Here is a 66,456-nt window from a genome sequence, read left to right as displayed (position 1 = left end):
GAACTAATCTTTTTCAGGACCTCCACGAGTCAAGCTTAGAGAGCTCGAGCTATTATAACACTTTTGAGGAAAAGGGTATAATTTTGATAATATTTTGGGATGTAAATATTTTATGTTTTATTTTTTATGTTTTATGTTTTAAGTCTTTTGAGAAATGGATGGTTGTGAAACATGATGGTGTTTGTGAATACTGGAAGTGTAGGTTATGTTTTGGAGATATGCATATATGTGAATACAGGTGGATGTATGATTTATGTTAGAATTATGTTAGAATGTAGATGGATGTAGAAAAATATGATATTATATTTGTTAGAAAATTATAGTTATGTTTTTCGCTACATAAATGATATTAGAATATGGATTATCAGGTAAGTGAATGGATTACTAGCACTCCGGACCCACTTAGGGGGTCGGGGGGTTACATAAAGCCTTACCCTAAACTTGGGATGAAGTCCAAGCCAGCCCCACCAACAATCCACTCCCAGTAGATTTGAAGAGAACTTTCCCATGAGTGTCATGGTGGCCTCGGAATGTCGAATTGGCAAGAATCTGGCCTGAAAACTTAGAGAGAAGGAAGATGGGTCAAACAAGGGAGAGAGAGAGAGAAATTTGTGCGTGAGATTTTAGCTGAAAATGAAGTTTAGGCTATTTATACACTGACCTTCGTTGACGAGCCACGTCACTTCATCGACAAAGTCAAGAAGGAAATTCGTCGACGAATGCTCACTCCACGTCGACGAATATCAGAACTGAGGTATATCCTCTCGGTATCTTCTCGTCGACGAGACACGTCCCCGTCGACTAGCCTTTCATATGTGCTTATCGACGAATCCCCTATGTTCGTCGACAAGACCCTGTTTAATTTTCTTCTTTAATTCCTTCTTTCCTCTCCTCCTCCTATTATTAAATTACGATAATCATTCGGGTCTCCACATTCTCCCCTCCTTATAAAATTTCATTCTCGAAATTTACTTTTTTATATGATTCATCATCCTTTAAAGATAAACGGTCTACTTATTTTATTTCTTACCCTCACTTATGGCGGAGGAATACCGTGGTTACATTCTAAGTTCTGGGAGATTACATATATAAAATAATATATATCTTATTTTAATTATTATTATTTTTAAATCCAATACAATAATATTTAATTTAACAACTAGTTATTTAATTATTTAATTTATCATAATTTAATTTAATTTCTTTAATTTTTATTTTTTTAATTTAATTTTTTTTCTTTTTCCCATGTCATTCCTTTTATTTATTTATTTGTTATTTTATTTCTTTATTTTTTTAAATTATTTTACTCTTTTTAAATTTTCGGGTCTTTACATTCTCCCCTCCTTAAAAAAAAATTTTGTCCTCGAAATTTGTTACCCGATCTTTCATTCCTATAATTCCTCGATTTACTATATCGCACACCATAATCTCAACAACACGATTATATACTTTAAATCCAATACACATCCAAATTCTCCATATAAGGACCAGTTTCACGGCTAAGAAACATCACCGTCGATGGATTTACCGTGGTTTTCAAAAACTTTCGAATGAATCAGAAAATCACATAAGTCCGCCAAGGGATTTCCGCCTCCAAGCTACAAGACAAAATCCTATACTTTCCTACACCATACCTACTTCTCAATACTTAACCTAACCCATCCATTTAGCATCCTTATCCTAACTGTTTCCTATACTCTGGTATAAATCACCTCTAACCTAATACTCTAACATTTCCACATCTAGACGATGTGAAATTAATCACACTTCCGGTTAGACATTGCTCTGATACCAAAATTATAATATCCCCCTTTCGGGCGTTGTCACTTTCCCTTAGGGGCCTTGCACACGTGGCAACAACGGGTACCTATTAGAGCACTCACTGAGATTGAGGCGTTACGTATCGTAGTCCCTCAATTCAGCAAGCCCCTGGGCGGAGAGTCTTACCTCACCACAATCATTCATAAGCGAGAGTTCCCAAGGATCAGGGGTAACTACCCCTTTGCTCTAATACCAAATGTAACACCCCGAACCCTTAAACCCGAGCCCGGTGCATTATACCTGATCATATCCCTAATAAATCATAATTAAACCTAACATACGCAGCGGAAAACATAATCATAATCTCCATGTAACATAATACCAAAGTTTACTAATTCTATCTATAATCCATATTAAATCATCCATCACCTGCATTTCCATAAATCTACATAACTCCCAAAACAATTCAGTATTTTCACAATCATTCTTTACTCAATAGCCTTAAAACATAAAGGCATAAAACATAAATATTTACATTCCCCAAAATTAATATAGAAATATACCATTTTCTTTTTCTATTTCCCAATAATGCTATAAAAACCTCGAGCTTTCAAAGCTTGATCTCGAGGAAATCTTGAAAAAAAAAAAATGAATTCATATTCGGGTGAGACACATCTCAGTAAGGGAAGAAACAATATATTAAAGTAGTGTGTGGCCAACACAAGTTTATAATCAACATAATATTTAACATTTAAAAATCGTTAACACAATCTTTGAAATCATTCTCTGATCCTATTCAAACACATGCAAATGTTTAACCCTTGAGATTTTCCGAGGATAGGGGTGATTATCCGCTCCTACAAGTAGCACCCCTCTGCTCTGATACTTAGGTAACCCAAAGGTCGCAGCTAAAACATACCAGGGCACTCACCTTACTTAGTAAGCCTTCAAGTGATAAATTAATCTCGTACTCACACCGTTCAACAATAGCTTACTGGCAAAGGCCCTAAGGATAGGGAAATCTACCCGCCCATACAAGTAGGTTTCCTCTGCCCTAGTACGTTATGCGGCTACTGCCACATCTGTAGCTACTACTGCACTCGCCTTACTCAGCAAACCCTTAGGAGAAAGGTACGCCTTGCCCAATCGTAACATGTTCTATGTACATACATACTTCTAATATCATAATACATCATTCTTTCTATCATTATTTAATTATACACATCTGTTCACATTCATGGCTTAACATTGCATTGTATTTCACTTTAAGTGACTCTTTCCCATTTTTACACTGTTCACATTTCACATTTCATTTCCATTTCATTCATTTCCCTTTTTATTTCATTTCATTTCATTTCATACCTACCATCTTTCAACTGTTTTACCCAGCATCTTTCAGCTGTTATATATTTACCCAGCCACTTTCAGCTGTTTCACATTTCTTAAGCCACTTTCAGCTGTGACACATTTACCTAGCCACTTTTACCTGTTTTACCTAGCATATTTCAGCTGTTTACCCAACATTTTTCAGTTGTTTACATGATTACATTAACACACACATGCAACATTGTCCATATCATATTTTATTTTCATGGTTTTACTTACTTAACCTGCATCTCATACATTTAACATATATTTACACAGAATCTCATGCCACACAATTTAATAGTAAAATTCATACACTGCCTGTAAAATAAGCCAACCAATATTTAATATTTATATATTAAAAATACCTTTCATGTCTTACATAAATATTCTGAAAATATTTTTTCACTTTCATCAGTTCATTTTCACACATAAATATCTAATAAACAACCCTAAACTCGAAAAAAATATAATTTAAACAGTTGGCATCTTACCTATACTAAAACATATACACGTACATATAACACAGTTTATTTTTCCATTAAATTCATAAAAATTCTAATTTAATATACATTTTTCCTCTTACCTGGTTTCTTGAATTACGCCAATAAGGACTCCGAAAAATACCTGCGACGCTCACCCGAACCCTGAAATTAAATTCCTAATTGCAATAAATTATTCCTGAATAAAATATTAATTTAATACTTCCTAGGCCTTTAAATACCTAATAAATAATTATCTTCTTAAATTTAGCCAAATTCTCAAATCCCACTCTCGCTTTGGAGTAGGGTCTAGAAAACCCAATTGAAAAATTACCTACGTCAAAATGACGATAATGACGACTAGGACCCCATGTTGGTGTCCGTTCGTCGATTTAACCACATATTAATGGCGAAATTGAGAAAATGAGGAAAAATTACCTTTCCCCAAGAGTAGTGCCTAAGCCGTTCCCATGAAAAATTTGCTTCATAAGAAATGTCGGCAGCGGAACCAAGATTCTAACAGCACTTTCCGTTTCCCTATCTGTCGCAAACTCGCCGAGTAATTGAGAGAGAAGGAGAGAGACGGAGACGGACGCAAGAAAGTTAAAAAAATTTCATAGGGGGGGGGTGCGTGTAGCCTCTTCTTTCTTCTTCTTCTTCTTTCTTCTTCTTCTTCTTTCTTCTTTCTTCTTTCTTCCTTCTTATCTCTTCCAGTAACTTAAGTTTACATATATATATATATATATATATATATATATATATATTATATTACTTTAACTTATATATATATATATAATTTTAATTATTATTATTTTTGAATCCAATAAAATAATATTTAATTTAATAATTAGTTATTTAATTATTTAATTTATCTTAATTTAATTTAATTTCTTTAATTTTTATTTTTTTTAATTTAATTTTTTTTCTTTTTCCCACGTCATTCCTTTTATTTATTTATTTGTTATTTTATTATTATTTTTTTCAAATTATATTAATTTTTTAAAATTTTCGGGTCTTTACACAAACGGTTAAGGGAGCTAATCTTGATAGGAAGGAAATTGGCAGTCTTAGTCAAACGGTCTACAATAACTCAAATTGCATTCTGGTCATGCAATACCGACGGTAGCCCTGAAACAAAGTCCATAGATATGTGATCTCATTTCCACTCTAGGATAAAAAGTGGCTGCAACTGACCTGCCGGCCTCTGGTACTCAGCATTTACCTACTGGCACGTCAAACACTGTGCTACATACTCGGCAATCTCCTTCTTCATACCACTCCACCAATACGACTCTCGCAAATCCTTATACATTTTCGTATTGTCGGGATGAACTGTGTATAAAGATCTGTAAGCCTCCTCTAAGATGGTCTTTTTGATGTCAGCATTATTAGGAACACACAATCTAGAATGGAACCGCAAAACTCCGTCATCTGTAATACAGAATTCCTCTCCCTAACCATTATGTACTCTGATCATTACCTCTGCTAATTCTAGATCTTCCTTCTGAGCAGTTTTAATCCTTTCCTACAGTGTAGGTTGTACCACTAAACTGGCAATACGTGCCTGGGGATCACTCTTGACCAATTCTATGCCGAGTCTCTCCAGATCCATCAAAATCGGATACTGAATCTCCATAGTTGCCAACACTGGTCTCATAGACTTCCTATTCAACGCATCAGCTACCACATTTGCTTTCCTTGGCTGATAACTGATGGTACAATCGAAATTTTTAATAAGTTCCAACCTCCTTCTCTGCCTTATATTCAGTTCCTTCTAAGTGAAGAAGTACTTTAGACTCTTATGGTTGGAGAAGATTTCACATCACTCGCCATACTGGTAATGCCTCTAAATCTTCAATGCATGTACTACTGCAGCCAATTCAAGATCATGGGTAGGGTAGTTCTTTTCATATTCTTTCAACTGTCTGGAAGCATACGCTACCACCCTTCCATGCTGCATCAATACACAGTCAAGTCCCTTTCAAGAATGCATCACTGTAGATAACATAACTCTCACCTCCTGACGGGATAATTAGCACTGGTGCCACGACAAGCCTCTACTTCAATTCTTGAAAACTTTGCTCACATCTATCGTGCCATTCAAATCTGACGTTCTTCCAAGTCAGTCGTGTTAGAGGCCCTGCTAATGCTGAGAATCCCTCAACAAAATGACGATAATAACCATCTAGCCCCAAGAAACTCTTGATCTCCTGGATGTTCCTCGATCTAGCCCAATTCACTAAAGCATCAATTTTACTAGGATCCACGGAAATTCCATCCCTTGAGATGACGTGCCCCAAAAACACAACCTTCTCAAGCCAGAATTCACATTTTCTAAACTTGGCATACAACTTCTTTTCCTTGAGCGTCTGCAGAACCTGCCTCATATGCTTCTTGTGCTTCTCATAACTCCTCGAATAGACCAGTACATCATCAAATCCATGAATATCGCGGGAGCATTCGTCAAACCAAAATGCGTAACAAGAAAATCATAATGCCCATATCTGGTCCTAAAGGTCGTCTTCGATACATCTTCTGCCTTTACCTTTACTTGATGGTAGCCTGATCTGAGATCAATTTTAGAATACACCCATGTACCCTGGAGTTGGTCAAACAAATCATTTATACGGGGTAAAAGATACTTATTCTTGATTGTCACCTTATTAATTTCCCTATAATCTATACACATCCTCATGGACCCGTCTTTCTTCTTCACAAATAACACTGGACCTCCCTACGGAGATACACTTGGTCATATAAAACTCTTATCAAGAAAATCTTGCAACTAATTTTTTAATTCTTCCAACTCTGCTGGCACCATTCGGTAAGGTGCTTTAGAAATCGACGCTGTACCTAAAAGCAGATCAATAGGAAAATTTACCTCACGATCAGGTGGCAAACCCGGTAATTCATCTGGAAACAAATCTGTAAATTCTTTTACCACTGGCGTATTAGTGAACTTCAATTCATTCCCTGACATTTCCTTCACAGAGGCCATGAACCCCTGACAACCATTCAAGAGCAGTTTCCTCACCTGAATAGCTGAAACTAACTGAGGTTGAGATTGCACTCGCGACCCTATAAATCTGAATTCTGGTCTTCCTGGGGATCTAAATATCACTTCTCTCGAACGACAATCTATACAGACAAAGTTAGCTGCTAACCAATCCATGCCGAATATGACATCAAACCCATGCATGTCCAGCACTATCAAATCAACAAATAAAATTTTCCCCTGAATATCAACTGCACAGCCACGAAGCACCCTACTACACCCCAATGCTGACCCAGTCGGTGTAGTCACCAATAGTTCGATGTCTAATAATTGTGTGTCTGCCCCACATAATTTAATACACCCCATAGACACAAACGAGTGTGTGACACCTGAATCAAATAATGTAATAACTTTAAACGAAAACATTCTAACCATACTTGTCACCACATCACCGGCTATCTTAGCATCACCTGGCGTTAACGAAAAAACCCTAGCTAGAGCCATATTCCTCTGCTGGCCTCCACGTGGCGCCTAATAGCCTCCCCGAGCAGGTCTAGGAGCTGGAGCAGCACCAATCTAAGCCTGACAATCTCTTATCATATGTCCTGGCTCCCCACATTGGTAGTAGATACCACGACCAACACGACACTCACCCGGGTGTCTCTTCCCACAAGTTGGACAAGCTGGAAGTGGCTGCATACCTTGAAAACCACAATTTCTTGTCTCCTGCCTCTGGTCTCTGTAGTAGCCACCTCTCTTCCACGAACCACGACCGAACCCCTGCTGGGAACCAAAAGGCATAGATCTCCTCTTCTGTCTCTACTCCTCGGCCTCTAATCGCTCTCCAACTTCTGCTATAGTTGCTCTGTTTACCAGCTCAGAGAAATCTTGCAATTTTAGTATCGATACCTACTTATAAATTTCTCTCCTCAAACCTCTTTCAAATTGTCTTACCTTCTTCGTCTCATCTGCAATAATGTATGAGGCGAAGCGAGATAATTCAATAAACCTCGCCGCGTACTGCTGGACCGTCTGCTGTCCTTGCTTCATGTTCAGGAACTCCTCTATCTTAGCTTCCCTGGATGAGGTTGGAAAATACCTGTCGAAAAATATCTCCTTAAATCACTCTCATGTCATCTCCATAGGCACTATCCTCTATTGCTCTAGGAGTTTCACTGTCGTCCACCATCTATCGGCCTCTCCAATCAATTTATATGTAGCGAACAACACCCTCTGCTCCTCAGTACACTGTAGCACTGCAAATACTTTCTCGATCTCCTGCACCCAGTTTTCAGCGATAGTAGGATCAGTTCCTCCTGAGAAAGCCGGAGGATTCATCTTAATGAACTTATCAATCAAGCTGTCATGGCCTGCAGACGAACCACCCAGCTCTCTGGAATTTCTGGAAATTTCAGTCATGACTTGTTGTGCCACATTGCGCAATACTATCTGAATCTGAGGGCCCAACTCCCTCATTCCCACTAGCATGGGCACTATTACCTCCAGTGTCCATCCTGAAAAGACAATAAACTTAATTTAGGACCCTATCTCCATAACATATAATCTAGTTGGTATATTATAACTTAAACTAATTCATCACCCCTGATCTTAATTTAAGGTTCAATCCTGCAACCTAGAAACCCAACCCGATGATAGTTTACCATGACTTTCTTGAAATCGTCATCCCAGGAAAGACACACAAACTATCATGGAAGTCCTGCATCTAGACTACAAAGCCAAACCTCAAATTCCCTTATCCTATACTCTGGTATTATTACTGCTGCATTCTAAAATCTACAAAACCTAGCATTTTAGGCTCTGATACCAAACTATAATGAGCTGCTTAATTTGCTGTATAGTTAATCACATTAACCATCCTGATACCACTAATTAGTTATATAATAAAAATCAACCCGAACTCATGGGTAGCGAGGATGCAGCTGTCATATACAATGAAAACCTAAGCAGCAGTAAAAATAAATTACATAAAAATCTCCAAACCATAGAGTATATAATACCAGAGTTATCTGTAGTCCACTATAATACTATATGTATACACATATACAATCCCCAAAAACATCAAAAGATACATCTAGGATCTGATATCAAAACCCACAGACCCTAGTTCAAAATACTCACCCTCCTAGCAGGGTGATAAATACTACCTCAGCGGCGACCTCGATCCGCCGGTCTATTTGGGGTCTCTGAAATGATTTAAGATAAGGTGAGACACCTCTCAGTAAGGGAAATAAATTAAATACAATTATGTGACAACATGAATATTTAATGCTATAATAGATATACAATACATGTCACATACGTGAAAACACTGTTAATAGCATAACTAAGTAAACATATAATTTCAAAATTCTACTAAATCATACTGTTCATAAATCATCTGATATAACTAGTGATTCTGAAATTTACCCAAGATGAATAGCTAGTTGATGTTATGTATTACCCCCCATGACGGGTTGTGCAGCCTAAACGCAGGATTCGACAATGGCTAGCCGACTATTGCCAAGTCAAAAATGTTTATAAGTATGATGGGCCCGCCACACTCCTAGTCCGGACTACTAGATTGACATTTACAACTCTACACTGAAAGCTACATCGACTATCCATCTCCCATCCTCTCTACTAGCAGGACATTTTGCACAAATCTGGACTGAATTGATTTGAATTGTATAGCTACGGTACCGTGCTCCTGTAACTGATCTAAACTATCATCCGGGTTGTGATAACATATAATACATGATAATATACTGTTTAACGTAAATAGATTGATAGCATGCTCTGATTTCTTTAATAACGTAAATAAATGGGACCTCGCATCTATTACATTCATAATTGCGGCCTTGCGCTGAAACATTTATAATTACGGCCTTGCGCCAAACATATCATACATACTGATCTGAATAAGGTATTATTTATCATGTATTCTGAAATCATAATGTACAGTATTATACTGAAATAACTGCAAATATGCTTTTCCTATAAACTTGATTAACATAATACAATCTGAGTAAAATAATATTCATGCCACACAATGCTGAATAAAACCATAACTTCCATTCTAAAATCATATTTCCTCTATAACAGCAGTATTTTCCCAAATATGCATTTTTTACCAATATACTCATACATATAATACATGCTTTCTGAAAATTTATTTGCTAATAAGTAATAATAATTTTCATGGAAAATAATTGTTTTAGTTTATTCCCTTACTTGACTTCTAAAATGCCCCTAAGATAAACCAGTCCTACATCGGCAGGGTTTCCTGTTCAACACCCTGAAATTAACATCTCCTAGAACAAAAGTTCAGTATTTTCTTAACTACTACAATTTCTATAACTACAGGAAAGTCAAATACTAAATATAAAACCTTACCCTAAACTTAGGATGAAGTTCAAGACAGCCCCACCAACGATCCACTCTAGTAGATTGAAGAGAACTTTCCCAGAAGTGTCGTGGTGGCCTCGGAACATCGAATCGGCAAGAATCCGGCCCGAAAACTTAGAGAGAAGGAAGATGGGTCGAACAAGAGAGAGGGAGGGAGAGAGAAGTTTGTGCGTGAGATTTCAGCTGAAAATGAAGTTTAGGCTGTTTATACACTGGCCTTCATCGACGAGCCACGTCACTTCATCAACGAGGTCAAGAAGGAAATTAGTCGACAAATGCTCACTCCTCGTTGACGAAATTCAGAATTGAAATATATTCTCTCGGTATCTTCTTGTCGACGAGAGACATCCCCGTCGATGAGCCGCTCATGTGTGCTTGTCGACGAATCCCCTGTGTTCATCGACGATACCCTGTTTAATTTTCTTCTTTAATTCCTTCTTTCCTCTCCTCCTCCTATTATTAAATTACGATAATCATTCGGGTCTCCACACACACACACACACACTTTTGGGCCTTCCTCTTTGCCCTTGTGCAGTCAGAAGCTTGTAGCCCACACGACATAGCAAGCACAAGTGACGTCATAACACAGCATGACAACATGCAAGCATGGCTAAATTGTCTATTTGGCTTCAGTGCTTCACTTCACTGCTTTAACTTAGTCTTTAGGGAGTTAGTTTTTTTTTTTCCATCTTATCTTTGTTTCGTCTCGTTATTAATTGATCATATTTAGGCAGAGGTGTAGAGGCGAAGCCATAGAGGGCAAAAGGCAAATCAGCGTCCGCTGTCCTCCACAGCTCGATAGGTCCACTTCTTCCTCCTTCGAATCGTGATACATTTGTCCCCAAATTGTCATCTCCTTTCTTCTCCTCTTCAAACGAGCATATGCTTAGCCATACATCCTCCCTACTTAGAAGAGCACATCCCTCCATCACTCTACGTGTAAGCACTACAACGACAAAGTACTCATAGAGAAAACATATGGAACTCATATCTTACAATTGGAGTTGGAGCTGGAGCTGGAGTAGTTAAAAAATCCATCTGGGCTTTACTTCTTTTGCTAAAGAAATTGATGAAAGCCACTTTCACGATCTGTGTGAATGGCTCTGTCCAATAATGAGATCTCAGATATGTATTTTTAGGGAATTTTACGGATTTTAAGTCAATTAAAAGAATTAAAAATAAATAAATTATATTTAAACGTGTGCTTAATGGGTACCCGTTTATGATCCGTTTATTAAACAGACGGGTTTGAGTTTATATGTTGATGGGGATCAACATCCTTTGTCTATCTCCTTTGCCAATATGATGACACATGAACGACCTCCCAATGTCCACTATTACTCATAATTGTTTTGTAGGTACACATGGAACTACTTGAAGATCATCTACTTTTTGAAGGAAGATTTTTGAAGATTTTATTATTTGTGGATGCATTCTTGAAGATGATACTGTTGGACATTATATTTTGCATGGACACTTTAATTTGAATTTGGACATTTTATTTCAAGACTTTATTGACTCATGGATTGAAGATTTGAAGACTTAGATATTTATTCTTGATGACTATTAGGTGCATGAAGACCCAAGTGAAGATGTTGAAGTAAGATCAAGCCTAAGATCCATGTGGACCCCACACGATTTTTGCCTCCTTTTTGGCACATGTTTGAGTTTCAAATTTGAATTGTAATAGTGTAAGATAATTAAACTTGAGTTGTGTGTCTATGAGTTGGAATTTCTTATTTTTTAGTATGTATTAATTGTGTTAGGTTGTCTTTTGTGTGAGAGTTGTGAGAGTATTTAATGTTTTGTCTCCCATGCTTGTGTGAGAGTTGTGTGAGTGTTTAATGCTTTGTCCCCCCATGCTAGTCTTTATATCCTTTCTTATTGTAAGAACACAAATTAGTTTATTATTGAATATTAAAGAAAAACTCCATTGTTGAAGCTTGAAGCTTTGTCCAATCTTGTGATTGCGTAGTGTAAGGCTACGCCGTTCTCTCGGGAGATCAAGCAGTGAGAGACCACTCTATCTAACATCACCATCACCCCCTCCTCCCTCTCTCACCCACACGACCTCCCCCTCTAAATACTCCGACGACCTCCCCCTTTAAATGTCCACATGACCTTCTCTTTTTACACACCCATTCCCACTTTCATCCTTGTGTTTCAAAACTTGATTAAAGGACTTCCAGTGTGGTCTAAGTGTTAGCTAAACCGTGATCCCAAGGAGGGGGGGGGGTGAATTGGTATTTTAAAATTGATGCTCTAGGTCAATATCCTAACAACAATATTTTCACAACCCTAAAGTCAATCTAGTGCATGTAAATTAAATCAAGCACAATCTAATCAACTAAGCATGCACTAGAAAGCTATAAAAAATAAGTGACACCAAGAAGTGTCATCGAGGTTCAACAAATTGTTTACGCCCTCGCCTTGGCTAACAAATACAAGGATTACTATTATAATGCTCACTTAAACGAGTGGAGCGACACCTAAACAACTAGGTCAATTAACACTGGGTTGACCTCAACCTTTACACAATTTTTACTGGACTGGATTACCACCCTCTCAGGCCACGTCTGGAATACAACATTATTTTTCTCAATCAACTAGTACAGTGATTATGCTTTCATGTAAAGCAGATATGTACCTAATATGCGCAATCACATACACATCAATAATATGGATATAGTATAAGTTCAGTGATGCAGATAGTTGTGCTAACAACACTCAATATGGTATTATCAATGTAATGCTCAAGAGTGTTCAATACAAGCAATATCTTGAAATTTAAACAAAACACATTTTAATAGAAAATCAATATTCCAAATATACGAATCAAATATTCAAATTAGTTCAAGAAGATTTTCTTTAATGAAACAAGCACACTACTGGTTTGAAAAAATATTTTGCTTGTTGAAAATATTTTTGCACAACAAAAATCAAAACTATGGAAGTCTAGCAACAATTATGCAAAGACCCCAAAGCTTGCTAGTCTATCCCAACAATGATTTATAATGTGAAATCAATGAGATAAAACTAAGCCAAACTCCCCAAAAATAATATCACAATCAAACAAGCAAATGAGAGTTTTTAGCAAAATCTAGCAATCCCAAGCACACTAAATACGCTCTCATAATCTCAAAATGTATCAGGGGAATGGAAATTTGAGAGTATTTAGACAAAAAGAGTATTTTTAAAAGAGATGATTTTTGGCTAATGAATTTACTAATTAATTGTTAATCCTCACAAATGAGCCTATATTTATAGGCAAGGTTAAAATTATAACTGTTTGAGACTTATTGGGAATTCTTAAAAAAGTTTCAAATTGTTTAAACACAATTAACCCAAAATAACCCGTATTTACCACAGTTAAAATATTTTTAACCCAACGAGGTTCAATCGCCCGAACAAACACATTCATAAAAGGTCTTTAAATCAGTTCGACAGCCCGAGTTCCCGTTCGGTGGCCCAAACCAAAGTCAGAAACATTTCTTCAGATTTTCGGGTGTCCGATCCTAGATTTGGTAGCCCGAACTCACGTGTTCAGTCACCTAGGCCTTACTTTGAACTAAATCTCTCGGTAGCCAAAGTTGGTGAGTGGTCCTTTTCAGGTGGTTCAGGTGCTCGTTGACAGTATGCACAAAATTGTTCGATCGCTCGAGAGCCTAAGTCAACTGTTGACTTCTTAACAGTTCAAACGCCCGAGGAGTTTTGAACTCCTGGTATTCGGTCGCCCGAGCTCTCTCAAATTCCCTAAAAATATTCAATTAAGTGCATTTTTAACACTCTTGTATTTTGTATGATATATGTGCATGAGTGTTGGGACCTAGAGTCATACTAGGGTTTTACTGAGTTTATCATATATCCTATATGCATGATATGCAGGTAATTATTATAGACAAAATCCATAGTTACTATTACAGACCCATATTACATTAATTGAATTGACAATATGAATTAAAATTTTCAGGGTCTTCATGTTTTGCTTTAAGTGTCATTCCTTGAGATGCTCATCTAAGCTTATACAAACACTTGAAAACCTTCAGGGTCTTCATGTCTTGCTTCAAGTGTCGTTTCTTGAGATGCTCATCTAAGCCTGCACAAACACTTGAAAATCATCAAATATTTAAGTATTTGTCATTATCAAAATCGGGTGTAACCTATAAGGTCAACACTAAGCTCGTGTTGAACAATGTCAACTCATCCAACGATTCTCCCGAGTAAACTTGTTACTTTTCTTGAGTCCTTGCTTGATTGTGTGAACCATTACTTGAAGCATATAATCCCATATTAGAGGAGGCCACTTGAATCCGTAGTTTTCAATATTGTCACTTGCTAATATCAATCGTAAGAATATTAAGTTGTTAAATTCGAGTTTACATTCTTGAATTTTGAAAATAACATCTTTCTGCATAAAAACTTGATTCCTTGATAAAGGAGCATTTAAGACTTAATTTTTGGATAAAATCATACACTTTTTCAAAATTTTTACAACATGTGAATCGTTGCATAATTTATGATATTTGTATTTGGTTGAATATTTGAATCAAAGTATTCACGTGTATGTGCTTGCTTGAGGGTTGATGGTAGGACTATACCAATTATACTCGTCCTACTTCATATGTTAATCATCATTAATAAACGGATCAATCTAGATCCAAATTTATTGAACACCTATCTATTTATGACCCATCTAAACCTCACCCATAAATCCGTTTTACCACTCCTATTTGCTTCAATAAATTATTAACTTTTGTATATTATTCTCTTGCTATACTTGCAGACTAAGCCAACAAATTATTGTGTGTGGCTTGGCTGCAATAAATCCCATAACATAAAAAATACTAGGTATACTGGTACACCATATTTCAGAGATGGGCCTGAGCTCCCTCTACATTGCAACTGAGGATTAATTTAGTGACACGCCGATAATTTCTCGAAACTTGGCTTGTCAATGGTGATTAAGAGCCCAACACCATGAGAGCCCAATGCATTTTCCTATCCGTCCTACTCCGTCCCAAATTCATTCTGCAGCCCCTCCTCCAAACTCATTTTCCTGTAAAATCATCGCGGCTAATTTTGTGGTTCGAACAGAAAAAGGGCTTCACTTCATCTTCTTTCTTTGTCAGCTCCCCATCTACCTTTTGAAACCCTAATAATTATAAAGGTACGCCTTTCTCCTTTCCTTTCCAGTCACTCTATTTTACCCTGCGAGTTGCTGCTTTTTGTTCTGCAAAAGATTTTTAGTTCCAGGCTGGCTTTCCCATCTCCGCCCTGTGGATATGGGTACTATCCACGATAGTCGATCAGTTTTACTATTATGCCTCTTTCCGGGAGTTGGAGTTGGAGCTGGAGGTTGGTTATGATAAATAATTTCCCGTTAAATACTTATTTTCTTCTAAAAATATAAATTCATAAAAAATCTCCGGATATGGAATTTGAACCTTTGAGTTTGGGCAACGATGTGATTGAATTCGACATGATGGGCCTCGGAGATGACACTGCGGACATTGAGCACTCCGTTGATGATGATGATGACTTCATGGACACTTCTTCCGCTGCTGCTGGCAGCGGCGCTGGTAGTGGTGAACTCTTTTACATTCCTGAAGGAGATTCCAATCTTGAGCCCTACGAAGGCATGGAGTTCGAATCAGAAGAGGCTGCTAAGGCCTTCTACAATTCTTATGCTCGCCGAGTCGGCTTTAGCACCCGGGTCAGCATGTCTCGCAGGTCCAGGCGTGACGGTGCCATCATTCAGAGATCTTTCGTGTGCGCCAAAGAGGGCTTTCGGGTTGAGAAGGACAGGCCTCCCGGCCATGACGGCCGGGTGAAGCGCCCCCGTGCCGAAACCCGGGTTGGTTGTAAAGCCATGTTGGTTGTCAAGATTCAAGATTCCGGAAGATGGGTTGTTTCTGGATTTGCGAAGGAACACAATCATGAGCTTGTACCCCCCGATAAGGTGCACTGCCTCAGATCGCACCGCCATGTCTCTGGCTCTGCCAAGTCCTTGATTGATACCTTACAGGGTGCTGGTATTGGACCCAGCGGAATTATGTCTGCGCTGATTAAAGAATATGGTGGCATTAGCAATGTCGGATTCACTGAGCGTGACTGTAGGAACTACATGAGAAGTAGTCGGCAGAGGACACTCGGGGGTGACACTCAGCTGCTTTTGGACTACCTCAGATGCATGCAGGCTGAGAACCCCGCATTTTTCTATGCTGTGCAGGGAGATGAAGATCAGTGCTTGAGCAATATCTTTTGGGCTGATCCTAAGGCAAGGACCAACTACACTTACTTTGGTGATACTGTCACATTTGACACGACTTACAGGTCAAACCGCTACAGGTTGCCTTTTGCACCCTTCACAGGAATTAACCATCATGGACAGCCTGTGTTGTTTGGTTGTGCCCTCCTAATAAATGAATCTGAAGCATCATTCGTTTGGCTATTTAAAACCTGGCTTTCTGCGATGTCTGGTAGGCCTCCTGTCTCTATCACAACTGATCATGATCGGGTTATTCGCTTGGCTATTATGCAGGTTTTACCAGAGACCCGCCACCGTTTTTGCAAGTGGCACATCTTTAAAGAATCCCAAGAGAAGTTGTCCTATGTGCTTTCTGAACACCCGAATTTTGAAGTAGAGCTCCATAAATGTGTGAATCTAACGGAGTCAATAGAAGAGTTTGAATCTTGTTGGTTGTCCCTGATAGACAGGTACGATCTTCGGGAACATGAGTGGCTTCAAACAATTTATACTGATCGCTGGCAATGGGTGCCTGTATACTTGAGGGACACGTTCTTTGCTGAACTATCTATAACACAACTCAGTGATTGCATGAACTCCTATTTTGATGGATATGTGAATGCATCGACAACCCTACAACAGTTTGCTAAGCAGTACGAGAAGGCCATGGAAAGTCGCTATGAGAAAGAAGTTAAAGCAGATTATGATACTATGAACACTGCCCCCATTCTAAAGACCCCATCTCCAATGGAGAAACAAGCAGCTGAACTTTACACGAGGAAATTATTTATGAAATTTCAAGAGGAATTGGTTGAGACACTTACTTTCTTGGCAACCAAAGTTGAGGATGATGAAGCAGTCACTACATATCGAGTTGCTAAATTTGGTGAAACTCATAGATTTTACCTTGTCAGATTTAATGTCAGAGAGATGAAAGCAACCTGTAGCTGCCAGATGTTTGAGTTCTCTGGCCTTCTTTGTAGACATATATTGACTGTTTTTCGAGTGACAAATGTTCTTACTTTTCCACTGCGCTATGTTATGAAACGATGGACAAGAAATGCCAAGAGTGGTGTCATATTGGAAGAGCATTCTAGGAATTTGTTAAATAGTTCTACTTCTCAAGAATCTCTTACTGTTCGATATAACAATCTTCGCCATGAAGCCCTAAAGTATGTAGATCAAGGTGTGACAACCATGGACATTTACAATGTGGCTATGGGTGCTCTACAAGAGGCTACAAATAAAGTTGTTCATGCAAAAAAGAATGCAGGAAGAGTTGCCATCTTCAACGAGACTGCCAGCGAAGTCGGTGTTTCTCGTGAAAGTCATGCGAATGATACATGCGGAGATCATCAATGGGGTTTAGAACAACCTCTGTCTCTGGTATTTTTTTTTCAGTTACTTTGGTTTAATCAATCCCTTCTCAATTTTTGTTTTCAAATATTACTCATTATTTAATGCTTATTTTGGTATCCTTTCATCTTGTTTCACTAGCATCTAATTTACTGAACTGTTTTATATGCCTTTTGAATTTACTGTGATAAATACTTTTTTCACCTTAAACCTGCAAACCATCAATTGGATAGAAATTGTTTTTTACACGGGGATGACTTATGAGCTAGTGATCTATCCACTGTATAGTTTCTGGCATGATCATTTTAATTTAGTGATATTTTTAGGTTGATGGTATAATTGCATTTATCAACAGAAGTGGAAAGGGAAGCTAAATCGAGAGAAGCACCTGCCACATGGATTTCTTACTGCTAGTACTAGATTGAGGCTGTCAAATGAGATGCAAAAGAGTGAGAAATTTGAAGCACATAGTTTCCCAGGGAACTTAAATGTAAGGATCAGTTGGGAAGGGGCTTGGGAGATGGGCTACCTCATTCATAGCATATGCTTAGTGGACTTCTTTATGAACCAAAAGATTAGAATTGTCTGGGAAGCGTTTGTAGTTCTAGATGAAATTGGCTAATATGTGTTGAACCATTATACTAAAACTAACATATAATATTCTATAAAGAAATATGGCTGGTTTCAACACATAGACTTGCATAATTACATGAAGATGGTATTTTCTGTTAAGAATGTGAAGCGTTGCAAAATTATATTGTTTGATCTTGTCTCTATTTGATCATCCAGCTGTAAATTGGCATAATTACATGAAAATAGCATTTTCTGATAAGAACGAGAAGCTTTGCTAAGTTATATTATTTGATATCATCTCGATTTAATCATCCTGCTGAAAACAAAAAACAATCTTAATTTTAATTCATAATAATAAAATTCTTGGACATATGGCCAACCAAAGTATTTTGGGGTTTATAATGACATATCAAGGTTTTCTGTTGGACTCATCAACTTGAAGTTTTGAGATGGAAATGTGACCAAGATAGAGTTCATACTAGTGATTAGAGTCATTGGATGCATCCTTGTTTTAGCTGTTCAGATTGCTGACCTTGTTAAAAATTTGAACCAAATTTAAACCCAATAGGATTTGGGTAATTGCCCAAGATTGTGTAAATTGGTGGAAAAGGATTCATAGAACTGAACCCACCTAGTGAGACCTAAGGCTTGGTTTGCTATCTCAACCATTTGGATTCATATAATACATTTTTACAATTAATCTCTTTGTACAAACCACCTTTTTTTGGGGGGGGGGGTAAAAATAAATTATTCTACAGAAACAAGCATCTTTCTAGTGTCAGAATTGGGGCAATGTTATTAGTTTTTTGAATTCATTTATATCTGTGCCTGGATTTTTCTGCATTGAAATGTTGAAAGAGTTATTGGAATCATCTTGTTGAAACTTGATTCATAATTCTATTTGATGAGTCTTTAGAGTGAGTGGTTCTGTTTTTGTGAGTAGGAAACCTTTGATCTACTGGCCTCTTTGTAATTTATATTTCTACCTATAAGAAATTAGAATATTACTGTAAAAATTTAGGGACTCTATATTTTAAAGATTAGTGATTATGAATATTAATATGTGATTCAGCCTGTCAACCATTTTTTTAAAGAAAAGAACTTCCCTCATTTGTATTACAGGTGTTGTGTATAATGTAGATCAATTTAAGAATCTAGTTACAATTTCAACCATAAGAAGTTTAGTTTTATTTTTTATGATGCAGTCGGTAATTGGGGATGGCGGTGGCACAACTTACTAGAGTAACACACCTTCTTTGCCATAAATCTTAATTGGAATGTGGTTTAGCATGCATGTGATTAGTCAAGGAATGGGATGGGTTACTGAAGGCCAGTTCATGATATGTCAATGTAGAACAGGGTTTTTGGTTGCCACTTGAGTCATAGATAATTCATTTCTATTGTATTTGAAGTAAAGTTGGGTCAAGCTAATTTATGGAATCCATCTTAAATATAAAGAGAATCTTTAGGGGATGTCTAGATTGAAGAAAAAGAATCTGTTGACTGGAAGCTTGAGGAGAGGGGCTTATCAGAGGCTGAGTTGGAATGAGAACCTTTTGTCTATAAAGTGAGCTTTAAACTGTGATCAAGATATAACTCTTCTTTTGAAAAGAGGAGATTATAGTATTTCATAGATTTCAGAAGATTCTCATAGTAGGCAGAAACCGCTGACCTTTATTGGGTTGTGAAGCTTAAGGGGGGTTTTCCTTTATGCAACACAAGTGCCCTGGTTGGGTGACACTGAGCCCTTTCTTGAAACCAGAAAAAGGGTTCTATAGACCTACTGGGAAAATGGGCCCTAGGCCCAATTATTGTAATGTTTTTTCATTTGATTCTTTATTTATATGCATATATATATATATATATATATAGTTTTTTTGCGAAGTGGAACTAAGTGTATGTTTGGAGAAAGAGAATAATCCAAATTTCAAGTGTAATTTTATTTGAGGTAAAAGCACCCTAAATTAATCGAAATTCCAAGTCTAAATTTACTCTAATAGAAGAACTCCTAATTGCCTACACTAGCGAGCCTAAATCCCAAATTACAACCATACCCCATGATTTATAAAACCCACAGGACTCTATGCTAAAATAGGCCCAGAAAATCTAAACTAAAATCTTCTTTTCAAGGGATCCTGGCCCAAAGATTTGCCTGCTGCCCCTATGTGCTGCCAGCAACACAGGTGAGCATTGATGCAGACAAAGGTTTGTCCCCAGCATTCAGAGGACAATTGTGTGCCCATTGCCTCAGGAACCATGTGCTAAAACATCACTGGAGTTCACCAGACATTTGGCCAAAAAACTTTCCCCGTCGCTGCTATCTCATCACTGGAGTTCACCAGACATTTTGCCAAAAACTTTCCCTGCCGTTGCTATCCCTGTTTCTTTGTGCAGCAAGTTCTTCTGCACACTTCTGCCAGTGTTGGCCAGAAGGTGTTGCACAACTAGCCCTGAAACGCAATTGCCTGCAGCCCTTCTATATGCCACCATGCGTGCTCTTTCCTGACAGTGTGTGAACAGAAAATCCATTCACACTGTCACATATAACTTGTTTGACTAGCCCACCCTAGGTAAGAGCCTTATTCACTTTGATTTAACCCCCTAATCTGATCCACAAAAAGTGGAAACTTTCATCTCTTTCAATTATTTTCTGTACCCTTTCTTTTTTCTATTGTATTGTTCCGAACCATATTCCTTTCTTTGCTGCCCCTGTAATATTCCTCCTCCAACCCTAGAATCCATGGCACCATAAAGAGATTGGGGGTTAAAAAAATATCCTAAAATTAGATTTACAAATATATTAGTCAATAATAGTGTTTTAAATTTTTAATGTAACTATGCATAATTTAAAAGTTGAAAAAATAAGAAGTTGTATTTTATTTACACTTACCAACTGCATGCAAGTTTAGGTGTAATTGAAAACTCCACTGGTTATCAATAATTTTCCAATAATCTTTGTAGAACTAGTAATCTTTCTAAATGGCCAACTTCGCCCTATCATTTGCCTCATATATGAAACTCATGGTTGGTTTTTCATTACCATCAACCAATTTAAGAACTTTCACTAAGGGTTCTTGTACTTCAATTATATTAGAGGCCTTTTGCCAAAACTCTTTCCCTAAGATAATCTTCTTTGCATTATATGTTGGGCCTTTTCTTGCCATCCCAAACCTTGAGTTTTTCCAAGTATTAGATGTGAACATTTCCCTCAATCCTTGTTTATGGCCAACAATGGTCCCCAAAGCAATAAAGTTGGTGGCAAATCGAGTGATGGCAGGATGAAGCAATTCTCTGTTATTTGTGAATTTCTTCATAGAATTCATTGTCCATGTGTGGTTGCAAATAAAAGAGGTTATTGTTTTTGCATCTTCTAAGACCTTCTTCACATTACTTTTCTTATCATTATCTTCAAGAATAAGGTCTATGCAATGAGCTGCACATGTTGTTCAGTAGAAATTGAGCCTATTTTGCATTAATAATTTCCATCCTACCTTCATTCCAGTTTCATTATCAATCACTACTTGAACAACATTTTTCTCTCCAATTTCTTCAACTTCCTCGCCCATTAATCTGAAATGAAATTATAGATAACAATTACTACTACTTAATTAAAAATATACAAGTCATCAAGTGACTCAAATTAATCAAAATTAAAAAATTATCTCAAATAAGATTCAGCTGTTCGACTCGCCACATCAGAGGCATCAACTGACTTGTGGAAAACAGTGCCTTTATTGCAATAAACTAAAAAGTTTATTATGTATTTTCTTGTGGGCCCTGACCAACCATCACGCATAATGGATACACCTCTCTCTCCTTCCAAATGCCAGCAAAAAAAGATATATAATTTTTCATTTCCTGATACTCTTGCTCCAAATATATTTCAGAGACCTCATAGGGTAATGGACTTTTCACCCCCTTTCCAACCTCTGCAGCAGCATCAAGCATCGATTGCATTAATAGAGAGTCAACTTCATTAGCTAGAATTCAATAAATTAGGAATTTTTCCACTACTTTTCCTAATTTACTCCTTAAACCTTTCAGAATTTTGGTATTTATTTTGGTTGCCTAACACTCCTACTTCAGAGTAGGATCCATCGCCCTTAATCTAGCTTCAGGGGCATCAGGGTTAATCGATTGTCATCCACTACCTCCAGCCAAGGTCTTAAATTTCGATTTCGACTCAAATTTCAAAGCTCCAAAAGTACGAAAATTTCGATTTCAATGTCAATTTCTATTTCGATTTGAAAAAATAATGGAAATTAGTAGTAAAACATGAATTCTTTGTGAAACTTTAGAAATGGTTAACAAACATAATAACATAAGTTTTAGGATTAATATATTACAAATTAAATACATTTATGTTTTGTATGAGGTGGAAAAGTTGTAAAATAGTATGTGTATCAAACATATTTGTAAGATAATATACATTAAACATATTCAGTTAATACAAATGAAATTCATAAATCATTTAAATATTATTTATTATACAAATAATGATAATTTAGACATGAATGGTGAAATAAAATGTTCTGTAAGTTTATTTTTTCGTATAATTTCAAAAACACTTGTAATAATATTTTGTTTCGATAAAATAAATAAAACAAATTAAGATAGAAATTTCACTTCACTCTTAAATTTCTCATTTGAATTTTGACAAAATTTCATCATATAGTTAAAATTTCGACAAGTTTCGCTAAAATTTCAAGATTTTGATAAGTTTCAGATGATCCGTTGAGATTTCGACAAAAATTATGCAAGACGGAAATCGACTGCCATTTCAATTTCGAGGGTGACGGAAATCGGAAATTTCGTGGAAATTTAAGACCATGCCTCCAGCTACTCAAACACTTTGTGACCGAGCTCTACCAAAACTACCGGCACTGCCGCTACTAGAGCCATTGTTGTGTTCATAAATATTACCATTCCCACCAGTTCTTGCCCTAATTCTTTGCCTCTCTTCCCATTCTTGTTGTGCTCGTATGCTTTCTTGTTGAGCAAATCTCATTCTTTCCTCATCTGAATCTTCTTCATCGCTCAAATTTTCAAAATCTCCTCTAATTTGAGCTTCTAGTCCCTCTTGCCTTTTTTGTTTATCTTTCTTCTTCTCTGCATATCATTGTCGATGTTTCATCATTTCTTCTCTGACCTGCGTGGTTACATTTGGACATGAAGACACTTGACCTTTTTTATGTGCCAAGCGTTGTTTCAATCTTGTAATTCCTCCTTTAATTGTCTCTCCGCATAATTTACATAAGACAACATGTCTATTGCCTTCCACTAGAGTTGAAAAATGCCAACCAATGTCTTCTCTAGGTAGCTCTTCACTTCCTTTTTTATCATGCAACATCTTGATGCCTGTTTAGATGACTTCTACACATAAGTAAAAATAAAAAGTTATGGTCCTTATACAAGAAATTAAGAATAAAATGATACATAATTAGCTAATTGCATAACAATATAACATAAATCCTGGATTAAATTTTAGATTTTAAGTTGCTAACTATTAAAAATTTTACTTGATTTATGCATATATAACACAATTATTTATATTACAATTTGCAATTTAACAAAATAAATATATAATTTTAGATCTACAATTTAATTATTTAAAAAGTAGTGTACTTGAGTCACTTGACTAATTGTGTAGAAATTAGAAAATATTATAAATTGTAGATCTAATATTAAATTATTAATTTTCAAGGTATTTAAAAAAATAAATATGTAGATTTATAATTTGCAGAAATTTTCATATTAATTAATAATTTTTTACTTATATATTAATTGTAAATCTGTACTCTAGATTCTATACTTTATACTAATTTTTTATATTAACTACTTTGCTTATATAATTATTTACAAATTTACATACATAAAATAAAATAAATTAAATAATAAGTATAAACTTAAAAGTATAAAATAAATTAAATTACTAATTTAGTAGGCTACAGTGTAGGCTGTGTAGCACTGTATTGGACTGGAGTAGCCTCTACTGCTTCAAATTAAAAGAAACAATTAAAAAAAAAAGAAGAAGGAAGACTGGAGTCTGGAAGAAGGCTTACCCAAGTCCTGACAGTGACCGGACCTACCGAATGAAGTGAGTTTGAGCTGCAAGCCTTCAAATCCTCAAATTTCTTCTTGATTTCAAGATTTCCTTATTGAATCTACCCTAAACTTTGCCAAATAACAGCAATTTTGCCGACAAATTGTGAAAATCTCCACGGATTGAAGAGCCGACTATGCCAACCTGCGGAGCGCAGCTTCAAACAACAAATCGAAGCTGATTTTTGGGGTTCGAAGCTTCAGATTTGTAGATCTAAGCTGGACGAAGGAGACGAAAGGGGAAGAAGCAGCAACACGCGAAGAGACACACAAAAAATGAAGCAGATTTGAAGGGTATAAGATGTTGGGCCTGTCGGCAGCTGTAATGTGGTGTAGTGGCTGTTACGGTCCTTAATGTAAGTGTAAGGCCCGTTATGGGCTGTTATGGTTCCGTAATGGCCGTTATGGCCGTGAATTTCCTGCTCACCGCATTAGTGGCCTGTAACGATATCGGAGGCCTAATTTTCCGTTACGTAATGGCCGTTATTTAATACCATGCTTGAAAATACCTCATTTCTTCCCAATTTTTCTGCCTTCTGCTTCAGTTCTCCCTTTCCCCAAGGTTGTCCAGCTTAGATCTAGTGATCTACAGCTGCAAAAAAATAGAATTTTGTCCTTGAAATTGCTGTCTGAACTCCAAAGATCGAGTGCGTGCTTCCCCTCCCCTTTGTCAGAATGTTTATCCATTTGGGATGAAATTTGTTGTTTGGAAGTGATTTGGGGAGATTTGAGTAGGAAATCAAGCTGGAAGCTTGGGATTTGGGTAGATCCAAAGTATGTTTAAAAAGATGGCCGAAGTCCTCCATTTTTGGCTGCCTCTAGTGCTGCTGCTTTTCTTTGTTACTTCGTGGGTTTATTGAGTGTCCACTGCCAGCATGTATAATTTATTTAATTCTATTGGATCCACCCCGCTCCACTTGCAGCATGTATAATTTATTTAAACCAGCGACCCCCGCTTTTATTTTTTGTTCCCCTTAGCTTAGGCAAGTTAAGCAGCTGAAATTTGAGGCTTAATACCAAAGATTAATTTTTATTTATTTCAGATAATTATGTTTTTAAGATAATCGATATAAAATTCTAGTTAACTAAGTTTTAAAATTTACTTAGTTAACTTAGTTACTTATATTTTTATTTTTTTAAATATCTTAAATTCTTTATAGCTGATGCTTAATTGCTAATTTACTATAATTAACATTGTGTATAGCTTAACTAATCATTTGTGTAATGGACCTAAATTCCATAATCCTCATTTATGTCTCTAATTAATTGGTTGTAAATTTCAATTACATTTCTAAATTTTTTTAGTCATTAAAGTAGTGAACATTATAAAAGAAAATGATCTTTTATGTAAACAACGCACTGAAATTAATATAATAATTATGTTGCCTATTAAAAAGTATTTGTAGGTTGAATAAAAGCAGTCAAAATTCATTAAAAATCTTGTTTTAAAAGGATTCCATCATTATTCTTCAATTTTGACATGGTTGGGTGTGCATGAAAAAAATTCATGGCCGCTGCGACCACTTTCCATTATGTAGCGGCTGCTTCTCTTGTGTTTTGCGACGCCCACGACCGTTACGCAAATTTACCTGCGACCATGATGTAAAACCATGTTGGAATTTTATTGTGATAATCACTCAATTGGTTTCTTTGGAGAATTGAAGCTTGCTTCTCTGGCAGCCAACTGCCAATAATCTTCCCTTGTGAGGATCTCATTGCTTCATTGGTGGTTGTCGATCACAATCTACATTCTGATGCTTGAAAGATATGGGCTTGTTATTGTCCCGGCATCTTAACCACTAATTTATCGCAACACACAGCCGTATAGCGCCAGTGTCATAGCCCTAAGTTTTCAGTTTCAATTTTGTTTTGAGATGATCCTCGTTTGCGAGAAGCTTTTATTTTTATTTTTTTTATTTTTTACTTTTATTTTTTTTTTTCGTTTTTTTGTTTTGTTTTTTTTTTTTTTTGAGGATTTTGTTTCCTTGCTATGATTGTATGTTCTCTTTCTTGGTATACCTTCATTTAATTTCAGAAATGATATTTGTTTGCGAGAAATTTGGAGAGTGATGATTTCCAGCCTGGGGAATGGAGATTAAGGATATAATTTTTTCATGAGTTGAGATGTTCTTTTTTTTCTTATAAGAAAAAAAATTAGAATTTTGTGCATTTTTGGAATGTGCGCATGTTAGAGCTTACTTTTAGTTCTCTATGATTCCTTTATGGTTTAGTGAGCGTGGATTTGGGAGTGACTGAAAGAATTTTGGTCTATGAAAGCTGGTTACCCTAGGGTTCAAATGCTTAGAAATCCTAGGGGTTCTTTAATGGTGAAGTTCTTAGGAAAAACTGGTTACCCTAGGGTTCTATGAAAAGTTATAGTTCTCTTGGGCATGTTGTTTTGTCATGTTTTCCTTGCACTTAAAGAAGTTCACAACACATACATAGAGTTTGCTTCAATGGCTGTGTTGCTAATGAATTTCCTACAAAGTCAAAATATTGTAGACCAATTAATGATTTAAGATCAAGCAACATTAATTGCAATAATTTGACAAGGTTTCCATTTTAGAAAGTCAATATGTGAAAAGGAGATGGAGCACAAAGTGAGTAACCGTGTGTAGAGAAGGAGAATGTGCAGCTGGTTCAAATTTGCTCATTGATAATTAAAAATCAATCAAGATCTAGAGAAGCATCCATGTTAAGAAAATATTCAATCTTTCCATATTCTCATTAGTCAACCATGTGTCTTTAGATCACTTTCTAAAGAGAGTATGGGGTCAAATTTCAATTCAAGTCTGCAATAAAAATATCAAGGAATTAAATTTAAATTTTGTTCAATCAATGGATTAATAGAAGATACTTTTCAAGTAGCCCATGAGTCAAGTATCCAATGAATTTAAAATTTCAAAGATTGAGGATCTTTTTAATTTGTTTAAGAAAATTAAAACAAGAATCTAGGAAAAAAATAAAAAATAAATAAAATAATGAGATAAATTTAAATTAAATGGGGCCCACACACAAAATAATAAGGAGAATAACTAATCCAAGTGAGTGTGAGAAGATCCTGCAATAAGAAATCACATTACTAGCACATAGAAACACATCCAACACCCAAAGGAATATCAACATGTAAAAGAGACTGTGATGCATAAGGTGTCTTAAGACTCGTCCCATAATCATTCTGGTCAGTCATCTTAGACTTGAAAGTTACAATTTTAGCATTTGTTTAACAAGATAATCTAGTATATTAAGTTGATAATCTAAGGACAAAAATTTAGTTTTGGAAATCATCAAAACTCTTAAACGTATGAAATTGAAATTCAAATAGACAAGCACACATATCACGAAATAGTGCCAGATTGAAAGAAAATCCTTCAATTTGCAAGTGGAAGAGTTTGGATAGGGCGTTTTGTTTGCCTAGAGGAGAAAACCCATATTTGCAGCTGATGGATTTGGATTCCTTTATTGGTGGCTAGATAGGTTTGTGAGTGCTTGCCTTCGCTTTTAAAATTGAAGAAAAGTATCATTACAAAAAGTTGGCGAGATAAAGATTTGGGTGGGGACTAAATAAAATCAGAATGGAAGTTTATAGAGTTGCCTAGTTGGGTTTACAATTGAAAGGCGAAGGTTATACCATTTTTGTTCCTAGAGGTTAGGAAGGGGAGGAATAGCAAAGGTTCTTGCAAGAGTTGCAGGCCATTGTGGGTTTGGAGAAGACGAGTGTAGTTGTGGCTCAATTTGCAAGCAGTCATCCCGAGATTGGAAGGAGGTCCTATCCAGTTGTTCAGATTTAGTGAAAGGTGGGAGGCAATGTTGAAATTTCAGTGGTTCTGAATGGGTGAATGTAGGAGTGGCAGCAGCCAATGGTCCAGGAGCTTTCAAGGAAACTGGGGCTTCCGAGGGGAAGGGGATTATGTGAATGCACCAGGGTGTGGAGTGGGCTTTGATTCAGCTGGGCCATGTATCCTTAATATCACTATCCATTTGGCCCAACCATTGGGAAATAAGCCAAGGGCTTTTACCAAAAAAAAAGGCCAAGGGCTTTTGAAGCGAGATTTGGCCCAATTACAACTTTTTGGTCTGATCAGGGAGCTTTTAAAGGTTTTTTGGACTCTCTAATGAAAGAGAGCTTTCGTTGGCTCAAAATCGGGGCTACTTCTTCTTTGTAAGCCCATGCTCCAAAGGCCTAATGTACAAGTGAAAAGATGTGTAGTTGAATACTCCTCAAGCCAACAACAATTTCAGCAGATTGGAAGTGGTTAGGGACTGAGGATCATATAGCTGAGGCTTTTGATACGGTGGGCTTCAAAAAGGAGGGGTACGGTTTGGCTTATAGAAGAGCAAGCATCTGGAGAAGAACAGACTTTTTAATACATCCTCTCCCATGAAAAGGGATTTGTGTGGGTGGGTAGGGTATATCCTCAATTGGTGCGAAGAGATGAGGGAAGGAAAGTTCTGAAATCGAAGGAGTCCTTAAGAGAGGCTTCTCTGGATGATGGTCTGTATCAAGGAGGAGGCTAATTTGATTGTGGATCAGGGCGGGTTTGAGATGGTGTGAGTTTGAGTAATAACAAGGTGGGGATGAATGGTGAGACATAATCTAGGATCACCAGAAGGTCAGCACTGCCACGGGTGTTTTTCCAACAAAGGTGGAAGAGTATGGAAGAAAGGGACTCCTCAATTGAAAGATCTTCTAATGCAGATATGAAGAAAGTTAACTTTTGAGAGGACACAGGTATGGGAGCTTTTACATTGAGGAGCCTTTGAATGGGCTGAAAATTGATCTAAAAAAATGGTTAGTGAAGGTAACTCTATAGGAAGAAGAAATTGGGTGGAGAGTGAGTTCAATGGTGACTTTGTTATGATTGAGGGCAATTTTTTGACGAGGTTCGGGAAAAAATCGGTCTGAATTAGATTCTTCAGAGGGAGTTTCAGGTTTAGAGAAGGATGGAATAGGCAAGGATGAGCTTTGAGCCTGTTCCTAGCTCTCGATTTCCAACAGTTGTTGGATAATGTGGATTTGTAGTTAGCTAATTTAGGACAGGGAATCTGCTTGGGTGGTGATGGAAGTAATGCTAAAAGGGTCAAAGGGAATTGGAAAATTTGCAATGATCTATTAACTATGATGGAAACGATCTGAAAAGTGTTTTTTAGGGCCAGAAAGGGGGTTTTCTTCAGTAGTGCTGGTTAGGTCTTTGGGATGGTGGGCAGTTATGCTTTGGGTTTTATTTATTTATTTTTCCTTTCTTTGTTTTTAGCTTCTTTTTTGAGGACCCTTAGTCCTTTGCTTGAAATCTCTTCTTGAATCAAATTTAAAATTCGGCCAACCAATAGAATAATAGAAGATACTTTCCAATTAATGCATGAGTCTATTCAATTTGTATCCAATGAATTCAAATTTTGAAAGATTAAGAATCTTTTTAACATGTTTAATGAAACAAAACTTGAGTTATATTTAAATTAAATGGGGTCCAGGTATAAGATAATAAGAGTAACTAATCCAAGTGTGAGAAAATCCTTTCTATCATAATATATCCTTTTTTTTTGTTTAAATCTGGAAAAAAAGCAGTTGTAGTTACTGCCAAGAGAGAATTAGAGACTAGAGAGAGAAATAGAATGAGGGAAGAAGGAAGAAAAGGAAGAAGATACAAGGTGTGGGGGGCGGGGAGGACAACCTCAACTTAACTTCCACTTTCAAATTCACACAAACTGGTCCATGCATGGCTTTCACAAATTCACACCCCTTTTATAAGAAAGCCTAAATTGCAAGAAAATCACAAACCAACCCCCTGGAGATACAAGAAATTACAAATAAACCAAATATGCATAAGCCTAACTACAATTTAACTGAAAACACATAATATTTACTAATTAACTAAACACATTTGGTTTGGGACCCAATTGACCCGCTATTCTTTGAAATAGGTCTCCAAATATTGGGTCAAAATGATCCCACTTCCCATCCTACATCACTGGGAAATGATGTTTCCTCCTTCCATTCTCTCCTTCTTGTGGAGAAAGCTCTTCAAGCTTATGGGTGAATTTATGCTTGCTCTCAGGCTAATATACGTACTTAATATACCATTGACAAGGGTAAAATTTGTTGTCTAGACACTTCGGTCAGACCAACTATGATTTTTCTGATAATAAAAGAAATATATTATATAGGGAAAAAAGAAGGTGCAACATGCGGGGACAAGGAGTCCGCCAAAAAAGCAGGAAAAAAACAGCATGAAACTAGACAAAAATAACAAGAAAACCCCTTTTTTGACCCTTTTCCATAATAATCTACCGAACTCTTCAAATTTGCCAATTCTCTCTGACCCTTCAATTTACAACTTCTGCCACCATCCAAGCAAACCTCATTTCCTACAACATCACTCAACTTTAAATCCAACTTATCCAAAAGATCTTGAGCTTCTAAATCCTCCTTGGGCATTTCTTCTAGGGAGTAGGCAATATTCCATCCCTATGCTATCAATTGTTGAAAAACCATACACTCCCTCCAAAGTTCAAACCATTCAACGGGGCAGAGTGAATGTAAGATAAATCCCCTACTTTGTTGCAAGAATCAGAATCGTACCCATATTGTCTCCGAATCTCAACAATAGCCCCCCATCAGAGTCAAATTCACTCAAATCATTTCTTTCTGAATCCAAAATATCCACCCATTTCTTAACCTTCTTTTCTTTCATTTCCCCAGAGCTACACCAAACCCCCTCCTTTGTAAGAGAGCCTTCCACTATGCTAAGTTCTCCTCCTGAGTCTCTCCTTGAAAGCTTTGTCCCTGGCACACCATTTCTCTCTTCTCATCATACACCTTTCTCATCTTGGGGCCCATGCAAGCTAACTTCCAGCGAGCATACACCTTGCAACCCTCAAATCTGTCAAAATTCAAACAAGGATATCATCAATCTCCCACATAATTGCTCTTGGATTTTTATATCTGACCTCCCCATTTTTTGAACACTCTTCCAGACTTGTTACATTTGCAAAACCAGTCTTTTCTAGCTCCAAGCTATTAATATTGTGGGTATGTTCCAGAGTTTGATCAGCCCTACTCGAAGTTTGGAGTGCTGGACTTTGAATGTGAAGTCTAACCTTGTCCTTCCCACTGCTTGTTTCCTAAGCTCTGAGGACTGAATTTGGTTCTTCCCGTTCTTGAAATCCGGTTCTGACTTGTCTAATCCCCCGTTCCCCCCCTGTCTAGATAAACCTTCGGCATTTACCTTTTGAATAGAACCCAAGGATTGACGATCGCCCCTAGACTCCTCATTAGAGCCCAACTTAGATAAACCTAAGACTTGAGCTTGCTCAAGTAAACAGCCCAGTTTATATAAAAAAGAAATACCCTTCTTATTGACTAGTTGGGCTAGGTCCAAAACTAGAATCATATCTCCCGACCCATACCCTTTCGCTTCCTCCCCTGAGTGCAGCCCTAGCAGCCTCTGAGACGAATGACTCCTCTGTCGGAACCCTAGCTACCTTCTCAGGGAAAAATTGATTAGTTGGCGAAGATTGCAGCTTTTGGAGGTTGTTGACTGGTTGGCGACTGTGTGGCTATGGTTGGTTTTGGCTGATTAACAGCAACTGCTGCTGGCTTTTAAAGCTCAACCTTGTTCAATTGAACCACATCACCTATTTTCTTTATTAACCACCATAAGGGCTTGACGATTGCAACCCTCGCCTCCATCTATATTACCTTTCAACACGACCTGTCTCCACAATCTAAAACTTGGATGACCATCTGCAACTATATCACCCAAATCTTTTCATAACTCCTTTGCCAGGTTCCAGAAAACACTTGCAAAACTTTGCCATCCCTCACTTCTTCCACCACCGGGAATGAACACAGAAAACCTCCTATGATTCCTACCCCACCCTACTCCAGGAACTTTCTCACCTTCCTCCATCTAATTTACAGCCAATAGTTTGTAATACCCTTGCGAAAACTCTGAAAACCCCTCTCCATCCAACCAAAAACTGAAAACCCTTTGATGAACCATGAAACTGCCTCTTCCAAAAACCTAACCCATCTGTTACGAACAGAATTCTTCTGGTCATGAGCAAAGATGAACTCCCCTCACCTTGTTAAAATGCAGATCAAAGGATTTTCCTTCGATCTGAATTGCTTGGCTTGTCGTTACCTAAACCAATCTTCATCGCAGCGAATGCACGAAGGAGGAGAGGAATAGTGTCGCAAGGTAAAAGGGGAGCATTATTTCATGTTTATAATCTTTTTCAGACCAACTACTTTAATCTTGGTTACTTTGGCTTGTTTTGTCTAGTGCCCCTTTCACTTGTAGTTGTAGAAAAGCAAGCTTGGAAAATTATGTTTAGTGCTTGGTGATGTCTTAAATTGTGATAGGTTTTGAGTCTTTATGGCCTCCCTCCACGGCACTGCCCTTTCTGCTCTGTTATCTTCATAATTTCTCGCTTTTTTTTTTTGCTTACCCCTTCCTATATTTCTGTCTTCCTCAGCTTTTTATGGGAGGAATTACCCTAAAGGGATTCCAGCTTTCTCGATGATCATGCTCATCTCATTGTTGAAATCTTCAATGTTAAATCCTGCATTTTGCAACTAACTTCTGCTACACTTATTTTCATCCTCTTGTTTCTTATGTTGTTTTTCTTCTGCATATTTTAAAAACCATATATTCTTGGATTTGGTTCATTTTTTTTTTTCTCTTCTGCATATTTGATGACTTTCCTTATTTGACTAAGCAAAACATTTACTTGCAAATTGTAGGGACTGCAGATTATGTCTCAAAACCTAGATACACTCTATCTGTCTATTGATTGGGTGTACCTTTTCTTTCTCTATCAAGTTATCAACTGCTTTTGAAGACCAAACATCTATAAAATCTAAATATTTTCAGGTTCATTCTAAAGAGAGTGTTGGATTTTATACATGCATATGCCTATTAATTGATTTATATGTCTGTCATCATTTGGAAGATTTGCAACCTTTTGATTTTCACCTTATATTCCAAGATTGGTTGAGAATACATTTTTTTTTCCTTGAAAAGAATTGATCGTTTAGTCCTCACAGCCTGTTCGCCAAGACCACCAAGATAAAGAAACACAAAGTGAACAACTTAAGTTCTTAGTTTGTTGGCTCAGTTCTAATATGATGTCAAGATTTTATCATTCGAAAAAAGCAGCCAATTCTGTTAAACAGTAGGTGTTAAGAATGGAGCTGCATCATGTTAGGATTCCTTAGTCAATTAGGATTTCTATTTATGTTAGGACTCCCAAACCAATTAGGATTTTTATTTATGTTAGGATTCTCAAATCAAGTAGGATTTCTATTTGACGTTATGCTGACTTTTCCTTATTTTCCTTGTTATTTTAGGAGTAGTTATTGGAGCCCATTAAGGACTTGGATTGGGATTTATTCTTCTACTAGGAGTCGGATTCCCTACTATACATATATATATATGTTATAGGCTTTTTCATTCAAGTAATAATATAATTTAGAGCCTTTGGCTAATTTGGATGTAAATCCCCTCTAAGTGGTCGACCCTATTTTCTCTTTTTATTTTCCATCCTTTCAATTTCTCCAATTTCCCTACAATAAAATGCAAGGGTCTTACCATTTGGTATCAAAGTTGGCATTCTTGTGGATGTTGTTAACCTGTCGATAAAAGCAAGATCTTGGAATTTTTTATCTTCACTCATACGCTATGGCTTCAAAAATTCAGCAGTCTTATATGGAAGCTAGGCTAAAGGTTGAACTTAACAATATGTTTAAGCCTCAATTTGAAGATATCAAGGCATCCGTCTCTGAAGGCTAAACTACTGAGTGCATTTTTTTTCCATAAAAAGAGAGAAGATTATGCCTCCACCCCAGCTAATTGTAGGGAGTAGCTAGAGGTGCACGAAGGAGGTTACCAAGGAGAGTATGATCATGGTCTTTCTTGAATGAAGGTGAAATTTCCTTGGTGAAATGGTGATGATCCTGTTGGTTGGGTTTCTAGGGCTCAAAAATACTTCCGCTTTCATTGCCCTCTAGAACGTCTAAAGTTGAGATTGCTGCTACTAGTCTAGATGGTGATGCTTGTCAATTGTATGTCTGGTTTGAAGCTCATTATGGAATGCCTTCATGGCAAGAATTTTTTACGGATTACTTGTTTGATTTGGGCCCACTAAATATGAGAATATTGATGGAGAGATTTCCAAAATAGGCCAAACTAGCACTTTCTTGGAGTCTTAGATACAATTTGGGTGGCTATCCAATAGAACTAAAGATTGGAATGAAAGCTATTTTGTCGATACTTTTTCTAAAGGTCTCCTTCCTGCCGACATGAGGTCAAAGTGCGTTGGCCACAAACTATGACTATTGCAATTTCCTTTGTGTGAATTGAAGAAGAGAAGCTGGGAGAAGAATGGCTTTGCTCCAACAAGACCATTGGCAAGTAGATATATATATATATTTGTAGAAAAAGAAATTTGATTAATAGGGAAAGGCTTTACTGGGAGGGAGAGTAAGAAATCTCGCAGCAAAATTTGGAAAAAATCAGGAAACAGAATATCGTCTTTTTAAATGGATGAAGGAAATTGAGCTGTTCAGAAATTGATGAAGATTTCTGACTTTTTGTTCTTCATGTAAATTATATGTATTATGTTGTCTCATAATGGTAATTACTCCCGTTCATGGAGTGTCGTATTGTGTGCCCAACTGCCGAACTGCTTGCTAAAAGATTGCATTTACTGTTTTTTGTAGGATGAGCAGGATAGGAAGATTAGAAAACTATCTTGCCAGCTGGAATGTGCAAGACGAAAATGTGAAGTATATCGAGCCAACTTGCTGTCAGTATTGAAAGATATTGAGGACCAAAAATTACAGTTGTCAGTTAAGGTACTGAATATTAAGTTAGGGATGAAAGACTCTGATCTGAAATGGAATTGATGGTACTCTCTCTCTCTCTCTCTCTCTCTCTCACATGCAGTTGTAACGTGCACAACTGTTCATGTACTTCAACATGTTCCTGGTCTAAACTCTCAATAGTATAGGCAATGACCAGGTGCAACATGTTGCCTTAAGAGTATAGTGCTTGTTACTCTCTGAGGCACCTTTCTGTTGGATGTAGAATGTATAAATTGTTGTGATTAAATATGTCTACTCATATTCTTTTGCATGTATTGAACAAAAGCTTCATGTTAGTTCTTATATTCGGAGTTCTTTTAGGTAGCGGTTGGTTCACAGTTGGAATTGTCGAAAACGGAATGTTAGTTCTCTCATGTTTGGTTTGAAATTGGAATCGAAATTGTATCAGTGTTTGGTATATATAGACATAGGAATTGGAAATGAGTCTAGTTAGTATAAAAAATTTATTCAATTAATTTAATATAAGATAATAATATTATAAAATAATTGTTATATAATATTATTTTAGTATATAATAAATAATTTTTTAACAATAAAATCATTTTAATAATCATGTACTTGATTATATTTTGCGTACTATATTTTATCATATTTTTATTATTATTTTGTTTTAACTATATTATTAATATTATATTTTATCTTATATTTTATAAGTATTTTATTTTAATATGTAATTTAGTAAATGTAAATAAAAATTTCATATATTATAATCCACATCTAATCTAAGAAAAAAGGACTAAAAATTAATCCAAATATAAGTATAAGAATTCTGGTTTTCACGATTACGTCCTCTGGGAGGACCAATAAATGAAGACACATTATATGATAGTGTATGTATAATGTATAATAGTGTGAGAGGACTAAGTTGGCCTTCCTAAGGACCTAATCTTTTCTCATTCTTTAGTAGGCTAGATTTCAAAGAATTGCATGCTGCTATAATTTGCTGGTAGAAACAATTGGGTGTTTGGCTGCTGGATGAAGAGGGAGTGAGCTTTCAATTACATGTTTGGTATATAATGGAATGTAATTGGACAAAATGGAATTGAATTTATTGCCTAACAATCATTTGAATTTTTATTCTATTATTTTTCTAGTCTATTTTATTTTGCAAATTAAATATAATGTAATTTAAATTTTGGTAATGTCACCCTCTGGCAATGGATTAAGAGCGTAGTCCTCTTCATATGTTTCTCTATGACTTGAGTTTATCATGAGTGATCGAGTGATTACTGGTTATTTTGTTGTTTCTCTTCTTTAGTACTATAAATGTAATTCCTATTTTACTGTGTCATTTTTTCAAATTCTAAACTTGCCTTTTTTTAAATTTTTTTTATTTATTTTTTTATGGCCAGTTTGAATCACGAGAAAAGAAAATAAGAAGAAAATTTATTCTCCGCTTTATTTTCTCTCTATTTCAAACACCATTTAAAATAAAAAAATTGTTCTAATATGATTAAAAATTAAGAAAAATTAAATGTTAAGGATGTGTAAAATTACTATTTTGTTCATTGATTCAATATATTTTTTATTTACTTTTCATTTTCCTCAGTAACTAAACATTAAAAAGTAGAATCCTTCTTATATCCCTTTCCTTTCCCCAATATTATTCAAGTTCCAAATGGGCTGTTAGGAAAGACTACTTTCATAGGAATTGAGTGGAATGAGTTTAAATTTATCAAATTGAATTCATCATGCTTCCTAATTAAATTATTTCCATTCCTATTTCATTTTGCAAACCAAATATGGCATTAATATTAAAGATGATATAACTCTGCTATTAAAAAGGAAATTTATGCTTTTATGGTATGATTTTTAACATTCTCAAAATATATCTATAATCGACAAATATTTCAAAACATAAATTTCTTGTAGCTAGTATATATAATTAAAGTTTTGAAAATAAGAATCTACATAAATTGTTGTAGTTTCTGTGTTGATCTTAGATGACATTTGTTCATAAATCGTGACAATACCACTATCATGAGCTTGAAGCAGCAAAACCATCTAACTAGGACCAAAACAAGAACAAGTTTTGCTGTGTTATGGGGCTCATGATGACACGTGCCCATGTGGCAGACAATTGGAAGAAAATTGAAAGATATTCATATTTATGTTATATAGTTGTTGAAACCAAATATTAGAAATTTATGAATGGTATCATGTGTAGATATTAAATTACTAAAATTTTATGATATACAAAAATCTCTCAAAACTCACAAAGCATGGGCATCGCGCATGCGTGCAACTAGTACAAATAAGGGGGATTAAGAATGTCCATTGTCCACAAAGCTCATGGTTGCTCACCCTTCTTTCCTAACACTTTCATGTTGAATTGTACCTTTTGATACTACACGTTGGCAGAAGGGCATAAATCATATATATATATATATATTTAGAAAGTGTTAATTATCACTTTATGTGAAAGTTTAAGTTGTTAGATTGTGGACCAATAACGTATATAAAGCTTTAAACCTTCTTCCCCTCCCATGTGCAACCCAATAGCACATTAAGAGATAAACACGCGATAACAACATCCATTATAGGAAATACAGTAGTTTTTTAAAAGCAGGAAACAAAACTAGAACCCAAGACCTCCTAGTAACAATCTCTTATACCATGTTACATGATCACTTTACCTAAAAGTTTAAACTAATAGATTGTGGGCTAACAATGTATATCAAGCTTAAATATAAAAGTAAAGCCCAATGTAAAAAGTTTATTGGTGAAAGTAAAACCTTTTTAAATATATGTATCTTTTTTCCTAAAAAATGCTCTTTCTTTTCTGACTTACTACTTGTATTGAAATGATACAACACCAAGAAGAAGAAGAAGCCTCAAGTCCCACTAGGTTGGACCGGTTATATGAATCTATTTTTGCTAATTCACTTGATTAAGGGCACTTTCCTCCGCCATTTTAACGGTTATAAAATCTTTCTCACTACCTCATTTTTTAGGTTACACCTTTGCCTCTTCTACAACCATTAATAATAATTAACTCACTCCTCACTAGAGTACTACTTGGCTTATACTTTAAATATCAAAATCATCTAAGTTACCCCTCTTTTATCTTATCTCCTACTGAATTATACTTATTTTATTGAAAATATGTCCATTCCTTAGTTTACCACTTAAAGTTACACCACTCATCCGCTTTAGCACCCGCATTTTTGCCAGTTTTACTTTTGGATATGTTTTTTCTTAGTCGTCCAACATTTTAGAAAACTAATTTTTTTAAAAAAACTTATACTAAAATGATGATTCTTGCAAACCTATTCATTTCCTAAACCAAATGTCGTCAAATTTTTGGATGGAGTCACAGTTTATCACATGCCAAAAATAGAAACATGACACCAATCATTTCCATATGCATATGAGTAGGCAACCACAAGCCAATGATTATCGACAAATAGGCTAAACATATGAATATGAACAAACTAGGCAACCACATGGATATGCACAACCAACAAAATCCACATGGTAGTGATAGGGGAGATGATATTAAGCCAATCCAAGACTTATTACGGTATTAATGACGGATGATTTATGGCATTGTATTTATTTACTTTGATGATTTGGTATACTTAAATCATTAAATGAATGCTTGAAATTTGTAATGATTTAAATGTTCTTCATTTCTTTGTTTGCTTAACCATATGCAATTTATATACCCCAAAAAATAATAGGCGCCCATTAAGGGTTGTGTGAAATGATTCTTTTTCACTCCTCATTGGCATCGCAAATTTCATTTATCCAATTTCTTAACCAGGTATCATATTACCACAAGCTAAGTTTCTCATGGAATTTCATCATTCTTTAAAGGCAAAAAGAAATTTTTTTAACTTTGACAGATTGGAGAATGGCTCGATTCATATAATTTAGTTTGTATGAAGAATTTAAGTGGGTCATGCATATTACAACTTTTTAGTCGGGGTTTTGTGGGTTAGATTAGAATATTGGGGGTGTATTTCTCAAGGTGAAAGGAGGTTCTCTTCTTCAAAAGCTACATGGGAACAAGTGGGGAAGATTTTAGTTCCTAAAAAGGAACAAAGAGGATGGTTAAGGCAGCTACCTTTGTTTCCTAAAAGCTCACTAGTCCCTTACTCCCCTGTAAACAAGGAGTCCTTTAGTCCAAAGAGAGGCAAAACAAGCAAGAACTAATAGTACTCTCTTGTAATAGTTTTCTTGTCTTCCCCTCTCGTCTTGTATGTTGTTTGTTTAATGAACTATCTCTCAGTGTGTTTCTTGCTCCATTCTTCCTTATTCTATCCTTCCATATTATCAATCCTACACTGAGTGCCCAATTGGTATGATAGCCATGACAACGCAAAGACTCCATCGGAGCCTCTATCACTCCTTGAGTGATGGATCTCTTTGCCCACAACACAGGTTCTTGTTCTAACCTAGTATGCTTTGTAGTTGCCAAATCCCAAGTGGGTCAAAACAAGAAAAAAACATGTGATACTTCAATAATGTTGACCTAAACAAGATGCCACAAGACTTCTTTAACCCGGTGCATACTTAGATCCATGGCAGCTTAAAGACTTCGTTGGAGTCTCCATCATTCCTTGAGTGGTGAATCTTTTTACCCACAATAGAGGTTTTTGTTCTAACCTAGTATGCTCTATGGTTGCCATATCTCATATGGATCCTCCACATCATAATAGTAATGAACAATTGTTCTAACTTAATATGATCCATGGTTTCTACATTCTATGAGGATCCTTCATATCAAAACAATGATGAACAAAACTAGACTAAACATTTCATTCTAAGCATTCCTTTTCATTGAAGTTATTAGAGAGTAAGGCCTAAGGTGGCCTTAACCTATTGTAAGGCCATGGAAAGCTGTGTTTTGGTCGGGCAAAGTTGGCATCTCTGGTGATAAATAAAGAATAGGAATACTTAGATTGATTCACTACTTTGTAGTTTCATAAGTTGGGTAATTGATTCGTTTATTCATAGGTAGTGAGAAAAGGTTCTAAATGTGTCAATTAAGAAACCATGCCTTTTAAAGCCATGATAACTTTGTCTTTATTTTTTAATTCTTTTGCTAGATCTTCATCTATGTTTAGTTTAGATCACCTTGATTACATGTTTTATGTAGATTATGCCCCAGAAAATGGTATTGTTCCCCAAACCAAAAATCCCTAAATCACAAACCCATACTATGTCTATGGCAAGACCAAGTATCCTTTAAACCTTCTGAAGAAAATCATTAGCAAGATAGCCGTATTGAGAGGCGTTAAGGAGATTATCGAAGCTTTGCCTTTTGATTCTCACAACTCTTGGTAGTTGAACTATAATAGTTTATGATCCTACAATTCTCCCTTGAGCTTCCACAAAAGTATCTTAACTAGGGATACACTCATATTCAAATAGGCACAGTCAAGTTATACCTTACCTTCCATAAAGATCTTCCTATCTGCTCCAAAGTTGTGCTCTTTGGTTCAAACTTTTTCAAGTATGAGCATGCTTGCATTGCCACTATGCAAACAACGCTGAATACAGGGACTATCAGCTTCATAGTCTTCTCCAACTTCTGCATGCACTTATTTGACTTGAATATGAGAACTGCTCTCAAAGTCTAGATCCAGATTTTTGGAGCACACTAGATCTTTAATTCTACTGCACCCACTCTTTATCATCAAATTGTCTACAAACTCCTAAACCATTCTTTTGATCTCGCAATTCCCTAGGAAAACCCTGTGTTAGCCTTAGTATCTATATGATCCTAATTGTCGTATTTTGATGATAACAACCCATTAGTGATTCTAAGTTAACTAATCTTTGCATATCAAACTATGACAGGTACAAATTCAAATGCAAAGATCAAGTAAACACTCAACATGTTTGACATTATCAAAAAAGGGGAGATTGTTAGTCTTAGTGGTTACATAATCATAATTGATGTATTTTGATGATATCAACCTATTTTGTAGTTCCAAGTTAACCTATCTTTGCAGATCAAGTTAGTACAGGTACAAGTGACAAAGATATGAAGCATTGGGTCAAATGCAAAGATCGAGTGGACATTCAAGTAGGAAAGATCAAAGTGGACACTCATTTGGAAGAACTCATGCACATCCAATAAAGTCATAATTTAATAGGAAGTGTTTGAGGTAGGAACTATTGTAACTCTTGCAGAATTGTTTCATGCAAGTTCATTGAGCAAATGCATTGCATATTAGTTTATAAAGTATTTAGGCTATCACCAAAACATAAGTTCTATACTTATGAGTTTTCAAAGAACAAAAGAAATAGTTTTATGTAAATATCCTATACTTACTATGTTTTCATAAGGGTCAAGTTTTAAATGATCTTAGTGTTATAATCTTTTATAAACTTGGTCCCGGTTGGGTTAAAAATTCATTTATGCACCTAAATATCAAACTCATGAAGAAACAAGGCAAACCGTTGATAGTTTGGCATAGGTGCATTGATGGTTTCAAGTAGAGAGTTAAATGGAATTTGGCCTGAATGAAACCGTCCACGGTTTGGGGGAAACCGTCGACGGTTTGAGGGGAAACCATTAATGGTTTGGGGAATCCGTCGACGGTTTGCGTTAGGATTCCAAACCCAACGACTAGTTTTCAAAGTATTCAACTATTTTAGAATCCAAACGACCATAAAACAACTAGTACTTTGATTTGCCTATAAATACAAGGCTAGAAACTTGTTCTAGCACTGATTGAGCAATTCACATTTGGTAAATATCATTTTCAAGCACACTACATTCTAGTTCATTATCTTTGTGCTCAACATCTCTCCTTCTATTTAATCTTGTCGTGATTCATTACTTTGAGAGAGTTGTGTGAGGTTTTCATTGTATCAAATATCAGCTCATTAAAGGAGCATTATTGTTGTAAATCATTTTCATCTTCAAGTTGTAAAAGATTCTTGGTGAGCCGAGTTGCAAAGGGTTTTTGGTGAACCGAGTTGCATAGGGTTCTTGGTGAACCATGGTTGAAGGGTTCTTGGTGAACCTTATTTGAAGGCTCTATGTGAGGGGGATTTGTTTCCTTGTGTAAAGGCTTTTTCGCCTTTGAAGGAGATCATATAGTTGATTGAGAATCCTTGAGTGTGCCTTAAGGCGTGGATGTAGGCAAGGGGATGAACCACATTAATATTGTTTGTCGAGCTTTTATTCCCTACTCTTTTATTTATGTCTTGTGCATGATTTATATTCTATATATTGTGATATAATCATTTGTATCTTACAAAGATTTTATACTTTTTTTGAAAAAAGCGAAAATACATAAAATAGTCTATTCACCCTCCCCCCTTTAGACTCAACTCTAGGGTCAACAAGTGGCATCAGAGTAAGGCGCTTACATTATCAAAGTAACTTCTAGAGCGGAAAGATCAATGGCGTATATGGTGAACACCTATTCTTCCCTAGGACAATCCATGTATGAACCACCAAGGTTCAAAGGCCCAAATTATTCTTCATGGAAAAATCGTATAACCATTTTCATTCAATTGTACGATCTAGATATGTGGGAGATCATCTCAAGTGGAAACTTCTCCTTCACGAAGAAAAATGACAAGAATGAAGATATTCCGAAGACAAGAATAGAGCTATCAATGAGCCAAAAGAGGTTAGTACAACTCAATTTTAAAGTAAAACATTATCTTTTCTATGCCTTGAGTGATGATGAATATAATCGTATTTGCGGATGTGAAACCGCAAAAGAAATATAGGATAAGCTTCAAAACACATATGAAGGTACATCTCAAGTTAAACATTAAAAAATGTGCATGCTAGTTAAAGAATATGACATGTTCAAGTTGAATGAAGGTGAAACAATGCTGTCCATGATCACTCGGTTCACACACATCATAAACAACTTAAAAGGACTCAGTAGAACTTATTCATTGGAAGATTATGTACAAAAAGTTATCCAATCTTTACCTAAGTGATCAATAACCATTGAAGAAACAAAAGATCCAGAGAAGCCTAAGAAAGAAATAGGTATTGCCTCAAAATCATCTAATTCTACTCACAACGACATGATTGAAGAGGATGAAGATAATGAGGATGAGATAGAATTTTTTAGAAGGAAACTTAAGAAATTATTAGTTAAGAGACAACAACTTAGTAAGCAAATTAGAAGAGAATAGTCAAGCAATAATGATAGCATTGAATGTTATGATTGCAATAAGACTGGGCACGAAATGATAAATTTCCCTCTAAACCAAAACCAAGGGAATTTTAAAAATGGGGATTATAATGCCATGAATATTGCTACTTGGGATAAAATTGATGGATTATCCACCGATGATGAAATAGAGTAAGAAGCACATTCTTGCTTCATGGCTGACGAACAAGAGGAGGTAAGTTTTGATGATGATGATGATGATGATTATACTTATGATGAATTAGTAACTAAATGCACTGAATTATTTGATGAATTAGTTGTAGTCAAAAGAAGGAACAAAAATCTTGAAGAAAAACTGTCAAAATGTAAACGAAAAGAACTTTGTCTTTGTTCCACCTTAAAAGAAGAATATATCTCTCTTAAAATTAAAATTGAGGAGCTTACTTCAAATGCTCAAAAAGACCATGAAAATTCTCAAGTAGAAGTAGGAAATTTGAAAGATCAAATTGAAAATATTTTTTTTAAAAAAAATATTCTCTTGAAAAAGAAAAATGAAGATCAAGGTAAAACTATTGAAAAATTCATAAGAGGAAAAGAAAACTCCAATAAATTCTTAGGAGTAAAAAGAAATAATGTTTACAAAAGGAATTTAAGTTATGATTCCTCTTATAAATCACATGGTCATATTAATGTTTATGCCTCATCAAGTAAAAATAGGGTTAATAAGACAAAACCTTCACATGCAAACAATACTTGCTTGTATTGTGAAAGGAAATGTCACATCCGTTACTCTTGCCCATGTGCTACAGGCAAAGAAATGAAGTTATAATGAGTAGTTAAGAAGACCAACCCATTGGGACCCAAGGAAGAATGGATACCAAAACGAATTACCTAATTTTTAGAACTATTGCTTCCTTAGAGCCTATGTTTAGTTAATTAATAGGAATTAGGTAGATTTAACCATATCTAAACAAAAATGGATAAGTGATGACTAAGTGAATTTTTAGAGTGCAAAATTAAAGACACTTGCCTCAATAGTGCTCAAGGTCTAAAAACCCAGTTTACGTGTAATAATAGCTTGATTACTATGCTGGGGACTTTAGAGAATCAAGCCGATATGATAAGTTCAAATGTTTAATCCAATATGATCTTTAAACTATATATATCTTCATTGATTGGTCATTCTTTATGAATGAAAGTATTGGCTACGTTGGCCCATGTACAGGAAGTGGTTTAATCCCCATGAGGCGCTCAAACTGGTAACAGGAAACCCACATATACTAGAAGTAGCTAAACCGAAGGCCAAAGATCTTACTGTTGAATTCCGTGTACTACATCATATAATTAGCTATAATGTCTCGCTAAGACACAATGGACGTGATACAGTTACACACGAAGATATATTCGCCATGTGCTGCATATGGCATAGTTGCATGATTGATCCGCCCTCCATTGTTGTGCAAATTATGCAGGACAATTTGCGGAAGAAGAGCAACTGCCTACCGTTTGGCCGACAACTCACATGCATATTCTCCCACCATGATTTAAGATTCGCAGGTGCTGAGGAAGTATGTCCAAAATCTGATGATGAATATTCTGAGTTCACCCTGCGCCGGATGCATTTTGTCCAAGATGAGAGATCATTGATCTAACTAAAGCAAGACCAACTGGCAAGGGCTCAAATTGATGAAATAGAGGAAGCCATGGAAGAAGAGGACATCTAAGCAAGACTGTTTGGCCACGCTGATGAGCAAATGGGTGCACCTGAGGATAGTGGACCATCTAATTCCTATATTAGGCAGTGCCTTGATGGGATCGATGCACGCATTGGTTCATTGGAATAAAGGATTGATTCACGTTTCAGCTCTTTGGAACATTACTTTAACGACATAGAATCTAGTCTCGATAGGTTGTTGTTTGATTTGTTTAGGTCTGATACTTAGTATCTCTCTTTTTCATGATGATCAAAGGGGGAGAAGTTATTTGGTATTTGGTGTTGTTGGTGTTGTTATTACGTATGTGGGTAAGATAGTGTGATTGGTAGTGGTGTAGTGATATCAATTATAATGTGTTGCTTGGTTTTTAATATATCTAGAACAAATCTGTAATGTGTTACTTACATTGTTATAAATGAAAACTTAGATTTTTTGCTTAAATTGTCTCTTAATGAAAGTTCAGTGAATGTTCAAATTTGTTGCTTGCTGTTTTATATTAAGTGAACTTTCTGATAATTGCATGTTATTACTCCAATGAATATGAAATATAAAGTTGAATGATTTAATTATGCCCTATATATGCATATAGTAAGGGGGGGGGGGGATTACATTTTATTCAACCATATGCATAAATTAAGGGGGAGCTTTTAATTATATCCTTTAAGGACACCAATGGTTTGTCATCATAAAAAAAGGGAGATTGTTAGCCTTAGTGGCTATATGATCCTAATTGTTGTATTTTGATTATAACAACCAATTAGTGAGTCTAAGTTAACTAATCTTTGCATATCAAGCTATAACAGGTACAAATTCAAATGGAAAGATCAAGTAAACACTCAATAGGTTCGACATCATCAAAAAGGGAGAGATTGTTAGTCTTAGTGGTTACATAATAATAATTGATGTATTTTGATGATATCAACCTATTTTGTAGTTCCAAGCCAACCTATCTTTGTAGATCAAGTTAGTACAGGTACAAGTGGCAAAGATATGAAGGTACTGGATCAAATGCAAAGATTGAGTGGACATTCAAGTAGGAAAGATCAAAGTGGACACTCACTCTGAAGAACTCAAGCACATCCAATAAAGTCATAATTTAATAGGGAATGTTTAAGGTAGGAACTATTGTAACTCTTGCGGTATTGTTTCACGCAAGTTCATTGAGCAAAGAGTTAAGCAAATGCATTACATGTTAGTTTAAAAAGTATTTAGGATATTACCAAAACATAAGTTCTATACTTATGAGTTTTCAAAGAACAGAAGAAAGAATTTTATGTAAATATCTTATACTTACTATGTTTTCATAAGGGACAAGTTTTAAATTATCTTAGTGTTATAATCTTTTATAGACTTGGTCTCAATTGGGTTAAAACCTCATTTACACCTAAATATCAAACTCATAAAGAAACATGGCAAACCATTGACGATTTGGCCTAGGTGCATCAACAGTTTCAGGCAGAGAGTTAAATGGAATTTGGTCTGAATGAAACCGTCAACAATTTGAGGGGAAACCGTTAATGGTTTAGGGAATTCGTCAACGATTTGCATCGGGATTCTAAACCCAACAACTATAAACGGCTAGTTTTCAAAGTATTAAATTATTTTATAAACCCAACGACCATAAAATGACTAGTAATTTGATTTTCTTATAAATACAAGGCTAAAGACTTGTTCTAGCATTGTTTGAGCAATTCACATTTGGTAAATATCATTTTCAAGCACACTACATTCGAGTTAATCATCTTTATGCTCAACATCTCTCCTACTCTTTAATCTTGTTGTGATTCAATACTTTGAGAGAGTTGTGTGAAGTTTTCATTGTATCAAATATCAGCTCATTCAAGGAGCATTGTTGTTGTAAATCATTTTCATCTTCAAGTTATAAAAGGTTCTTGGTGAGTTGAGTTACAAAGGGTGCTTGGTGAACCAAGTTGCAAAGGGTTCTTGGTGAACCATGGTTGAAGGGTTCTTGGTGAACCTTGTTTGAAGGCTCTGTGTGAGTGTGAAGGGATTTGTTCCCTTGTGTAAAGGCTTCTCCGTCCTTAAAGGAGATTGTATAGTGGATTGAGAATCCTTGAGTGTGTCTCAAGGCGTGAACGTAAGTAAGGGGCTGAACCATATTAATATTATTTGTTGAGCTTTTCTTTCCTACTCTTTTATTTTCATCTTGTACATGATTTATATTCCATATATTGTGATATAATCATTTGTATCTTGCAAAGATTTTATATTTTGTAAAGAAAAGCGAAAATACACAAATGAGTCTATTCACCCTCCCCCCCCCCCCCCCCTCCAGACTCAACTCTAGGGCCAACACCCTGAATATTCTATTTGTCAATTATGGCACCACTCTTATCCCGAGTCATGTCCATATCCCAAGGCAATTACCCAGAGAAGAGCTACTCAATCTCCTCCTAGAGTCTTAGGTCACCAAGTACAAGCAGCTACATCATATTCCCAAGCCAGTTATACTTCATGATCCAGTCTATTAAATAATACAAAATCGAAATGTTCACATCTCCTTCCCAAAAAAACAATAATCCTCATCAGGCTCGATGTCATGCCCTGCAGATGGGCCCCAAGTATGAGTTTAGTAACCTAACATCTCTCTGTATCAATTAAAACATACATGATACTACACTGAATGAAGGTCTGACCCCGTGGGGTATACGTAAACCCAATACACATTCACATACACATACATATACCTCAGATACGTAGCGAAAATATTCTTTCTAATCCATACATCGAACCATATCAGAGTCTATACATGACTAGAGTCTATGCTCCAAAATACAGTACATACCCCAGGTGTCTACAAAACCCAACAATGACAACCCGGTTACAAAAATCAGTACTTACTCAAGCACTCTACGTAGCTAATCGACACCCACGCTCCCGAACGCTAGGATGCTAGTTTCAGCTACCCAAAGGACCTGAAAAATATTTGTATATTCGAGGTGAGACACCTCTCAGTAAGGAAGAAAATAGCTTATATCAATGTGTGGCATACAAGTGTTATTCCGACATAAAACATAACACGATACAGTTCTAGTATTTTCACAATCCAGTTTCAGTACATACGATACCAAACATACGGTCAGTGTTGTCACACTCAAGCACCCGATACCCTGCAATAACTGAAGCCTCACAACAATATCATGCTAATATAGTGTCCACTCACAATCATCAGTGACCAGCCGGAACAAACAAACGATATTCACACCCTCGGATATAGAGCCGGACACTCTCACCCATGGTATTTAGCTGAGACATGGCGTTTGCCGAAGGTAATTAGTCGAGACGTGGCAAAATTTCACAAAGCCTAGAACAATTTTGGGACTCATGTTCTTATACCCATCAGCATACGGTAATTAGCCGTCCCTAACTGTTTTACAAAACCTGAAACATTTTATATATAACACAGTTCATTCTACACTTATTTGAATTTACAACAATCATATCGTTTTCAATTCGAGACATACATTTTAATACAAATACAGGTATGGTCATCTCATTACTACAGTTTTATACAACATATGATTTTTCAATCGAAATAGAGATGATACCCGAAACTCCCAAATTTTACCAAAGTTGTAACCCGAAAATCCCGCATTTTTACCCGATAATTTTTTTCAAATTAGTAACCAAAACATACATACAATCGTAAACTACGTGTTTACCAATTCTGATTTCAAAAATAACTGATATAAATAAAATCCCCTTCCTTTAAGTCGAAAACCAAAACACAAACTCTACGACTCCAAAACTACGAACCGAGTTCCCGAAAGCTAAATAACGAAGAACAATACTTCCTTACAATACTATTCTCTATAGATCTACCAAAACGAAAATGGATTCAAAGTCTTACCTCGATTTTGGGTCAAAACCTGAAAATCCTCAAAACGAAATTCTGATTCTCTATAAACATAAAGATTCTCCTCCTGATCCACGTGGTAACGTTGGATCATTGATTTTGGCAATAGACGGCCCAAAACCTAGAGAGAGAGAGAGAGAGAGAGAGAGAGAGAGAGAGAGAGAGAGGTTTTTGGTTTCTTAACCATTAAGAAAATCCTAAGATATTTATAAACAAGTTGACCCCGCTAGACTCGTCAACGAGACGACGTCCTTGTTGACGAGCCGCAGAAGGAAGTTCATCGACGCCAAGGTGGCCTCATCGACGAGCCAGAGATTTCAGAATTTCCCAAAATCTCTCGGCATCTCCTTGTCAACGAACCACTGAACCTCATCGCTGAGATGTATAAGGGACTTCATCGACGAGCAAAGAAGCCTCGTCGACAAGCCTTGCAAAATATTTACCTTTTTCAATTTTCCTTCTCTTTCTCATTTATTAAATCTAAAATTCTCAGGTCAAGTTCTTACAACCTCCCCTCCTTACATAAATTTCGTCCTCAAAATTTGTAATCTCTTATTTACCAACTCAACTATATACCCAACACATACTCAAATCTAGAAAGAGTCGGCGACTACCCACATAACAGCCCCGTCCCAAATACATACATACCCTCACTTATGGCGGAGGAATACCGTGGTTACATACATGCACTGTCTCAGGAGCTCACAATATTACATAACTCCCCTGAGACTAACTACACAACATTACTACAATAGCTGAATATTACATACATACCCATACTGATTTTTCTATCGAACTACTACTCAGAACAATTGCCGATACTTCTAGCGTATTTCCGTCTCTAGCTCCCAAAAAGCTTCCCCCACCGCATGATTTCGTTATAATACCTTCACTAATGGTATCTCCTTGGTACGAAGCTTTTGAACTTTATGATCTAGAATCTGAATAGGTACCTCCTTATACGCCAAGACATCCCCAATCTCTAAAGATTCGTAAGTAATCACATACGACGGATCCAACATGTACCTTCTCAACATGGATACGTGAAACAAATCATGGGTCCTCAAGAGTGTTGGGGGTAGTGCAATCCTGTAGGCCACTAGACCCACTCGTTCCAGTACCTCGAATGGTCCGATATACCTTGAGCTCAGCTTGCCTTTCTTCTCGAATCTCATCACCCCTTTCATTGGAGCGATTCTTAGAAATATCTTACCCCTTACCTCAAATTCCAACTCACAACGGCAAATATCCGCGTAACTCTTCTACCGACTCTAAGCCGATTTAATACTATCCCTGATCAATTTGACCTTTTCAGAAGCCTGTTGTACGAGTTCGAGCCCCAATACCTGCCATTCACTGACCTCATCCTAATATAGAGAAGACCGATACCTCTAACCATACAATGCCTCAAACGGTGTCATCTCGATACTAGTCTAGAAGCTATTGTTGTAGGAAAATTTCACTAATGGTAGAAACTGAATCCAACTACCACCGACATCTAACACATAAGCCCATAACATATCCTCCAAGATATGTATTGTCCTCTCAGACTGTCCATTAGCCTGGGGGTGGAACGTTGTACTGAATGTAAGCTTCGTACTCAGTGCTTCATGTAAGCTCTTCTAGAATCAAGAAGTTAATCTCAGGTCTCAATCTGAAACAATGGATACCAGGCAACCCATGCATTCTAACTATCTCCTGCACGTAGAAATCTGCTAGCCTACTCTTCAAAGAGTAACTAACCTTCATCGGTATAAAGTAAGTAGATTTTTTCAACCTATTCACGATTACCCACATGGCATTCTGCCCGTAAACTGCTAGTGGCAATCCGATGACAAAGTCCATAGAGATGTGTTCTCATTTCCACTCTGAAATACTCAATGGCTGTAACAGCCCTGCCGGCCTTTGATGTTCAGCTTTCACCTGCTGACACGTCAGCTACTGCTCCACGAACCAGGCAATCTCCCGTTTCATGCCACTCCACCAGAAGGACTCATGCAAATCCTGATACATTTTCGTACTACCCGGATGTACCGTATACAAAGAACGATGCACCTCCTCCAGGATCGTCCTCTTTATCCCCTCGTCATTTAGAACACACAGTCTGTTTCCAAACCTCAGCACACCTCCCTCGAAGATGTTAAAATTTGCAGTCAACCATTACCGCACTTTCTCCATGGTCTCAACTAACTCCACATCTTTAGCCTGCGTGGCTTTAATCCTCTCAAATAATGTCGGCTGGATCACCAAGCTAGCAATGAAAGCTTGATGATTACCATCTACTAACTCCACGCCAAAACTTTCCAAATCTCGTCTGATATGATGCCGACCTACTACTGCAGATACTGACGCATGTTCTGACTTCCGACTCAACGCATCAATTACCACATTAGCTTTCCCCGGATGATAGCTAATGGTGCAATCATAGTCCTTGATCAGTTCAAGTCACCTCCTCTGCCTCATGTTCAACTCCTTTTGTGTGAAAAAGTATCTGAGGTTTTTGTGGTCTGTGAAGATCTCACACTGTTCACCATATAAATAGTGTCCCTAGATCTTCAACGCCTATACTACTGCTGCCAACTCCATATCATGTGTAGGGTAATTTTTCTCGTACTCCTTGAGTTGCCGAGAAACATAAGCAATTACTTTCTCTTGTTGCATTAGCACACATCCCAAACCTCTCAGTGATGCATCGCTGTAAATCACAAAACCACTGTCCCCAAATGGGATGGTTAAAACCGGAGCAGTGACCAGTCGGTATTTCAACTGTTAGAAACTCTACTTACACTCGTCGGTCCAATCAAATCTCACACCCTTCCTCGTCAACCGTATCAGAGGGCCAGATGCAGTGACCCGAAGAATAATAGCATTTTAATAATAAGAGGGAGAGAAAATATAAACAGAAACAAAAGGAGGTCGTAGACTTCATCGACAACATTGTATTTTGGGGATAATATTAAATAATCATAAATTCAAGAAATTGTCCAGCTTCGTAAACGAACACAGGGTCTCGTCGACGAAGGTCTTTAGAATTTCGTCGATGAATACAGGGCTTCGTCGACGAGAAAATACCGAGAGATGGTTCGAGCTGCTCTGAATTTTGTCGACGAACACAGGTTCTCGTTGACGAATTTTGTGAAGGGCTCATCAACGAAGTGACGTGTCTCGTCGATGAACTTGGCCCTATAAATAGTGGAAACCCAGGATTTTTACCATTTCTCTCGCTGCTCTCTCTCTCTCTCTCTCCTGCGACTCTCTCTCCCTTCTCTCTTCTTTTTCAGCCCCACCAGTCGTTGGATCGACGATCCGAAGCTACTACGACGCTCCTAGCAGAGTTCTCCACGCATCTACCGGAGCGAATTGTCGGGAAATCGGAGTTGAAAATCATCCCAAATTCAGGGTAAGGCCTTTTAGTCTCCTTTTGGCCTTGTGGTAATTATAGGAAATGATACAGGCAGAAAAGTATTGATGTTTAGTTCTGTCAAATATTGATTTCAGGGTGTTTTGTAGGAGGCCCTGCGGGTATTGGGCTAGAGTATAGTTGGAGCTTTTCAAAGTTAAAGTAAGGGAAATATGCTATGCTAGGAAAATTTCAAATATTATACAGTGTAATTATTTACGAAAATTATGTATTTTAGTATGGTGTGGCTTGTGATTATGTATATGGTACGGGGATATGTTTTAAGAATTAAATTTCTTCATTTTATGAATTTCAGTACTATGATTATGTGAACTTCAGTACCATGATTTTACGGATATTAGTACCATGATTATACAAATCTCAGTACCATGTTCATATGAATTCCAGTATTATGAATATGTAGTTCCATGTTATGATTATTCATATTTCAGTACATTATGCAGCATCATGGTTATTTCAGTACTTCAGCATCATGGTAAATCAGTTAGTTATGTATAGAAATATATTATATGATATCAGACCCTGTTGGACTTGCAGCTACAAAGCACTGTACCATTGCTACAGATACTATGTTACTTTATGAGTGCAACCACCTATTCAGATAATACGTGGTACGGTCGACCACCTAGGCCCTTGAAGAGGTTAGGCTCCCAATCCAGATATGGGTTGAGATGGGCAGGTCGACTGATGGAGTTCAGTGATTTATTCATAGTTGGCCAGCCAGGGTAAATCCAGCCTACGGGCCACACAACCTTGTCATGAGGGGCATGTCATGACACAGATAGCCACAGGGAATAGTTTTAGTTACTATTACTTACATATTGATTTACAGAAACGGGGATCTTACTATATACAATAGAAGTATTTTAAATTACAACTATAATACTGATATGTCAAGCAATAGGGAAAAAGTGGTGGTGTACTTTATTATTTGTGTTGTACTTTTGTACTCAGTTATTCATGTTTATATGAAACAGATTTCATGATATATAGTAACTCATTTGCCACACACTAGTAATAGCATATTTCTTCTTACTGAGCGTTGGCTCATCCTAGTGTTGAAACATTTTTCAGATGATCCAGGTAGGCGAGCAGATCAGGCTCGCAAATAGAGCGGCGTCTGTAGTGCCCTGTCAGCAAAGTGAGTATGTTTTGGGGGAAGATTTTTGTATTACCCTAGCTAGTTAAGGGTATTTTGGAAAATTCAAATATATGTGTATATGGGGAAAACATGTAGTACTTTGGTATTAAGTGATATTGGTCCTATATTGTATATAATAGTTATGGTTATGTTTATATAATTCTGCTTCTCGCTGCTTAGGTTAATATTGTGGTATCAGAGTATATTAATTGCTACAGTGTAAAAAAAAAAAAAAAAAACCATTTAATTAAGCAGGTTATTACACCAAATAACTTAGAAAATTCCTCCACGAACAGCCGGTAATACCCAGCCAGTCCTAGGAAACTCCGAACATCTTGCACACTCTTCAGTTTCACCTAGTCAACCACTGCTTCTATCTTACCAGGATCAACTGAGATACCACCCTTCGACATGACATGGCCTAGAAACGCGACCAGATTCAGCCAGAACTCGCATTTCTTCATCTTAGCATACAACTTCTTTTCCCGCAATACCTGAAGTACCAACCTCAAGTGGTTTCTGTGCTCGCCGAACTTTTAGAATATATTTGAATGTCGTCGATGAATACTACTACAAACTGATCCAAGTATTCATGGAAAGCCCTATTCATTAGGTCCATAAATACCGTCGGAACGTTAGTCAACTCAAAAGGCATGACCAGGAACTCTTAGTGACCATATCTGGTTCGGAAAGTAGTTTCCACAACATCCTCCATCCTAACTTTCACCTAATGATACCCTGACTGTAAATCAATCTTCGAAAAGACATGTGTTCCCTACAGCTGGTCAAATAGATCATCTATACGAGGCAACGGGTATTTGTTCTTCACTGTTACCTTGTTGATCTCACGGTAATGAAGGCACATTCGCATCGACCTATCATTCTTCTTCATGAACAATATTGGAGCTCCCCAGGGCGAAACACTAGGCCTGATAAAGTCATTGTCCAGTAGTTCCTGCAACTGCTCCTTCAACTTTCTAAGTTTCGCTGGAGCCATCCGATATGGAGCTTTAGAAATCGGCGCCTTGCCTAGCAGCAGATCAATAGCGAACTCCACCTCCCGATCAGGGGGTAAACTAGGTAAGTCTACCAGGAATACATCCAAAAATTCGTTAACCACACGGATATCTTCAAGTTTTAGATCATCCCGAGGTGGTTCCTCCGCACAAGCTAGGTACCCCTGACAACCCTTCAAGAGTAACCTTCTCGCCTATATAGCCGACAGAATCTGTGGCGTCGAACGCACACACGATCCCGCGAACTCATACTCCTGCTCCCCAGGAAGCCTGAACACTACTACCTTCTGTTGATTTAGGTGTAATCCCAAGAGGGGGGGTGAATTGGGTATTTTAGAAAATCTTTGAAACATATTTATCAATCAATCCCTATTTTTATGTTTAACTAATTAATGGTAAGGACTTATGTCTGAATTAAAGTTATTTTATCAATGAATTCTTTTTTACCTAATTAAGTGCATGCAAAGTTATTCAACATACACAAGTAAGCTAGAAATTGAAATATGATGCGGAAAATAAAAAGGATAAGGGAAGAGAGAATGCAACCACGATTTTATGAGGTTCAGCCAACCCGGCTACGTCCTCGCCTTGAACAACTCACTCAAGAATTCCACTACAATCTCTGCTCCTTAAATTGGGGCGGAGCTTCCCTTACAATCCGCTACTTACAAGAGGTACAACTCCCTCCTAATCCGCTGCTTACAAGAGATACAACTATCTCCTCAACCCCGGTTCACAAACCGAAACTTGAATACAATTTAATCTGCAAAACACTCAATATTGCTTCTAACAAAGCTAGTGAGTACAATTCAAAATCCTAGTACATAATCATATGATGAAACTTGAAGCTTAGAATGTATGGAAACGATACAATCGTTTTATGAATGATTATGCTTCAACACACAATACTCTTTTTATGAAATCTCCTAAATAAAGATATATTTAAGCACTTTGGAGAATTTTAGGGTTCTAGTTTACTTGGTAAAAATGCACAAATACGTCTTTTTGTGAACTTATCAAAAAGCTTTGAAGATTATATCAATTATAATAAAAAAAGTTCCTTTCAAATATTCAATCTCAGCACAATCTTTGTTATATGCAAGTATGTATATATATAGATAATGATGTTCAACACTCACAAACTGAATATATTGTTGTTCAGAAAAATATCCCTCAGTAAAATGTATATTTATAAAAACCAAAGATATTTAATCAAGCGTTAATATATATATATATATATATATATATATATATATATATATATATATATAAAATACAGATCTTTTAACAACCACACACTATAATCAAATCTTTTTAACCAATAAAAAAAAAAATTAATCAAGTAGTGAGATTATCCAAATAATCTATGTGAAAATATACTCACTATCAATCACTCGACTTATTTTAACAATAGATTTGGAATGAGAATTTCTTTGAAAAATAGATTTACTCTTGAATCAAACACTATTCAACCAATAGCTAAAACCTTTCTCAAGTAATGATCTCGTTAAGAAAAAATATTTGTATGTATATGCACATTCAAGATTAATTTCTCTAATGATATTCAATAACAAGTAATGAGATGAGGAGTTCTTGAAAATAATAACTTGAATGATCAAACCTCAATACTAGAATGAAAAACAAGATGAGCAAACGAGTTCCCTTCAAGATTCTGAGTTGATTTGCCCAAACTCGATGAGTAGAAGTTGAAGTGTAGGCAATCGTATAGCAATAAGAGTAAGTTTTTCAATATTCTTTCAACAAGATGTGTTCTTCTTTTCTTGTGTGTCTTAGCTTAGTTCTGGGGTTTAGATATTTAGTATTTATAGTGTCTTACCCTTAAGATTGATCTCAACCATTGGATCAAAGAAAAAGTTCGCGAGTTCTATTAATAAAAATCTAATTTTTAAACTTTCCTGCAACTTCAGACTACTAATGTTGAAGTTCAAGCTCCTAAAGTGACTTCAGGCGACTGAAGTTCCAGTTCAAGCAACCGAAGTACCTCGGCCTTCTTGCTGTGTTTTCCCATGAATTCTTCAGGCTACCAAACTTAATCTTCAGGCTACTAAGGGTGAGTTCAGGCTACTGAAGTCCCATTTTTCTCAATTTTCCTTTTTTTATTTTTTAAATTTAAAAATCTGTTTTACTTTCTTTCTTGACTCTTTTATAAAGCATATTTTCCATGATTTTAGAAGTATTTCTAAGTCCATGAAAATCCCCTAATGATATACATGAAATGCATGAATCCTAAAATCATTCTAGGTTATGTTGACCCTCAAATTAAATCATATGAAAATGTAAATACATGAGTTCTAAATACCCATTCCCAAGATGTTCTTGAACTTTGCCGCTTGCATCTTGATTCTCATACTCTTTGAGTTCCATGGATCTTGCCAAGATTTGTTAGCTTTACTTTGTGACTTCCATGACTTGTTATCATTCCGTGCATGCTTAATATAGGTCTTGTTCATAAACTCAATGAACAGATCAAATACCAAGTGATTTGTCATTATCAAAACCAGATTGGACTCATAGAGTCAACACCTTCCTACGATAATCAATCACCACATAACTAGAGAATAGCCAATTCATCCCTAGTATGACATCAAATCCACACATGTCGTACACTACTAGGTTCATCGGTAGCAACCTTCCCTAAATAACTACTAGGCAGTTTCCTAACATCTTACTACAAATCGTCACACTCTCAGTTGGTGTAGCTATGGACAACCACTCATCCATCACTTAGGTTTCAACCCCACACAATTTCACAAAACTTACAGATATAAAAGAGTAGGTTGCTCCCAAATCAAATAAAACAACAACTCTACTCGAAAGCAATAACATGGTATCTATCACCACATTCCCAGTGTATTCCGCATTTGCTAGAGTAAGAGAATACACCCTCGTCGAAGCCGTGTTTGCCTAATAATTTCCCTAAGGCATCTGATTATTTTCACAATTCTGGCTCCGTGCAAGCATATCGCTCCTCTATGCTTGACAATTTCAGAATATGTGGCCTGATTTGCCACAGTTGTAGTAGTTAACATTCACCATCGTGTCATTTACGTCACTTGGCGAATGGTACAGAGGATGGATCCGCCTGAGAACTCAGTCGCTCGGTATTCTAACGATAACCCGAACTATAGTTCTTCTTCTTCTTCCACTGTCCCTGTCAAGGACCATTTTGAGAACCAGAAGATACCAGCCTCTTCTTCTGTTCTTGTACCCCCTCATCCACCTGGAGGTCAACCTCAACTATGGTGGCTTTATCCACCAGAAGAGGAAACTCTTGAATCTGCAGAATATTTACAAGCCTGCGAATGTCCTTCCTCAGACCCTTCTCGAACCTCTGAGTCTTCTCATACTCGTTCACAATCAAATACTGCGCGAAATGAGATAGATCAATATATTTGGCAACATATTTCTGCACCGTCAGGGTTCCCTGAGTCAGGCTCAAGAACTCATCAGCCTTCGCATCTCGAGTAGAAGCCGAGAAGTACCTTTCGAAAAATACCTCCTTGAAACAACTTCATGTCATATCAGATGAACCAGCTCTCTACTTCTCAAGCAGACTCACAACCACCCACTATCTTTCAGCTTCTTTTGCCAACTGAAAAGTAGAATAAAGAACCTTCTGCTAGTCAGTGCAGTGCAGAACTTCCAATATCTTCTCGGTCTTCTGCACCCAGTTCTCTGCACCTAGTTCTCTGCTACTATCGGATCGAGTCCTCCTATAAACATAGGAGGGTGCATGCAGGTGAACCTCTCTATAGTATAATATGTGGCAGTAGGAGAATACTCACGTCTCCTAACACTTCTCCTGATCTCTCGCATAACCTACCTTGTCAAACTCCAATGCACAGAAGGAGACTCGTCACTAGCAGTCCTCTCAGAACCACTATCCAAGTTGTTATCCTTGGAATTCATTCTGAAAGTAAGATAGGAATCGGTTAGAATTCTCATATCATACACAGTTAACACAATCATTGAAAGCTAATCATGTTAACTACAACTCTCACGGATCCAGGTCTGTCCTACCACACCAACACGAAACCATTAATGGTTTGCCGTGATTTTACTGAAATAGTCATTCCAAGAAAAACACAAAACACCACCAATGAGTCCCCATCTAGCAACAAGAACCCCCTCGACTTACTCTACTCATTTCCTACATCCTATACTCTGGTATGTACACAAAGCTACGCCTAACCAAGTCTACAAGACCTAACAACCTGATTAACTCTAATACCAAGTTGTCACGCCCCAAACCCGCAAATGGACCCCAGGTGTAGGTTTAGTAACCTAACATGTCTCTATATCAATTAAAACATACATGATACTACACCGATTGAGGGTCCGACCCTGTGGGGTACACGTAAACCCTATACACATTCACATACACATACATACGCCTCAGATACGTAGCGAAAATATTCTTTCTAATCCATACATCGTATCATACCAGAGTCTATACATGACTAGAGTCTATGCTCCAAAATGCAGTACATACCCCGGGTATCTACAAAACCCAACAATGACAAGCCGGAAACAAAAATCAATACTCACTCAAGCACTCTATGTAGCTAACCGATACCCACGCTCCCGAATGCTAGCATGCTAGTTTCGGCTACCCGAATGACCTAAAAAATATTTGTATATTCGGGGTGAGACACCTCTCAGCAAGGAAGAAAATATGTTATATCAATGTATGACATATAAGTGTTATTCCGACACAAAACATAACGCGATATAGTTCCAGTATTTTCACAATCCAGTTCTAGTACATACGATACCAAACATATGGTTAGTGTCATCACACTCAAGCACCCGATACCCTGCAATAACCGAAGCCTCACAGTATTTAGCCGAGACATGGCACTTGCCCACAATAATTAGCCGAGACGTGGAAAAATTTCACAAAATCTGGAACAATTTTAGAACTCCTGTTCCTATACCCATCAACGTATGGTAATTAGCCGCCCCTAGTTGTTTTAAAAAACCTAGAACATTTTACATATAACAGTTCATTCCACACTTATTTAAGTATGCAACAACCATATCATTTTCAATTCGAGAAATACAGTTTAATACAAATATAAGTATGGTCATCTCATTACTACAGTTTTATACAACATATGATTTTCCAACTGAAATAGATATGTTACTCGAAACCCCCAATTTTTCCCAAAACTGTAACCCGAAAATCCCGCATTTTCACCCGATAAATTTTTCCAAATAAGTAACCAAAACATACATACAATCGTAAACTAGATGTTTACCAATTCCAATTTCAAAAATAACTGATATAAATAGAATCCCCTTACCTTAACCCGAAAACTAAAACACAAACTCTACGGTTCCAAAACTATGAACCGAGCTCCCAAAACCTAAATAACGAAGAACAGTACTTCCTTACAATACTATTCTCTACAGATCTACCGAAATGAAAATGGATTTATAGCCTTACCTTAGTTTTGGGTCAAAACCCGAAAATCCTCAAGGAAATTCTGATCCACTATAAATGTAGAGATTCTCCTCCTGATCTAGGTGGTAACGTTGGATCGTTGATTCCGACAATAGACGGCCCGAAATCCTAGAAAGAGAGAGTATTCGAGTTTTAGAGAGAGAGAGAAAGAGAGAGGTTTTTGGTTTCTTAACCATTAAGCAAAGCCTAGAATATTTACAAACAAGTTGACCTGGCCATATTCACCAACGAGACGACGTTCTCGTACGAGCCGCAGAAGGAAGTTCATCTACGCTAAGGTGGCCTCGTCGACGAGGCTTAGATTTCATTATTTCCCAAAATCTCTCGGCATCTCCTCATCGACGAACCACTGAACCTCATCGCCGAGATGTACAAGGGACTTCGTCGATGAGCAGAGAACCCTCGTTGACAAGCCCTGCAGATTTTTACCCTTTTCAATTTTTCTTCTCTTTTTCATTTATTAAATCTAAAATTCTCGGGTCGAGTTTTTACACTCGACTTCCCATTATGTCTTTCTTACTATGATGATCCAACCTCATCAGAAGTCGTCAATGCCTCCAAGAGATCAAAAGATGATGACCAAACCATCAACCACTGCCATCGATCTAACTGATCTAGCATCTCTAGGATCTTGAGTCCCAAGTCCTTGCTTAAAAAAGGATAGCTTTCCAATCTACAGACCCATGACTAGAAGCAACCGTAAGTGGTTCGATGCTGACTACATGTGTGATGGCTTGTCTAAATGATCCCATTTATTATTTTAAAGAAGAAGTTAGAGGTAGGAGTTAAAAAAAAAAAAAAAAGAACAATGGCTAGTGAAAGCTCAAGAAGAGATATGAAGATAAAGACCCAACTGTTGGCTTGCTGGGAGAATCATCAGGAAAAGTTGACTATTATGTCAAACATGTAGAAAAAAAAGGCACATGAAGATGATGATCTTCCTTAGCTAAACATATTAAGATCCTCAAGCTATGATGATGATTTCCCACCATTACAGTATAAAGATATAAGGTCACGAGCAAAACATTCTTGGAATATTAAAGATTCAATTGTCATCAACTCTGACAAATAGACTAAGTAGGTTCTTCCAGCTAAAGCAACTCTCAACTAGCAATTAGAAAATGTCCTTGCATAGGATAGGATGCTAGAACAAATTGCTGACATTTAAAAGGAGCTTGCCAACAAAGTTAAGAACAAAGTTAGCATCACAACCATCCTTATTGATATATACCATAATCACATCTAGAGACTTCATGAAAAGCTTATGCAAATGATCCAACATATGTCATCATTCTTACCTACCTTCAAAAAGAATGAAGCAGAGAGGCAACACTTTAAAGCTCAACTAAACTTTTTTCAATAGAGCTAGCAACAACAGCTTAGACAGGCAAGAATAGATCCTTTATTCCCACTATCCAACTTGACATTTAGCTATCCATAGCCAACATACCAGCTTATATCGATGTAGGCCTCCTTTAGAGGGAGTGATTCCTTTCTTCATCTAAAAAAGAGGCAATATACTCGGTAGACAACCCAAACCCAGAAGGTTGAAACAACAACAACCTCCATAATGTAGAAGAAAAATAAACAAAAGGTTGGAGAGTGAAGCATCCCAAATCGTGAACCATATATTGGAGTTTTTGAGAAAAAAAAAAAAAAACTCAATCTCCAAACTATTGAGAGGGATGGTGGATCCCTCACAACAATATCCTAAAGAAGCACCAAAATAAGAAGAAGCTCCACTTCCAACACTTCAAATTATAACAAATAATGAATCATACCAATGTTCATCTAAAGTGGAGAATAGTTAGGAAGTTTAGAATATCCAAACATAAAGAGAAACACTAGAAATATCTAACAAAGAAGAAGCACAGAAAATATACAAAAGATAATCGATATTAAATATGCAACCAGAAGGGACATTATGCAAATAAATTTCCTCAAAGATGAAAAAGAATCAAACTAATTAAAACGCCGCATAAAGTTTTAGATTAGGATTCAAACAATGACATCGAATCTTTTTTCACTATGGATGATTAGCAAAATGAAGAATCCATTCTTGCCTTCCAGCAAAGTGAACAGATGGATCTATCAAACTCTTTGGATGAAAAAGATGAAGATTTTTAGAGCTGAAGAATCCATTCTTGCCTTCCAGGAAGTGAACAAACGGACCTGTCAAACTCTTTGGATGAAAAAGATGAAGATTTTGAGAGCTATCAAGTCAATCCAAGTTTGGAATTTTCCCATATCCTACATATCAATAATGAATGCTATATGGTAGCATCAATAAAAGAGGAAGTTCATAATATTTGTTCAATCCAAAAGTCACTATCAGCACAATTTAAGAAGAGTGATTATGTTTCACCCTCTACTCCAGTCTAGGTAGTAGCTAATAAGTGCTCAATGACAATCAAGGTTAATTGCATTCTTTGACACAGAAGCAGCGTGTGGCTTCGTGAAGCCAAGCATCATTCCAAAATATAAATGGAAGTCATGCAATCAAAGTTTCAAAGCAACAAATGGAGCCTACCAATCTACATTAAGCTTAATCTAGAAACCTTAGTCAAAATCATATTCTTTGGGTCAAACCTTCCTAGTGTGTAGATAGATTTAGAAAACTCTGGTACTATATTTGTAGGAAGATTATAGTTATGTTTTCCGCTGCATAAATGATATTAGAACATGAATTAGCAAGTAAATGAATGGTTTAGCAGCACTCCAAGCCCACTTAGAGGGTCGGGGCGTTACATATACCCACTCAAATCATATTTCCATAGGTTCAAAATCATTAAAACGCTGCATTAACATAATCTCCTTACCTGTTTTCGAAACAGAAACTGAAACGGATTGGGAACCGAAAACCCGAGCTTTTCGAACCAATGAAACTATGAGATCTGACGAGCCAGAAGAAAAGAGATTGATCCTGGAGCACTAGGGGGCCCATAGGAGTCTTTTAGCGAAGAAAACTCGAAACCCTAGCAGAGCTCAAAAGAGGAGAATTTGGAATTTTCTTTAAAAAATGAGCTCACTTCTATTTTTAGGTAAGCAGCTCAAAAGAAAACCAGCGTCAATTTCCCCTGCGTCCACAAAATTGTCGCTGATTTTGTGGTTGACTAGCCTAGTTGACCTAAAATCGTGGCCAATTTTCCTCTAGCTTGGAAAATTGTCACAAGTTTTGGCCCTAACTTGCCCAATTCTTTCTTTTTCTTTTATTTTTTTTTATTTCACTTTTTTATATTTATTTCCTTTTATTTTCCTTTATTTTTCGAGTTCAGGTTCCTACAGTTAGGGTCGTAGGATAGAAAGAGAGAGAGCGAGAGGAGAGAAAAAACACGCTGAAAAATGATGGATTGTCTATTTATAAGCCAGACTTCATTAACGAGTTAAAGTGATTCGTCAACGAGTCAATGAAGACACTTCGTCGACGAGGAAGCTGGTTCGTCGATGAACTTTAATTTCTTTGAAATTCCCTAACTCTCAGTATCTTCTCATCGACGAGACACGTATACTTCATCGACGAGACCTAGAAGGACAGTCGTCAATGAGTCGACGAACCCCTACTGATGCCCCTTTTAAATTTATTTCCCCTTTCGTATTCCTTTCTTTTCTCTTTCCTTTATTATTTTTCATAAATAAATTTTTCAAGTCTCTACATTCTCTCCTTATAAAATTTCGTCCTCAAAATTGTTATTCATCACATTTTCATCCTTAAATAAAACATCTCAATTTTATTATCCTCACTTATGGTGGAAGTATAATGGCCAAAAGATAATATGAATGGAAGTGTAAATAAATAAAGATTAATTAATTAATTAATTAATTAAATTATTATTAATTAAATATTGTAATATCATATATATATATATATATATTTAATATTATTATAATAGTAAATGTTTCCTTCAGGAAACATCTTGAAGGAAATTCTTCTCTCAAGATCCAGAGCGGCGCTCTCTCTCTCTCTCTCTTTCCCTCAATTATCTCACACTTCTCTCTCTCTCTCTCTCTCTCTCTCCTCAATTTCTCGGCAAATATTCGGTCGATTTGAAAATCAAAAATATCGTGGGGTTCCTAGTTCCGCCACCAATATTTCTATCGGAGCGAATTTGTCATAAGAGCGTCGTAGGCACCATTCCTGGGGTAAGATAATTTTTCCCTATTTTCTTAATTTCTCCTTAGATCTTTAGTTAAATCGACAACCGGACACCACCACGGGGTCTTAGTCGCAATTATCGTTATTTTGGCTAGAGTAAATTTTCAATTTGGGTTTCTTAGGCACCATTCCAAAGCGAGAGTCGGATTGGAAGAATTAAGTAAATTGGTTATATTTGATGGTATAATTATTTATATTGATTAAAATAGTATTTTATTTAGAATTGATTTAATGAAATTAAGATTTTTGATTCAGGATCAAGGCGAGCGCCGCAGACATCAGTTTGAAATTCCTGTTAGCGTAATTCAAGAAATCAAGTAAGGGAATAAATTAAGTCATAATTTTCATGAAAATACTTATTATTCTACAGCATTTTATTTTAGAAATTATGTATGATATAAAATTATGTTTGGAAAAATTATTGCTATTTATATATATATATATATATATATATATATATATTATCAAGGAAAATGGTTTAATTTGTGTGGCATGGGTATAAAATCTTATGATTAATGTGAAGGCAAAATGTTATGTTTTTAGAACTTTCATGCTCTTATTGTTTTCGAGAAATTGTTAAAACAGTATAGAAATTATATTTTTCATAATTTATGTGAAACGACGCAAGGGCCATAATTTATAAAACGGCGCAAGGGTTGTAATTTATGTGAAATGGCGCAAGAGCCATAGTTTATATAAAATGGCATAAGGGCCATTAATTTATATGATATGATATGAAATGTCGGTGCAAGAGCTGTAATGGAAAATATGTTATTTTTATGAAAATATTATTATGTTAGATATTATGGTGAAACAGTTATATTCAACATATGAAATACAAAATAATATCAATACCCGGATGGCATAATTTAGTTTAGTTCAGCAGCACGATACCGTAACTATATATGTATTCAGATTATGTTAGTGCTACCACATGCTGCAAGGAGCTGTGGGAGATTGACAGTCGATGTGGCTTTAGTTTAGAGTTGCAGACGTCCCCTTGACAATTCGAACCAAGGTGGGGTGGGCACATCGTAATTATAGACATATATTGATCTAGCATGGTCGGTCAGCTAGTGCTAGGTCTCACCTTCGAGCCGCACAACCCAGTCATGTAGAGGTAATACATGACATTAACTAGCTATTCATCTTGAGATTTATTTCAAGTATTATTCAGTGATATAAGATGTTTTACATGTACAGATATATAACATGACATGTATGCTACTTTCAAATATGTTTATTTAGTATTTATCAGACAGATTTCTCATATATGCTTTATATACAGTACATGCTTATGACACATGAAAATACTCATGTTGTCACACACTAATACTAATTTATTTCCCTTACCGAGAAGTGTCTCGCCCCAGTATTAAAATATTTTAGGGAATCCAGGTAAGGAAGCGAATAGAGCGCTGCAGTGATAGTGGTCACTTGACCTACCCTGCCAAAAGGGTAAGTCGTTCCACTAAGGTCAGATGGATTTTGTGGTAGTGATCCTAGGGAACTTTATGCTCATGTTAGGATGTGTGTATTTGAATATGATATATTTTTGAATAACTCTGGTATTGTGTTTGTTGGATTATTTGATATGTATATGTCGTAACCTTATGCTGTTAGGGTGTCAGGTTCATATGACAGGTTTATTTCCCAGCACCCACGGGTCTGGGTGGATTATGTATGTGGTAGTTATGATTATTGGCAGGCTAATATGTAAATATATATGCAGAAATTAGATAGGTCGTTATAGAAGGAATATCGTGGTTACAGAAAAAGGATTTTGGGAGATTACATGTACATCAAACAAAAACTGCCCAAAACCATTCATAATCAAAATCAAAACACTACCTATCATATACTATACAAATCAAAATACATACCTTATTATTCACTTTCTTTTTCCCAGTTCAACACTGGGTCCCACTAAACAGGTGTGGGTATCTCTGGCGCATCTGTTCCTTTAATTCTCATGAAATTTCCTCTACTGCATGATTGTGTAATAACACTTTTACCAGTTGAATCATCTTTGTACGCAGCTCTTGTTCCTTCCAGTTTAAAATCTACACTAGCACCTCTTCATAAGATAAGACATCATCAAACTCTAGTGCCTCATAATTGATAACATGAGAGGGATCTGTGACAAATTTCCTAAACATGGAAACGTGAAATACATCGTGCATTCTAGACAAAACCAATGGTAACGCCAACCTATAGGTAACCAGATCCACTCTTTCGAAAATTTTGAATGGTCCAATATACCTAGGGCTCAGTTTACCCTTTCTCTCAAATCTCATAACTCCTTTCATTTGTGCCACTTTCAGAAATATATGAACTCCTACGTCAAACTCCAACTCTCGCCGGCGAGTGTC

At 36.5% G+C, this 66,456-nt stretch overlaps 1 protein-coding gene and 1 long non-coding RNA gene across 4 annotated transcripts; one reads left to right on the top strand and one right to left on the bottom strand.

Annotated features, from left to right (window-relative positions):
* The first annotated feature begins 14,778 nt into the window (after positions 1–14,778).
* On the top strand, positions 14,779–53,582 carry LOC131143938 (protein FAR1-RELATED SEQUENCE 5-like). 3 transcript variants are annotated; one of them, XM_058092304.1, is made up of 2 exons: positions 14,779–17,641; positions 35,010–35,456. In XM_058092304.1, exons 1-2 carry the CDS (start codon positions 15,440–15,442, stop codon positions 35,193–35,195), a joined length of 2,388 nt encoding a protein of 795 aa, XP_057948287.1. In that variant the 5' UTR covers positions 14,779–15,439; the 3' UTR covers positions 35,196–35,456. The 3 variants fall into 3 exon arrangements, with proteins under 3 accessions (XP_057948287.1, XP_057948279.1, XP_057948292.1); XM_058092296.1 differs by lacking the exon at positions 35,010–35,456 and adding an exon at positions 17,967–18,301 and having other exon boundaries at positions 14,872–17,641; XM_058092309.1 differs by lacking the exon at positions 35,010–35,456 and adding an exon at positions 53,361–53,582 and having other exon boundaries at positions 14,880–17,641.
* Positions 47,709–55,056, bottom strand: LOC131143957 (uncharacterized). Its single transcript, XR_009133680.1, has 2 exons — positions 54,990–55,056; positions 47,709–47,924 (listed from the first exon to the last, which is right to left on the bottom strand). It is a non-coding gene; the product is annotated as an uncharacterized LOC131143957 (long non-coding RNA).
* Between the last annotated feature and the right edge of the window lie 11,400 nt (positions 55,057–66,456).

The sequence above is a fragment of the Malania oleifera genome, chromosome 1 (genome assembly GCF_029873635.1).
Source record: "Malania oleifera isolate guangnan ecotype guangnan chromosome 1, ASM2987363v1, whole genome shotgun sequence".
NCBI lineage: Eukaryota > Viridiplantae > Streptophyta > Magnoliopsida > Santalales > Ximeniaceae > Malania > Malania oleifera.
Note: the sequence above shows the minus strand (reverse complement) of the source record. Positions and strands in the feature narration are given on the sequence as shown.

What these genes read in the sequence shown, in the direction of transcription:
- LOC131143938 (XM_058092296.1), top strand. Translation starts at nt 15,440, where the DNA reads ATGGAATTTGAACCTTTGAGTTTGGGCAACGATGTGATTGAATTCGAC. An exon ending in TAGAACAACCTCTGTCTCTG is followed by an intron (nt 17,642 to 17,966) that starts GTATTTTTTTTT and finishes ATTTATCAACAG; the next exon opens with AAGTGGAAAGGGAAGCTAAA.